Consider the following 72,089-nt stretch of genomic DNA (forward strand, 5'->3'; position numbering starts at 1 on the left):
ACAACACAGAACAAGGACCATTTTTCAGGGTTTTAATTAATTATCCCTCATTGTTATTGATATGAGGTCCTTTTATAATGTAAAATAAATCACTGAATGCTGTCTTTGTGTTCTTAATTCCCTTCTCTCTCAGGAAACTCTGGTTTCTCTAGCAGCCTAGGACTTGTGTTTTGGGAAGCAAGAGTGATCCTGAAAAGCTAGGGATCCCTGGGCCCTGAGAGAGAGAAACCAAGAGTGAGGCAGACACCAAAAGCAGATTTTACTTTTGGTTTATGTCTGGTCAGAATTTGATGGTGTGACAAAACATAGGCTTTTTTTTCCCCCTCCTCATCTTTGTTGTGACCGTTGGGAAACCCCATCTTGTTAGCAGTGTAAACAGATTAGGTGTTCTGAGACTTTAAAATCTTCGTGAGTATATGTGGGTAAAATCTACCTTTCTGGCATGCTGTGAGAGAAGGTGAAGGCATTCAGAGAACATTCATGGCCAATTAAAAGTTGGAGATGTGTAAGCGGAGGAGAGAGGAGAAGCACATTATGTTTATGACAGAACAAACAGGCAGTGCAAACTGCCATTCAGTGTGTTGGCAAGGGCCATTAGAGCTTTCTCAGGAAATCAAAACATACGCCTCATTGTAAAGAGTCTCAGAATATGCATATTGCCTCTGTTCTGTCAGTAAGTTTAGGGTCTTAGAACATGAATTTTTAAAAATGTTAAAAAATTCATAGTGTGGTCATTCAAATGTTTTATCTGTTCAGCAGCATCTTTTCCTTGCAGGAATCATCCCTCCTTTGTAGAGAGAGGCTAAGAAACACATGGTCTCATATCCCAAGCCCCAGACATGCTTCTTGGGCTGCTCCCCGGAGGATTCTGTTCCCTGGCCACAGTGATTGGCTCAGGCTGGTCCCAAGACCTCACAAGCCAATCAGAATGTTTCCTAAAAATGTTGCTGGAGTTTTGGAAAGACTTCATTTCTTTGGGGGCTGCTACTTAAAAGCTTTTGAGCTGCAACGAGCTATCCTTAAGCTCATGTGGAAAGGGCTTGTCTAAAAATGAATCCAGTGTGGAGAAAAGCCACAAGACAAATAAGAGTGAGCCAATATTTTTCCTTGTTGTTTAAGCTACTTTGTGACTGTTTGCTAGAACATGTCCTTGGAATAGTCCTGAATAACACACTTATGCACACCTTCATTTTATGAAGCAACCTTGAGGCACTGTTGGTAGGAACGCATAGTTACTAACCTGTAGCCGAATTCCTTTGTCTCTTGTGCCCAAATCGGCATATTTTAGATGAGTTTTGTGGTCTGAGTGAGTCCTTGTGAGTACTTTAGTGACCGTTTAGAACAGTAAATAGTGTTATTTTATATTACAGTCATAGTAATCAGTAAAAATATCTCTAGTAATACTAAACAAAGATGTAGTATTTGAAGAAATGTATTTTGGGGGGTCATTTTCAGAAAACCAGATCTTTCCTGTCCTTAGTTCAGACTCATCTTCCACATCTCCCAACTGGCTTCTGTCCTTTCCACACCATCTTTCTCTCCTTAACGTCGCAGCGTGACTCTCAGGGATCTTCCGCAGGAAGGCTGCCTCATCTCCACAGCCTTGGGGAGCCAGTCCACCTATTGTGTGATTTATTATTTCCCGTTGAGTTCTTCGCATACTTGCTTTACACTTTCCTCCCTGTGTTTGGCTCACATCGGTTCCTTCTACCACCAGCTTTTTGTGGGTGGTCGTTACATTTGTTTTTCTCTGCCACACTGTATCCTCACAGCTATCTACAGAGTATGTAGAACCATCAGGAGATAGATCTGTATGTCTATATCTGTATTCTCTATTGATCGATCAATCTATCTATCATGAATAGCTGTGGTGTCATAAGAGATGTATTTGGTCTTTGTCCTTGGTTCCTGGCACAGACATCTTAAAACTCAGGGAATTTCCTCGATGATAAGGGTCCTTTTATTATTTAGCCTTTTTTGATGATATCTGAGTTTATGTTAATGAGGTGACTTAGGATGGGGGAGACTACATCCTTATATAGTCTCAGGATGAAGCTGATCACCTGAAAGTCTAAGTGATTAGAGGGTTGACATTTTCAGCCCCACTCAACCACCTCAGGAAGGGATCGGGTCCTGAAAATTAAGCTCTGTAAGAACATTTGAGCAGTGACATTTTACGAACTTGCAGATTGATGAATATATCCACGTTCTGGGAGGGTGGTGCACCCCAACTCTGCAGAGACAGAAGCTCCTGTGCTCAGGACATTTCCAGACCTTATCTTGGGTACCCTTTCATCTGGCTGTTTATTCGTATGCTTTATACTACACTGTTACACATAAATAAAATGTCTTCCTGAGTTCTGTGAGCTGTTCTGATAAATTCCTGAACCTGAGGAGGGAGTCCTGGGGACCTCCAATTTAGAGCCAGTTAGTGAGAAGGTGACTTGGGACTTGGGACTAGTATCTGAAGTGAGAACGGTCTTATGCGACTTAATCCTTAACCTGTAGGATCTGTGCTGACTCTGAGTAGTATCAGAATTGAATTCAGTTCCTGACGTCCCAATTGCTGTCAGAGTATTGGAGTACTGGTTGATGTCGGAGAAGATATCCCCCATATGCCTGATACATAGGATTTCTATATTAAAATCAATAGGCTACAATCGATGTTTTCTTCAACAAGTTTTAACATTTCTCAGAGTGATTCAACTGTGGTTAATAACTGCACTCTGATAATTTTTATCTTATGAATGCCAAAGCTTGGTTAATAGGCACCTTGGGAGGTATTGATGAGCAGAGTCTGTGATATTTAGTAATAGTTGCTATGAGCAGAGTCTGTGATATTTAGTAATAGTTGCTGTATGATAGATCAAGTATTGTCTCAGGAGCAAGAAGGCTTGAAGAATGCTACTAACTCAGCCTGGGGCTGGATGAATATTCTAGGAAGCAGAATTGACATTGATCTGGGTGTTTTATTACTGGATTTTTAAAAAGGCCTCTTTAAAAAATTCGCCTTTGCTTCCTAAGAAAATACATAAGGTGACCTGAATTAAAGCTAAAGAATAACTTACTTGGACTGTTTGGTTGAAAGATAGGCAAGGGGTTTGGAAGGCTTGAAACGTGTTTAAGCTTAGGTTTAGTTCTGGTAGTGCTGTAATTCTCAGTTGCCCATTCATAAAATTTGGATTAATGTTGCCTTGCCATCACTTCCTATAACTTCATGGACGTGAGAAAAATACATTGGCCTGTAGCAATAATTTTAACTTCAAATCAAAGATAATCAGTGACTAAATATTTTATTCTTCATGTGTCTGTCTCTTCTACCACATGGTGACTATGCACTTGAAGAAGAGAAATGACAGTTCTATCTAGATTCTGAAAACGTGAGGAGCATAAAATTCTTCCCCTACCTTACTTGGAAATGTTGTTTCTGAAGACACTCTAGTGATTGTCAAACTGAATCAACACCTTGGTTAAGTCCCTTATCCTGCGCTATTTCGGGACTCTAATCCTAAAATGGGATAGGACTATATTAGGGGGAATTTGCATGCAGTATATGTCATGCTGGGAGTAGTGAATTAACATTAAAAAATAAAGAATTCAACTGAATGATGATTGACTACAAAGCACAGCACCACTTGTACTGAAGAGAATCAAATATTATTTTATCTTAAAGGCCAACTCTGCCAAGTTTCCTTAGCGCTAATTTAGGGCCCATCTGAGAGAATATGAGAAAGCACTAGAGCCGTGGTCATGATTAATATCTTGAACAGTTGTACATGACTGGAAGGATGGAAATACCTTTATCATTCTTGGTCTGGTTGTGCGTTTTCATTTTTAATCATCTCCAAATGTTTCTTTTTTTACAAAAAAACTACATTTATTGGTCTCATAAAAAGTATATAATATGGTGACAACCACCACTTTTGACAGATCTAAATTTTCCAAACAGCTAATGGCTGACATTTCATCTACAGGTTGTGAATTCATTCATCGTTGCCAAATAGAAATCAGCAAATTGAAGGAAGACAGAGCATCTTTAACGGGTCAATTAATTTAGCTGAACTGGGACCACCACTGAATTTTATTTCGTTGTGGGGGGAAAAAAGGTTTCCATTGAAGAATTTGTATGAGTCCTTTATAAATGTTCTCTAGTCCAGGAATTTTGGAAGAAGACAACTAGACTTGACATCATTAAATTATTAAATGGTCAAGTAATTTACAGTTCTAAAGTTACTTCCTACTTAGAAACCTAATTCTACTTTTATGAAATAAATCATTCAGGGAAGAGTCTGCACACATAGTGTGTGGGTTCATGTCTAGCAGTGGATTTTAAAACATGAACAAACTCGTGTACAAGATAAGCCATTATTGACAAGAGTTTCTTATCTGCAGTATGTTATTTTCTTGATGCTTCCACACAGCAAATATCTTTACCTGCAGTTTCCCTAATACCTAATACATATTTTGTAGGTGCAAAATTTGCGTAGTAACTTGGTGATTTTATTCTCTATTTTTCCATATATTACATTTGTTTAAGTGCTTTGAAAAGTTTGTAGTGATTACTTGGATGTGATCAGTTTTATATTAATCAGGTATACCTATACAAGCAGTCTGAATTCCTGATTCTCTTAATTACATTCATTGTAGATTATTAAATTGCCTCAATTGATCATTTTACTTTGACTGGTCAATTGATCATTTTTACGTTGAAAAATAAGTAGGACAGTCAATTAATTTGATCATTTTTATGTTGAAAAATAAGAAGGACAACCAATTCTATTTGATACCTACCCTTTGGTAAATTATTAGGATAAAATAACCAGTAATAAATTAGAAAATATTAAGATGATTCTGTTTATTGAAGTCACATATTTGTCTTTGCTTTAGAAAAAAAAATCTCACTTGTTCAGGGTTGATACTTCACTCTGTTTAAAAGACAGATAGATAGATGCTGGTGACTGAGTTTTTGAACTAGCCAGCAACATTGAACTTGTTGCTTTGATATCATATCACTGCTTCCTCTGTTTACTTTTAGGGTGACTTATATGTGAATATATTCCAGAGGAAAGCCAATGTCTCTATTTCTTTGGCCAAGTGTTGTAATGTCATTTCTTATTCCTAAAAAAAGCTGTGAATTACCTGATGTCCAAGAAGCAGATGGAACTTTTGGTCTTGGGATGTCATCTAAAAGACCCTATCCAATCAATTTTGTGCTGCCCAATTTATCTGCCTTCAAAGGGTGAAGGACTGAGTTGAAGCTTTTGAGATTGGAATCTCTGGTTCTAGGGAAACTTGAGTATTTCGACCCTGAGGTCTCTACTGCTAAGCCAATCCTCTAGCATCTGACAGTTCATATTTGTTGAATTCTATAACCTTGATCCTGGTCCTGTTCCCCTGTGAAATGTGTCATCATTTTTGTTAGCTCCTAAAAGGCACAGCATGTGCGGCAAAATATATCTGCTTCTTAGTAGCAGTCAAGCCACAGGAATTCTGAAACTTGTGTGACTGAAATAGCATCTGCAAGGAGCTGAATGTGTCCATGTTAATAGCTTTCGCATGGCAAGTCTGTCTAACCTCACAGTACAAGCCTTTTGGAATAGTTCTTGGCTATTTTTATATATGTAGATGACTTCTCCAATACACTGGTCTTTCAGTTCCTTAACTTCCTTTCTTGCAATTATCTTGATTACTACCCTAATTCACTTCAAAGGGGGATACTTGTGAACTTGTCCTTATCAATATCTACCACTTGTCCATGTTCATAATTTGGAGTCCCTCCCTTCCTGACCTCAACCTACTATCTTTCACCTTGACTCCCTCTGGTTCCGTGATAAAAAAAAATGTTTTCTGAAGCTCCCCAGGACCTATTTTCCAGCGTTCCTGCTGCCTTTTCATAATCCCTTACTTGGCCTCCTTTGTCTTATTTGCATCCACACTCGTTTAGGATCTAGGGTCCACCTTATAATCATCCTTTGCATACACTCTCAATGCCCTTCAGCTTCTCACTTTGCATAATCACCTATCCAACTAACCCAAGCCTGTACTTACTCAGGTAAATGTGCCTGGGGGGAAAAACAAACAACTATGCCTTCTGTTGTCACTTTATTTATGTGTTTTTTGTCTTTTTAGTGCCTACAGAGGCTCCCAGGCTAGGGGAGGAATTGGAGCTGTAGCTGCTGGCTTGTACCACAGCCGCAGCAATGCTGGATCCTTAATCCCCTCAGTGAGGCCAGGGATCAACCCATGTCCTCATGGATGCTAGTTGGGTTGGTTAACTGCTGAGCCAAGACAAGAACTCCCCCTGTTGTCCTTTGAAATTCATGCCTCTCTCTCAAGTTGTTTCTGAGTGCTCTTTGGCAGTCCTACATTTCATTCTTCTACTGCATGGACAACTGCTTTATACCTTTTGTTCTTGTCTTTTATTTGCAGGAGAGGTGGGGGGGCACACCCACGGCATATGGAGGCTCCCAGGCTGTAGGTCCAATTGGAACTGTAGCTTCTGGCCACAGCCATGCCAGATCTGAGCTGCATCTGCGACCTACACCACAGCTCACAGCAATGCCAGGTCCCTAACCCACTGAGCGAGGCTAGGGATCAAACCCACAACTTCATGGTTACTAGTTGGATTTGTTTCCTCTATGCCATGATGGGAACTCCTATACCTTTTATTCTTAAAGCTCCAACTCCCATTCCCTTATTATCACTATCATCTGTCAACTCTGTTTTCTATTTATCTGAGAAAACAGAAGCAGTGTATTTCTTTTCTTTTCTTTTCTTCGTCTTTTTAGGGTGGCACTGTGGCATATGGAGGTTAGGGGTCAAATCGGAGCTGTAGCCAATGGCCTACACCATAACCACAGCAATGGCAGATCTGAGCTGTGTCTGAGACCTACACCACAGCTCACAGCAACACCAGATCCTTAACCCACTGAGCAGGGCCAGGGATCAAACCTATATCCTCATGGATACTAGTTGGATTTGTTAAATGCTGAGCCATGATGGGAACTTCCTCTCCTTCTGTTTTAAATGATATTCTTGCTGCGTAGAGTATTCTAGGCTGCAATTTTTTCCTTTTTAGAACTTTGAATATATCTTACCACCTTCTTCCGGCCTGTAGTGTTTCTGTAGAGAAATGAGCTAATAGCTTTATGGGGATTCCCTTATAATTAACTTTTTTTCTGTTGTTCTATTGCTGCCTTTAGAATCCTCTCTTTATCTTTAATATTTGCCATTTTTATTATAATATGTCTTGGTGTGGGCCTGTTTGGGTTCAGCTTGGTTGGGGCCCTCTGTGCTTCCTGTATCTCGATACCAGTTTCATTTAGATTTGGGAAGTTTTCAGACATGGTTTCTTCAAATATATTTTCTATCCCCTTTTATTTTTCTTCACCTTCTGGAATCCCTATTATGCGTAGATTGGCCCGCTTTCTATTATCCCATAGAACTATATATTCTTTCGGGTTTTTTTCACTTGGTTTTCTGTCTGCTGTCCTGATTGGGTGATTTCCATTATTCCATCTTCCAAGTCACAGATTCATTCCTCTGCATTGTTCATTCTGCTCTTCAATGCCTTTCACTCAGCTTGTGTCCCTGCAAATGAATTTTCTAATGTTTCTTGGCTCCTCCTTATATTTTCTAGTTCCTTTCTAAAGTAATCTCTGTTACTGTTCATATCTGCTCTTAATTCCTGCAATATTTGCTCTTAATTCCTGCAGTATTTTCACTGTTTCCTTTTTGAACTCAATGTGTGTTAGACTGCAGAGGTCTGTTTCATTATTTGCTCCTTCAGGTGAATTCTCCTGTTCTTATGACTGGGAATGGTTCCTGAGTTTCTTCATTTTGCTTATACTTATCTTATTCTGTGAGCTTAGTGAAAACAACCACTTGTTTTGTAGTCTTGGAGGGCTATTTATATGTGCAAGCACCCTGGGTATTTTGTTAGGGCTTACTTTTTATTTTTAGGGTGCTGCACATGTTTCCAGGGAGATGGAGGCAGTGAGCAGGGCTAGTAGTCAGTGCCTGGTTACTGGGCCCTTGACAATGTCAAGGACCTATGGGAAGGTTGTGCAGGGTGTTTCTAGTTGCAAGGCCCTGGGAAGTGACAGTGATCAGGCATGTGTAGGCAGCGGCCAGAGCATTTGGCAGTTGCAGCAGCAGGGCAGGTGTGTTCCCAGGGGAGTGAGAGCAACAGTAGATGGGTGCTCCGTTGCAGTGCCCTCTTCTTTGCCAACCTCTGAGGTGAGTGGCACTGCAGGTGGTGCCTAGTCACAGACCCCTAGTGGTGATGGGCCACGCCCCCCTCTGTTCTCTGATGTAACTGCTGTAGTTTGTTCCAGCCTCCAGTAGATGATGAAAAGAGGTGCCACATCACTTTTATTTCAGTGGAAATAATGTGAATCCATTAAGCTGATTCCAGCTTACATTCAATGCTCTATTTATAGCTTTATAGTAAAACGAGTTGGGTAGCATCAGTCCACTGACTTGTGTTCTTTTTCTTTAACTGAGCCTTTTTCCCTTTCCATATAAACTTTAAAATCATTTCATTGATATCCAGCAAGATAACTTACTGGGATTTGTAATAGCATTACATGGAATCAGTAGATTAATTTAGCAAGGATTTACATCTTAACAATATTGAACCTTTCTACATGTCAACATGGAATATCTCTTCATTTAATTAGTTCTTCTTTGATGACCTTCATCAGAGTTTTATAATTTTCCTTATGTAGATCCTGTATATATTTTGTTAGATTTGTACCTGATCGTTTCATTTTCTGATGCTAATGTAAATGATATTATTTTAAGGTCAAATTCTGATTGTTCACTGTTGTATGTATATATATAGTACTTTGATAGATTAGCCTTATATCTTGCAATTTTTCTGTAACTATTTATTAGTTCCAGGAGGTGTTTTTGTGCTATTGTTGATTCTTTAGAATTTCCTATACAGTACGTCAAGTTACCTGTGAATAAAGACAGTTTTATTTCTTCCCTCTCAATCCATGTATCTTTTATTCCTTTTTCTTATCTTATTGCATTAGCTATGACTTTCAGTATGATAAATGGGAGTTGTGAGAAGGGGCATCCATGCTTTTTTCCCAAACTTAGGGGAAAAAGTATATAGTTTGTCCTCATTAAATGTGACATTAACTGTGGGATTCTTTTCTTTGTGTGTGTAGATATCCTTTAGATCAATCTGAAGAAGTTCCCCTCTATTCCTAGCTTTTGGAGAGTTTTTATCATGAGTGGTGGCTTTTGCCAAATGCCTTTTCTGCATCTATTTGCATGATCATAGGACTTTTCTTTTTTAGCTTATTGTTGTGATGAATTACATTAACTGACTTTTTAATGTTGTACAAGCCTTTTACATTGTTGCATATTTTGGTAACTTTAAAAATCTTCTACATGTTGGTGTCTCACAAACTGACATCTCCAATCTAGGCTTATTCCTTTTCTGTCAATCATCTAACATTTCCTAAACTCTAGAGCTTTGTTAACAAAAATGCACCCCCTGTAGTCTTTCTCATCTCAGTAATTATAAACTCAATTCTTCCGTTACTTCTTCTAGAAAGAACTACAATTCCTGGCTCTTCTACAGTGTAACCCAGACTAAAGTTACCAGTGTTGCTTTGCTTTTGCAGCATGTTTCCAGGATGGAATTGGCACTCCGGGGGAGGACAGATACATAAAAAAGGCAGAGGCAGATGGCATGCCTGGACTCCAAGGCTATTCTACCCAGTCATGAACAATCAACAAAAGAGGAACTGTGTGGAGACAGAAGGATTGTGGTATTAGAGTCCCTGAGGGAGCATAAAGTTCAAAATTAGAAGTTTCTACCAGAGAGCCAAGATTCTGTTTTATTATGTGAATCCATTAAGCTGATTCCAGCAGGAATTTTCTGCATGAGATCTCAAGTGAAGGTAGCCTATGGCAAGAAAATTATAATTAGGGAGACCATATGTCTCCTGGGATGGTCTCACTTTATACCTGTTGTAGGTCAGTTATTTATTTTCAGTGTCTCATTTCATTTAAAAATTCATTTTAAAACTTACTTCATTTTCATTCAGTGTCTTAATTCAGTGTCCCACTTTGGGTAATACATTATTTGGTTACTTGCTTATTACCCAGGGGACATTAGAAATTTGGATGGCTTCTGGAAATGTAAAATCTACATGGAAGATTTATAGGGAAGGTCCAAACCATCTTTCCTGCTCACATCAGGTCCTGTATTAGTAGCTTGGAGGAAGCATTGGAACCAGGTTGTATTTAAATTTCTGGGTAAGAAATCTCGGGGTTATTTCAGGGGCTTATAGAGATACTGTCACTAGGGAAACAAACAAAAAAATGACATAGAATCAATTAGGGACATGTACAGTATGGGAATGTTTCTGAATCTGAGAATTCAGCCTATTACAGAGAGCTGACTCTGAGGGAGGGCAGCCAGGAAGAGCCCCTGGAAGGAAGTCTAGTCTTCAGGTTAAGAACCTGTTGGATGAGAAATTAAAGGGAAGGGACAAGGAGCAAGAATTGCTGATGATACTAGTTAATGCATCTCTACTGACTTTTGTGGCCTCTGTGACACAGAAATAGCATCTTTTCTGACACAGAATTAATTAGCAGCTTGGAAGGCATGAGGACCTCTGGAATTTGAGAGAAAGAAACCTATGGTTTTTGTTCATTAAGTCGTATTTGCAATGGGATCATATACCCAATTTTCAAACTTGAGTTTTTAGTGCTGGAGTGGTTTTAGGAGTATGCATATTGTATACACATGTGTTATATACATATAATATATACATAGTACCATACAAATATATACATATATATATATACATACAGTACAAATTACAAACATACAGCATATACAATTACAATACAGAAAGAAAATACAAATTTCAGTGTATTATTACATATACTGATGGAGTGTCCTCTTAAAATTGTTTGCCAAAACCTCTTCTGAAATATCTTTTTATTAATAAATGCCACATGGAATAAGATAACACTGAGTGGCTGTTTGTGAAAGAAATTGTTCAAATTATTATTTAAATGATAATTTAAATAATAATTTTATTACTTAATATTAGAATTTATTATTATTGATTGAGGACAAGAAACTTGTTGAGAAACTTGTAGAGTTAAAAAAAATGGTAGTGATTCAGGAAGGACATGGTCCTTGCCCCTGCCCTCCACTCTGTCCATTAAAAAGGAGATCTGGGTCGGTAATGGCTGAGAGATGAGAACTCGACAACACCTGGAAAATGGGATTCGGTGGCTTCCTAACTTCTCACGGGGGTGATATGCTTCTGCCTATCATTCTGGGTGATAGGAATGTTCTTCCCCCAAATCCTTCCTCCCAGGGCTTCAGGGTTAGTGTTGGTAGGATCCAGGGCATGTGTCTGGGATAAGAACTACCTGTCAGTATCATAAAAGTAGGAGGGAGTCTTTGCGAATAGGGAATGATCTCAGAATTTAGTGTGGACCAGCAGAAGTACCCTTATAGAAAGTAAACATATAATTGATTATCTGAGGCAGAAAGAAGCAGGTAGTGATAGACAGCTTATAGTCTGGAAACAAGGGAAGCTAAAAAGAGGTGCTCTACTAAGCAAGATGAGTGAGCACAAGTTTGTTCTCACATATTTAACCAGGGGTCGTTAGAAATGTCCCCTAGAGGCTGGAGCTGGCACTGGCTGGTGAGAGTTGATTATATAAGCACATCTCTTCCCAGCTCCTTCTTCAGTGTGATCAATACATAGCTTGAAATCAGTCATGGAAGACATAAATCACAGCTTGCTTAAGAAAAAAATCTTCCAGAGAACTAGATGTTAGCTCTTCACCAGCACACCACCAGGTCCTAGACTCATTGGAAGTAGAAGTCAGAAGTTCACATGTTGAATTGTGTCTTATTTTATACTGAGCTCTTACAGATCTGTCAACTTGCTTTGTTGACAGAGAGACTGGTATGACCTTATTCCAGAGTGACTGAAGCAGGTCTGTCTCATTAGACTACCAAGGAACAGTATTTGATTCTGAGTCTGAATCAGGCATTTCTGCCCAGGGTATGTGCTCAAACTCCAGAATAACCCTGTCATGAACTTAGTGCCATGGGCATTTTTTCTTTTTCTTTTTCTTTCTTTTTTTTTTGCTTCAGAACTGCCAGATTGTTTATCTAGGGGTGATAACGTTGGACAAAAACAGTGGTGTTGCCCTTCCTGAATTTCACTGCATGACAGGGAGTCTGTGGTTGGTAGCCTTCCATCAGTCTCTTAGGAGATTATTTCTGAATTCCAGAAGTGTTCAGAGAAACTCAAATCCCTAAAAATTTTGGTAAAAAATGCAACACATTTTGCCAGAACCTCAAATCCAAGTATGTACCGCTTCTGCACACAGTTTTAAGCCGTGCTTTTGATGATGCTGTTTAAATATTGAAAAAAAATCATTGCTACTTGTAAAAGAAAGACTCACATGGACAAGAACAGAGGGTTTAACTTTCTTAAAGTAAGTCTTTAGAACCCAGAATAATTGTTTTATGTTCAAACAATGAGAAATCATATATGTTTAACTATAAAGAAGAAAATAGCATCGTTTATGTATGAGAGGTAAAATCGGTTGTTGAAAACATACGTATCTGAATTGACATGGAGACAATTGACCCGTGGTATTTGGCAGCATCTAGCTGACTGGAGGCTTATGCAGTGGAGGTCATATATTTTGGAAGAAGAAACACAAAGTGCCTAGTTTATGTATGGACCCCAAATAATTTGATAGGGAATCATTAAGGAGGTACCTGATATAAATTGCTTTTAAATTTAGTCATCAGAATACAATAATTGTTATTGGAAGCTCCTGGAGCTCTGGAATTTGTCTGATTTTACTAACATGTGTACTCAGAGTGGCCTGAAAGTAATCACGGGTCTCTGAGATTTCTTACTCCGAGAAGCCTGCAGTGCCAGAGAAGGGGGTGACATCAAAGTTAGCAGCTGTCAGTGGTCCCATTAAGCCATATGCAATTCTTCCATACTCAGAAGTGGCTGAGGGACTGCGTGTAGAAGCAAAGCACTCTTTTAAGAACCTGCATGCTTTCTTTATATCCAATCATTTATCGTCCTCGTTTCATTTTTTAAAATGTTTTAAGGACACAATAAATATACACTACCTTTAAAATAGGCAAGATTTAATGAGATAATGAGAACAATGAGGGTAATGAATATTAATGAGCCATAGTTCATGTATGTGCCTGCATGTTCATGAGAGATGGAACACACACGAGCGCTAAATTTTCAGGTAGCCAGTACTAAAGGCAGCACCTGGTGGACTCCACATCTTCCAATGTCCATAAAAGTAAAAGAAACCAATTGCTCAGAAAAAGCAATGCTCTTCCTGCTACTGAGAAAGATTTCTCCTCTGGGTCCCCTTAAAGAAGACACTTTGCAAAATACCAAGCAGGATCCTCAGTAGCATCTTGGAAAAAAAAAAGTTGCTATGAGGTTTTTGTAGGGCTCTCAGTATTTCCTGGTGTGAGCTGATGAGATTACACCAAAATGTAATTGAGGAAACAAATATACCTGGGCAAAGCCACTATGATGGAAGCAGGCCCAGAGATTTCTGATAATATAGCTTAACACAGGAGCAGATTTCAGATTATTAGCATGGATAGACTGAATATCCTTTAGATGATTCTCCGTAAACAATAGACCACATGAAATTTTGATCAATATGTAAGATAGTAAATTCAACATTTTCCTCTTTGTCAAGTATCTGGATTATAGAGATTTTAAATGTAGTATTGTGTCTAATTTTGTCTTACCAATAGCCCTTGGAGTTTTATTTTAGCATGTTCATTTTATAGAAGAGTAAACTAAGATGCAAACAGTTTGATAATTTGTTCAAGGTTGCTTAACTAATAAGAACAGCAAATGACATTGAGTTCAGGTCATTTTACTCCAATGTACCTTTTTTTTTTTAAATGTTTGCATCAGTTTTTCCCCCTCTTTGGCCACGCCCACAGTATGTAGAAGTTCCAGGGCCAGGGATCAAACTGGTGCTGCAGCAGGAACCAGAGCCACAGTAATGACAATATCCTATCCTTAACCCACTGAGCCACCAGGGAACTCCCATTTGATAATTTTGATCAAGGATAATTTTTTTGAAGTTTTATTGATGTATAGTGGACACAATTTGTGATAATTTTTGCTCTATTACAGAGTGATTCAGTTATACATATACACACATCCATTCTTTTTCAGATTCTTTTCCCATCTAGATTATCACAAAATATTGGGTAGAATTCCTTGTTCTGTACAGCAGGTTCCTATTGGCCAGTTATTCCTTATACTACAGTGTGCATATGCCAGTCCTAAACCCCCAATCCATCCTTCACTGCCACCTATCCCCTTCGGTAACTATAAATTACCAAACATCATCCACTCCTCTGTCCAATGTCCATTTCTTGACATATGAACCTTATGCTCCTGCTTCTCCAGTATTTGGTAATTGAGGAAAAAAGGGCCCTGGAAGCATTATAGTTGGGGCCATGAAAGCCTGCTCACTCTTGTCTTCTCTAGTCTTAGTACTGGACCAGCTCTGTCTCTAAAAAGGCACATCTGGCAAAGTCTAGGGTTTCTGACACTCCTCTCCTTGGAGATATACTATGTCTTCTATATTTCTGTTATATAACCATTATTATAAGATGATATACACCCAGATATGTGAAAACCAAACATCTTGAAACTTGCTCAGGATGCCCTCTGGGGAACTGAGAGGGAAGGGGAAACTGGTAAATAAATAGTAACATTTGGAAAACCTGGACTCTGGGGAGCTTTTCCAAGAAGATGTCACTATGACCACCATGAAGGTGATGTCTTTTCTTCAGGATATTCTACAGCATTTCAGGCTGATGTGCTTCAGTGAGAAACCATGAGGGGCTCCTAACTGTATTGGACACATGGCCTTTACAGAGGATCCTACAGGATCTCTGGTGTGCATGGTTCATTTGGGAAATATTAGCCTATAAGAGTGGTTCTCCTTTGGCGATACCTGGGGATTATTTAAACCTACTTATTCCTGAGCCCCAACTAGGGCAAGCAAATCTTCATCTTGATGGTGGGAAGAACATTGCTATTTTTTTTTTTTTAATGGCCCACACTTGTGGCACATGGAACTTCCCAGGCCAGGGATTGAATCCAGACCACAACTGGATCCTTTAACCCCCATTGAACTTACACATCTCCATAGTGACCTAAGCCACTGAAGTCAGATTCTTAACCTACTGGGCAAGAGTGGGAATTCCAGCATTGGTATTTAACTCTGCGCGGGATTCTAATGCATAGCCAACATTGAGAACCATCTAGGGAGATTAGTCTTCAGTAATTCAGACATGTTTATCCCTGGCCCCTAAAGACCTTTTGCCTTTCTAACAAGAGTGACCAGGTAGAAAGTTAAGGTCAGTATCTTTATCAACATAACTCCTCTCAAACCCTACTTAATTTTCTTTTTAGCTACCATAGCCTTTGCTTTCCCCTAGCTCAAGGCTCCAAAGCTTAGTCTATACAACCTGTCTTGCAAAACTCCCATTCACTGAAAGGTCAAGAGAACTCTGGCTTTTGTCCATTACTTTCCTAAACTCACTATTGATTAGATTAGCAAATAATAATGACCCTGTCTGGGTCAAGGCCAAATATTTATAATGCTAGGTGTTATAAATCTCAGAATTTTGTTGCAACATTTTAACTTTCATTGGTACTGTTTATATCAATTCCTTCCTTTCCTCATAACCTCCTTTAACTCTTGCCCCCGGCCTGGACACAAATGCAGTAACCTTTTATAAATTTTTAAAGTATTTGCAGATGATCAACATATGTATTTATCACTTAAAAATTTTATTGAAGTATAGTTGATTTACAATGTTGTGTTAATTTCTGCTCTATAGCAAAGTGATTGTTATATTTATACTTTTTCCTATTCTTTTGTGTATTTTAAAAAATTCTCGGGAGTTCCCGTCATGGCTCAGTGGTTAATGAATCTGACTAGGAACCATGAAGTTGTGGGTTCGATTCCTGGCCTTGCTCAGTGGGTTAAGGATCCGGCATTGCCGTGAGCTGTGGTGTAGGTTGCAGATGCGGCTCAGATCCCGTGTTGCTGTGGCATAGGCCAGTAGCTATAGCTCTGATTCGACCCCAGCCTGGGAACCTCTATATGCCATGGGAGCAGCCCCAGAATGGCAAAAAAACAAAACAAAACAAAAAATTCTATGGTGCTGTTAATCAATTTTATTTATTCATTTATTTACATGAAAATACATCCAAAATGTTTTGAAGTTGAAAAATATTAGGTATAGTAAATCTATAAAAACTCTGCATACTTGTAACATACAAATATATAACATACTGTGTATGTAAGGATGCACAGTACAGAGCTGTTACTCTTTTCTTTATTAAAGCAATAGGGAATTTATTTTTAAGGTTGCTCTTCATTCTATAATGAAATCATTTGCCTTGCCATTCTGGGTATGTACAGATCGTCAGTGCTTGATTTGTTATCAATTTAATTTAATTTTTATGTTGGAGTATACTTGATGTATAGTGTTGTGTTAGTTTCAGCAAAATGATTTATTTACACACATATATATATCCATTCTCTTTCAGATTCTTTTCTCATATAGGTTTTTATAGAATATTGAGTAGAGTTTCCTGGGCTATGCAGTAGGTCTTTGTTGATTGTTTTATACATAGTCGTGTGTATATGTTAAACCCAAACTTCTAATTTATCCTTTCCCTGTGCTTCGCCCCTTTGTTAGCCATAAGTCCATTTTCAAATTTTGTGACTCTGTTTTACGAATAAGTTCATTTGTATAATTTTTTAAAGATTCTATGTATAAGTGATCTCATATATTTGTCTTTAACTTCCCTTAGCATTATAATCTCAAGGCCTATCATGTTGCTGCAAATGGTATTATTTCAGTCTTTTTATGGCTGAGTAATATTCCACTGTATACATGTACCACGTCTTTCCATTCCTTTGTTAATGTACATTTAGGTTGCTTTCATGTCTTGGCTATTGTAAATAGTGCTGCAATGAACATTGGGGTGCATGTATCTTTTCTCCAGATACATACTCAGGAGTGCAATTGCTGGGTCATATGGTAGTTCTATTTTTAGATTTTTAGGGAGGCTCAATACTGTTCTCCATAGTGGTTGTACCAATTTACATTCCCACCTACAGCATAGGAGAGTGCCCTTTTCTCCACACCCTCTCCAGCATTTGTTTGTTGAGTTTTTGATGGTGGCCATTCTGACTGGTGTGAGGTAGTACTTCATTGTAGTTTTTTTCTATTCCTTTTTTAAAATTAAAATATAGTTGATTTACAATGTTGTGCCAGTCTCATAATTTGACTTGCATTTCTATGATAATTAGTGATATTCAGCATCTTTTCATGTGCTTTTTGGCCACTTGTATGTCATCTTCAGAGAAATGCCTATTTAGATCCTTGGCCCATTTTTTTTTATTGGTTTTTTGTTTTTTTTTTTTTTTTTTTGATATTGAGCTGCGTGAATTGTGTATTTTGGAAATTAACCCCTTGTCGGTCACTTCATTTGCAAAGATTTTCTCACATTCTGTGGGTTTTTTTCATTGTGTTTGTGGTTTCCTTTGCTGTGCAAAACCTTTTAAGTTTATAGGTGCCATTTGTTTATTTTTATTTTCATTACTCTAGGAGGTGGATCAAAACATATATTGCTGTGATTTAAGTCAAAGAGTATTCTGCCTATATTTTCCTCTAAGAGTTTTATAGTACCCAGTCTTATATTTAGCTCTTTAATATATTTTGAGTTTATTTTTGTGTATGATGTTAGAGTATGTTCTAATTTCATTCTTTTACATGTAGCACCACTTATTAAAGAGACTGTCTCTTCTCCATTGTGTATTTTTGCCTCCTTTGTCATAGATTAATTGACCATTGGTGCATGGGTTTATTTTTGGGCTTTCTATCCTGTTCTGTTAATCTATATGTCTGTCTTTGTGCCAGTACATACTGTTTTAATGACCTTAGCTTTGTAGTACAGTCTGAAGTCAGGGGGCCTGATTCCTCCAGGTATGTATCTCTTTCTTAGGATTGCTTTGGCTATTAGTGGTCTTTTGTGTTTCTCTACAGATTTTTAGGCTTTTTGTTCAAGTTCTATGAAAAATCCCATTGGTAATTTGATAGGGATTGCATTGAGTCTGTAGATTCCCTTGGGTAGTATAGTCATTTTGACAATGTTCATTGTTCCAATCCATGAGTGTGGTATATCTTTTCATCAGTGTCATCTTTGATTTCTTTCACCAGCATCTTACAGTTTTCAGAGCACAGGTCTTTTGCCTCCTTAGATAGGTTTATTCCTAGTTATTTCATTCTTTTTTTTATGGTAAATGAGATTATCACAGGATACAGAATATAGTTCCCTGTGCTAAACAATAGGTCCTTGATGTTTATCCATTCTCTCTCTCCTTTCCCCTCTTTCTCCATAGAAAGATAGATGGATGGATGGATAGAATAGACAGACAGACAGACAGACAGATAATTTGGTAATCTGCTAGTCCCAAACTCCAATTCTTCCCTCACTCATTCTCCTCCTCTTGACAACTGAAAGTCTGTTGTGTATTTCATAAATCTGTTCATTTCATAGATATGTTTATTTGTGTCATATTTTAGATTACACATATAAGTGATGACATATGCTCTTTGGCTTTCTCTTTTGACTTCACTTAGTGTGATGATCTCTAGGTCCATCTTGTTTCTGAAAATGGCATTGTTTCATTCTTTCTTATGGCTGAGTAGTTTTCCATTACACACACACACCCCTCCTCTTCTTTATCCATTCATCTGTCAATGGACATTTAGGTTGTTTCCATGTCTTGGTTGTTGTAAATAGTGCTGCTATTGGTTGTTGTAAATAGTGCGTGTATCTTTTTGAATTATAGTTATTTCTGGATGCATATATATTTATCATTAATTCAGGTTATAGTATTTTACTTCTGATTAAAAATGTTCAGTGGCCCCTTTTTACTACCATATGGTTACCTACTCATGAGATGTTACTTTTCACTGAGACCCTCACAAAGTTGATTGAGCATAAAATATATCCTTAGGAGAAGTTTTTGTTTTCAGATGCTGCTAATGGTTATCTTTAATCAAAGTTTCAAGCATAAAGGCAGGATACAGTGGAAAACATGAATTTTTAATAAACCAGAACTATGGACTTGTCTGGAAGAACAACTTCATCAGATGATCTATTTTGAAGAAAACAGAAGGTTATAAAGACATCTCTAAATCCTTTCTACATATATTGTGATGTACATTCTGAACTTCAGGCTTTGAAACATTCACTATTAACAGTTTATGAACCCAGCATAACGTCAACACAAAAATGTATGTCACTTATACAAGGGGGAGTACTTGGGCATAAAAAGACCCTAATAGGGAAATAGCATCAAGTGTGTTATTTGGAATCTTTTTAGGAAGGTGAAGACTTTTCTGAAATATGATTGAAGAGAAGGAGAGTAAAGTCAATCTTGGTGTTAGATTTCATCTGTTACAAGAACCTTGAAAGACTTAGAGTTCTTGGCATGTGTAATTATTTCAGCCACAGAGGTTCAGGTGATTTTGGTTTATCATGTCTCAAAGAATCCTAGCATCAGAATAATGGAGAGAAACCACAAGAAAGCAGAAGGAACATGACAGGAAAAGAGCCATGAGTAACCTGGCTGAAAATAGAAACCCAGCATTCAGTGTGAGGGCGCTGGGAAAGGTAAATGTAAATCACAATCAGGTTGAGAAACCTCTTACCATCTGAAGCTTTGAAAGGGAACTTAAACTGTAATGGCCAATTAAAGGACAGGACAGCAAGTTGTTGAAGAGTCAGTTGAAAGCAAATTGGACTTAACTGAAATAAGCCCACATTACACAAAGTTCTTCTTGAAAATAATTAATCAACAGGCTGACAGGCAGAAATGACACACTAAAGGGAGTTTCATATTAAGTTAAAGGGATACTGAACATTTTCTCCTGGCCACTCCAGTTGGCTGGCAAATAGGAAGATGAGTCAGGGAGCTGGACATGGTATGGGGGATGGACAGTGTAGGAAGTGGACCATAGGACCGAGGAGGAGTTTCTAGCATGTTATATGTAAAAGTTGGGGGGCTGGCCTTGCCATCTACATGAAATTGGTTGAATAGCATTGAGGGTTTTCTGTTCCAAGGTTCTTTTAGGGGATTAAGTGTTCTCCAAAATTCATACCTTGCAATCCTAACCACCAGTGCCTCAGAATATGATCTTATGGGGAAACAAGGCCGTTGAGGGTTTGATTAGTTAAGATGAAGTCACAGTGAAGTAGGGGAGGCCCAATTCCATATGACTGGTGTCCTTATAGAAAGGGAAAGTTTGGGAGTTCATTTGTGGCTCAGTGGTAATGAACCCAACTAGTATCCATGAGGACAAGGGTTTGATTGCTGGCCTTACTCAGTGGGTTAAAGATCTGGCATTGCTGTAAGCTGTGGTGTAGGTTGCAGATGGGGAGCAGATCTGGCTTTGCTGTGGCTGTGGTGTAGGCCAGTAGTTGTGGCTCCGATTCAGCCCCTCACCTGGGAACTTCCAAATGCTGCATGTGTGGCCCTAAAAAGACCAAAAAAAAAAAAAATTGAACAGAGAAACATGCATCTAGGGAGACTGTCATGTGGAGGCTGGAATTGTGTTGCTACAAACTGAGGAACTACCAGAAGCTGAGAGAAAGGCCTGGAACAGAACTTTGCCTCCGGACTTCCAGAGAAGCACAGCCCTGCTGACCTTGTGTGCATGGATTTCTGGCCTCCAGAACAAGAAGACAAGAAATGTGTATTGTTTAAGCCAGTTTGTGCTATTTGTTATGTCAAACCTTGGAAATGAAAGGATCTGATGGAATTTAACCCTTAAGCCTAACTCTGGTTTTTCTGTTTCTGAGTGGGTCCAGAAGAGAACAGGGTCCTGGAGCCAAGGCACATTGTTCAGGGAGCTTTGTGTGCAGCATGAACTGATTAGCAGGATCAGGGCAGAGCTTCAGTAAGGCTATGTATGATGGGCATCAGCTACCTGGTATATGTGAAAGGCTCTTTTGTAGCAAAGCCTGGGACTAGAAGCAAAGGGTGGATTTGGGGGGAAAGGAAACCCCACCATGTACTGGGCGCCTCAGAGATGCTGAATGAGCAGGGATGGTGAGAACTCTTTTCTGGAGATGAGGAAGTTTGAAATATCATGGATGGGGTTTTAGAGATTCTGAGGTATCTTATTATTAATTACTTTAATGAAAGTCTCAGAGGTTTAACAATTACTCATCAAAGCCAAGATAGGTGATGACAATGAATGGACAGAGAAGGGAGGAAACTCAAAGGTTTGTCACTCCCCCCGCTACCCCCTGCCCCTTGCTCCCCCTGTTTCTGCAAGTTTGATATTATTTGGGGTATGACTCCAGATTTACTTTTTGGCCCATTTCCCCCCTTAATATAAATTCTCCTCTCATTTCCTCCACTTTCTGCCTGTGATAAAACTGAATCATGGGCTTTGCTTAAGGTCAGGGAAACTCTGTTTCCTGCTGCTAGAGAATCTGGTTAATTACAAGTGTTTCATACTTTCTGCTATTCTGGAGAGAATCTTGGGATTTCCTTGTAAAATTAAATCTTTACATGGAAAACATGCTTTTTTATTATCATTTCATGGAAAACTTAGCACATAGCTAAGAGGCTAGAGAAGTAGTGTAAAGAAAAAGTACTAAATGATCACCAAATAAAGTCAGAATATGTTACTTCTTAGAGTAATTACACAGTGCCACATTTCAGCATGGCTGCAAAAATTTAAGCTTAACTGCGAAAGAGAAAAAGCAAATGAGTGACTGGACAGTTAACTCTAGTATGAAACATGTGAGTCGAGTTTAGGAGTCTTGACAGATTGGAAGGTTACATGTATTGAAGGTCAGGATAAAAGAAAAAAAATTAAATGGAACTCCTTCCCCAGAGACGGAAAAAAAATCAGTCAGCATGCTGAAGATGAAAGAAGTAAGAATAAAGAGCCATTGAAACTAAACAAGAAAAAAAGACCACATATGCATCAAACTTAATATTGAATTTTTTAATGTAGTTGTCAGTTATGTTATATCTATCATATGTATTTACCCTAAATTTGAAGAGATTATCAAGAAACTATGCATTTCCAGCATAAACTTCAGCAGCAATTTTTTAATACCCACATGACAAGGCAAAACCTTAAGCAATGTGACCTTGTTTCTGCTAGGGTGTAGGTTAAAGAGAGGAGGTTAAAAGACTTCTGATTGCTTATGAATCACTATGAGGCCCAGTGGTAAAAGAGTTGCAGCTTCTCTTCTCTTCTTGCCAGCTAATTTTTGTTCTCCCTCCCATTTTATAGCCACAGGGTGTGGCTTTTGTTGAGAAAATATGTCTAATGAGCACTAAACCACACAAACAGAAAGGCTGTGTTTCAGTGTTTTAGACCAAAGTAGGTTTTCTTCTTCTTAGCAGCAGCTTTTCCTTGAGAAGTGTATTAGTCTCTTTTGTCCCCTGCTAACAAAATGGGGCTAATAATATGTATTTCATACGACTCTTGTAAAGATTAAATGAGATCTTAATAAATCACTTGTTACAGAGATCCACAAATGATGGTTATTATTGTTAACCTTTTAAGAATAATGTTAGGAGGCTGAGGAAGCCCAGTTATAAAACTTCAAAGGAATAAAAATTATAAAAGTGAACATCTGTTATCAAATCATCCCACTTTTCCTTTAAGTCTTTGGTCTTGGTTCTGGTCATAGAGCTTTGTGTACAGTTGTATTTCGTTAAGGCAATGACAAAGTATTGAAGGAAAGAAAGCCAGAGAAGTTGTTCACATTTCTGGTTGCCTATTGGAACACCAAAGGCAGAGTGTCTCAACTGGGCACCACTGAGATTTTGGATTGGAAAATCTTTCTTATCGGTGGTGGTTGTATGCATTGTAAGACTGGTAGCATCATCTCTGGCTCTTCCTACTAGATGCAAGTAGCATGTCCATTCTCAATTGTGACAATCAAAAATAGCTGCAGATATTGTGAAATGTCCCCCTTGGGGGACAAAATTACCTTCAGTTGAAAAATACTAAGAAAGAAATATGATTTAAACACTTTGGGACAGGAAATAGGCATTGGTATTTTTAGTAACTCTCTAGATTGTTTCTATGTGGAGTCAGTCAAATTTAGAACAATTTGCCAGGGAATCTCTATTTCCTTTTATTATTTTATTTTTATTGTGATATAATTAACATTTAACATTATATTGCTTTCAGGTATAAAACAATGATTCTCTAATCTCCATAATAAGTTTAGTTAATATCTCTCACCACACAGTTACAATTTTTTTCCTATTGTGAAAACTTTTAAGATTTATTAGCAACTTTCAAATATACAATTCAGTATTATAATCTATAGTCACCATGGTATATTACGTGCACAGGACTTATTTTTTTAATAACTGGAAGTTTGTGCCTTTTGACCCGCTTTGCTGATTTCACTCACCTGCACACCCCACTTATAATAACCACTAATACATTCTCTGTGTATTGAATTCTATGAATGCATGGGTTTGGCTTTTTATTTTATTTTTTAGACTCCACATCTGAGTGAAGTTATCCAGCATTTGTCTTTCTCTATCTGAATTATTTCACTTAGTATATTGTCCTCTAGGTCCTTCTGTGTTGTTGCAAATTGCAGGATTTCCTGCATTTTTATGGTTGAATAATACTCTATCATGTATATGTGTGTGCGCGTGTATACACACCACATTTTCTTAATTCATTCATCCATTGATGGACAATTAGGTTGTTTCTGTAACTTGGCTATTGTAAACAATGCTGCAGTGACCATGGGGTACAGATATCTTTTTGAGTTACTATTTTTGTTTGCTTTGGATAAATACTCAGTTGTGAAATTGCTCGATCATATAGTAGTTCTATGTCTTCCCTAATTTATATTCCCACCAGTGGTGCATGAGGTTTTCCTTTTTTCCACATCCTCACCTGCGTTTGTTATTTGTTGTCTCTTTGATGACAGCCAAATACCTTTTTACTTATTGGCCATCTGTATATATTCTTTTTTTTTTTTGTATTTTATGGTTTGATACTGACACTGAATGATACTGAATACCTTTTTACCTATTGGCCATCTGTGTATATTCTTTTTTTTTTTGTATTTTATGGTTTTCTTTAACTCCAAACATCTGTATATATTTTTGATAAGAATATCTGTTCAGGTACTCTACCTATTTTTAATTAGATTGTGGGTTTTAAAATATATTTTGTTTTTGTATTTTATGTATTTTGGATATTAACCCCTTATCAGATACATGATTTGCAAGTATTATCTCCCATTCTATAGGTTACTTTTTCAATTTGTTGATGGTTTCTTTGCTGTGCAGAAGCTTTCTAGTTTGATATTGTGTTACTTGTTTGTTTTTGCCATCCTTGCCTTTGGTTTGGCAGTCAGATCCAAAAAAATCATTTTCAGGAGCAGTGTCAAGGAGCTCAAAGCCTTTGTCTTTTCTTATAGGGGTTTCATGGTTTCAGGTCTTTTATGTTCAAGTCTATAATCCATTTTGGGTTAATTTATGTATATATGGTGTAAGATAGTGGTCCAATTTCATTGTTTTCATATGGCTGCCCAGTTTTCTCAACACTATTTAGTTGAATGTCCTTTCCCGATTGTATATTCTTTGGGAATCTATATTTTAATTAATTACGTGACTAATTTTTCTGAAATTCAAAATTAGTTACAATTATTTAATATATGAATGATGTTCTCAGGGTTTAACAAAAGCATTGAAGGTAGTAGTGGCCTGGGTCCCTTTTTTTTCATGGACTCTTCCATTTGGGTAGAAAATTTTCTATGAATTAAAAAACGACCAGAATGGAGATGGTTAAATATGTGGCAATCATTCTCTATTTAGCATTAGTTTTAACTGCTGTTTCTTTCGGCTCCAGCTATCATAACAGAACATTGTACTACGTAGTTTAAACAGTGGAAATGCTTTTTCTCGTAGTTCTGAAAGCCTGAAGTCCCAGAACAAGGTACGGGCATGATTGGTTTCTGGTGAGGGCTTTCTTTCTGCCTTGTAGATGGCTGTCTTTTTGCTCTGTCTTTGCACGGCAGGAATGGAGAAAGAAGGGGGGAGGTCAGAAGATGGGGAGTCTCTCTAGTGCCTCTTCTCATGTGGGCCATAATCCTATTATGAGGACCCCATATTCATGACCTGATCTAAACTTAATGATCTCTCATCTCCAAATATTACCACACTGAGGTGAGGGCTTCAACATAAGAATTTTTTTTTGAGGGGGTGGCAATTCAGTTCATTACAATTACCAAAAATTTTGCACTTCTCTCTTAGCATAGAATCAAGTATGGTAGGCAGAATAATGATTCCTCCAAAGATATAGCATCCTAATCCTCAGATACTCTTCATGGCAAAAGGGACTTTACAGATATAATAGTTACTGATCTTGATATGAAAAAATGATCTGGAAGGTCCCAGGGTAATCACAAGGGTCCTTAAAAAAGGGAGAGGGAGACAGAAAAAAGAGTCAGTCATGAGTGTATATAAATAGTAATGACCTCAATCTTGACAATCACATTTTAATTTCATATATATGGCACTTAAAATCAGATTAGGTGTCACTGAACACATTTCTTATATTTTTATCCATTATCAAATCATAACATCTTAATCACAAATAACCTTTACTATTCTTTTTTAAAACATTATAAAGTCTCCCTTCACTGAATTTGAATCTCGTACTTGTCTTTTAGGTAGAACTGTATCTTATCCTTGGACCTGCAGAGAGTTGAGGCCAACTACAAAGTTAAAAGGACCACAAAAGTCAGTATAAATCATATAGAACAGTAGCAAAAAGAAATACCTTGGGGCTGAAAGGTGATAAAGGCTCTGCCTGGTACCTTGAGACACTCACTCTTGGAACCCAGACATCATTACATGAGGAAGCCAAACAACCATAGAGAGGCTACCTATTCCAGCCCTAGTCCTTCCAATGGCTAGTACCAACTACCAGACATGTGGGTGAGCAAGCCTTCATAGTATTCCAGTCCCCAGTCTTTGATGTGTTCCTATTGACACCAACTGGAGTTGGAATGACGTGTCCAAAAAGTCCTGCCAAAATTGAGGATTGGTGGGCAAAACAAATGTCATTGCTTTAAGCAACTCATTCCATTTTGACATGGTTTGTTGCATATACATAGCAGTAGAAAATTGCACTAACTTCCACCTTTCTACCAAGCCAGATATACATTCCTCTGTCCCTCAGGCCTCACTAATACCTGGGTTTAAGCTATCTTCCTCGTCTAATCCATGGTGCCTCATCACTCATGTATATACTGCTTCACCCAGTCTCAACAATGGACCCTTACATCCTTCTCCACATAAAGCCTAGTAATGTTCTTTTGTTCCATCTATGTTTGTCCTGATCCTGCCTGTTCTTTATGGTCCATAATTTAGGCCCAGCAGTGCACATTTATTTCCTTGTTTTTTGCCATATCCAAGATTACCAGTCTGGTGCCAGCAAGCCTAGTTTTCTTTTGAAGAAACCATCTCTTCTTTTATACTCTGTCTAGAGGCCTCAGATAAGGTAAACTTGAGCTTTCCATCTAGGTGGCCAAGAGACCCAGATTCAGCCAGTTGGCACATTCCATTATCCTAGCCAGTGCGATTCATTCAAGAATGAGCACATGCCCTGAGTTGGTCCCATGAGATTAAATCCTAGACTTTTCCCAGAACAGTCTTTCTGTAGTGCCCGCTGAACCATGAGGCTATCATAGCAGGGTTGCCAGTGGGCAAAACAGAGTGAGAGCCTGAGAATGAAGCCAACCTAAAAAGAAAGCGGAGCCAACTTTGAGATTTCTCAGAGCATCATCAGAAAATCTGGACTCTGCCATGCCTGAAGATTCATTCCTCTGTCCAACCTGACTTATTAGTTGTGTGAGCCAAGCTATTCCTGAGTTAGATTGATTTAGAATGAATTAGATTTCTCTCACATAGTGACTATATAACGTCCTGGATAGTAAGACCTTATCTTCCTACTTTATATTTTGCAATCCACTGTATGCATGTCATTATAAACTTTGTGAAGACAGGAAATGCTGTATCTAATGACATAAGAATCTAGGAATGAAAGTGTGGGCATGTAGTGTGTACTCAGTAGATACTATTTCCTTTCTTTCACATTGCACCTAGCCTGGGTCTAGTTGATCGTGGTTGAATGATAGGTATATTAGTCATTGTCTCTGAGTAATACTAGATACCATTTAGGAAACAGTTATTAAATGTCAAGCATAAGAACCATCTCAGTTCTCACAGCAAGCAACATGAGGTCATGTGTACTCTTCTTCCTTCTGTACAGATGGGAAAAAAAGAACCCAACAGATGAAAGCTTGGAAAGTAAAAAATCTTGACCCTCATCTCACAGATAGTTAAGTGGGAGTGAGGATTCCAACTCATGTCTCTCTCACACCACACTTAGCTCATAGCTGATACACCATATAAAATGGGGTTTCCTGCTTGAAAAACATTCTAACCACCTGTTCTGAATGAAGGTAAATTGGTTGGATGAAAAGGCCTTGCAAGCATGGGAAGTCAGTCGTCATCTTTGTGCAGTGATGATATTAGCTCTCACATCAGCTGCTCAGGCTAAAGAAGCAACTTAGCAACACTTTGGGAGGTGGGTAGGGTAAGTGGAAATTTGGAAGGCATTGCCATAAGCCAGAAAACAGAATCAAATTGCCTGAGCTTTGTTCTTCCCACATCAGCCACAGACAGATGTGAAGAAAATGACAAGAGAAAAAATTGCAAGAGCCTTTTCTACAAAGTGTTGCAAATTCCATGGCTGCTGGCCAGGAAAATGTAGCATCCCTAGTTGTCACAAAGTGCGTAACAGAACAAAGACTCTCAGGCTGCAGGGAAAGATGACAGGGTTGGAAATGAAGAGCTTATGAGGATGCAAAATATAAAAATATAATCAAGGGTAAATGGGGATAAAAGGTCCTTGAAAGTCTCAGGAAGACCCGTGCAGAGTTGGAATGAGTATGTACAAGGAAATATGCAGCTCTCTCATTTGTAGAGCTGCAAGTAAGTTTCCCATTCTACCCCCTCAAGGAATAGAACAAGCTCACTATTAAAATTCTGGTGGTTCCTTGGAGAAGGAAATGCATCTGTAGGTGAATTGGAAAGGATGACCAGTGTGTGTTTTTGTCTGAAAGTGCAATAAAAAATTATCTATTACAGATTTTAAAATACTCATGAAAAAAAGGCTTTTTTTTTTTAAATCTTGATTTCCCATGGGTGCCATGCAGAGCCCCGAGGATAATTTCTCTCTCCTAGGTCATGGTGGAGCAGGGGTGGGAATGAGAGGCTGAACTAGTGTTACACTGCATTTTAAACCCTCAGCTTTGACATCTGCAAAACAGGTCATGGAAACATCTTTCTCTCTTGATCAGTTTCAGGAGTAAATGGATTTCACATGTAAAATCTCTGAAGATACATCTCATTCCTGCACTTTCCCACTGGTCTGAGAAACCCATGTGGGCATAGGCCAGGTCCCAGTGGCTCACTGCTCTGCCCCTCGTGCCTGGCAGAGTCTGTGCTGAACAAATATGTGTTGGGTCGCATCGATGCCTGCGGTTGTATATTTAGGAAGGTGCAAAACCAGTTTTCTATTATGTTTGTTTTAGAGCAATTTGTGTCACGCAAATGCCTTTCCAAGAATATTAAATTTGCCCCTAAGTGACCTGAGAGATGCTAAAGATGGATTAAAATGGCCAGTTGCGTTTAATGACAGAACCGGGGCGGGGGAGGGCAGGGAAGAGCAGAATGGGCCCAAGAACTTCCTCCTTCAAATGATAGCCTTCTCTAATTAAAATAGTCTGTCTAACCATTATTTCAGTCAAAAAGCACCTTTAGTAACAATTTACTAGAGAAGGCCAAGTAGCAAGAACACATCCTTTAAACATTGTTCTTTTTTGCATCTCTTCCTATTCTTTACCCCCCAAAAGGAAAGAAAATGACAGAGAACGAAATTTGCTAGGCTCTGCTTAAAATTGTTGGAATTTTGCTAACTCTCATTCTATTTTTAGCTTAGAGATTCCTCTTTCAAAAAACCTTCCCTGGCATGATTGAGTTATATATAAGTATGAGAAGGATGAATAAAGATATTAATAGCATTAATGGATAGGAGTAGATAAGATTTATTGAGGGCTATGGCAGCACATATGAGGCCTGGGGTAGGGGGAGGGGACTGTCAGAGAACTAGTGGTGTCCAAATAGAGTCTGGAGAATGGGAGAGTTAGCCGATTCATGTAATTCCTTAAAAAAGGAGTTCCTCTAGTGGCTCAGTGGGTTAAGAACCAAACTAGTATCCGTGAGCATGCAGTTCAATCCCTGGCCTCACTCAGTGGGTGAAGGATCTGGTCTTGCTGTGAGCTGTGGTGTAAAACGGCCGCTGTAGCTCTGATTTTCGACCCCTCGCCTTGGCACTTTGATATGTCACGGGTGCAGCCCTAAAAAGCCAAAACAAAACCAAACAAAAAATTCTTTAAAAAGTATGTCATGAAATTAGCATTCTTATTTCATAGACAGTATAACATCAGTCTTGGGAAAGTAAGTTATTCTCTAAAATTCGTACTCTGTTATACCAGCATTTTATATTTTTTTTCCATTTTTGAAAGTTTGAAATATAGTTGATTTATAATGTTGTGATAAGTTCTGCTGTACAACACAGTGATTCAGTTATACGCATATACACACATCCATTCTTTTTCAGATTCTTTTCACAGAATATAGGGTAGAGTTCCCTGTGCTATATAGCAGGTCCTTTTTAGCCAATCATTCCATATACTACAGTGTGTATATGCCACAGCCACAACAAAAGTAGATCTGAGCCACATCTGTGACCTGTACCACAGCTCACGGCAATGCCAGATCCTTAACCCACTGAGTGAGGCCAGGGATAGAACCCGCATCTTCATGGATAGTAATCAGATTTGTTTCCACTGAGCCATAACAGGAACTCCTGTATCCCTTTTTTAGACTCCACTCATAAGTGACATCATAGGATATTTATCTTTCTCTGTCTGGTTTACTTCACTGAGTATGGAAATCTCTAGGTCCATCCATGTTGCTGCAAATGGCATTATATCATTCTTTTTTTATGGCTGAGTAGTATCCTGTTGTATATATGTACCACAATTTTCTTAATCTATTTCTCTGCCCAGTTTGGTTCCTGCTTTTCAAGTATGTGGTAATTGAGCAAAAATGGCCCTCAAAGTGTCATGGTTGGGGCCATGAGAGTCTGCTCACTCTTGTCTTCTCTAGTCCTAGTATTGGACCAACTATGTCTCTAAAGAGACACACCTGGCAGTCTGAGCTTTCTGACTCTCTTACCCCTGCCCCCCGCCTCCCACCCCGGGATATAGTATGTCTTACACAGTTCTCATAGATGACAATTATTATAAGATCATATACACTCAGATACATGAAAATTGAATACCTTGAAACTTTACTAAACAAATTTTGATAATTTTCATGTTTTAGTTATAAATTACAGGATAAGATGGAAGGCATCAGGCTGCTAGCTGCAATCATTTACCCATAAGTTAGTCCAGATACTGGTAGTTTCAATTTCCAGTAAATAAAAATCTAAATTAGTTATGACTGTCACAGTGCTTTCTCTTTTTAACATTTTCTTTATTAGCAGCAACCTCTTGCTGGTCTATATTATTAGCATATGCATCTGAATTACAGATCTGCAGGGGAGCATCTTAAGGTACATGTCTTAGCTCAAGCTGCCATGAGAAAACACCACAGCCTGGGTGGCTTAAACACAGGAATTTATACCTCACAGTTTTGGAGTCCAAGCAGTTCAAGATCGAGGTGCCAGCAGATCTGGTTCCCAGGTAAGGGCCTTCTTCCTGGCTTCCAGATGGCAGCCTTCTTGCTGTGTCCTCACATGATGGAGAGAAAAAGAGCTCTGGTCTCTTATTTTTATACAGACCAAGGGCCCCATCACCAAGTATCATCACATTGGAGGTCAGGGCTTCAAAATATGAAATCTGGGTGGGAGTCACAAGCCTTCCGTTCCTAACAGCACATTTGTAGAAACATTCTGGCTCAGGCAACAGGGGCCCCTCCTTACTCTTTGGGATCTGTTCTGGGTTCCTAATAGGGCGAGGCATCTGCAGGGCCAAGAGGTTGTGGATATTCAGAATCCACACACTCCCTTCCAGGTGACACTGAGTACCTGGGACCTCAAAATTTCCTGCGTAAATGACCTCCATCTGCTTCCTGGGCTTGCAAGGCCCCCTTCCTAGGCTGTTCCTTCTGACCATGAACTCGAAGTCTACCCTGAAAGACCAGGAGATGGCTGAGGGGTGGCAGTCTGGATTCAGGAGAATGGTTGAAACTTGTTAGGTGCTGGCTGGGAGTCCACAGGTACGTTTACAAGACAGAATTGAGGACAGAAAGAGAAGGGAGAGAGGAAAGCTGGCTCTCCTCACACCACTATGGTAGCATCAAACTTTGAAAAGTACAAGAACTCTACATGCAAACCTCACCTTCCAGATTATTAAGAAGGTACAGTTTTGAAGGTAGGAAGAGAGAACATATGTTAGATGGTGAGGTTAATTTTTAACAAATATGAAGGGCATTACTCTTGATTTTTACTTTTGATCTATTTTTCATGAGTGTTAGTGGATCTGATGATGAATGCCACTCATTATGTAATAATTAGTATACTAATAACACTAACTTTAATATTAGTAATTTTATGCATCTTCTCTATAATATTATAGATATAAATTAAGTAATATATAGCTGAGAATAGCAGCAACTATAAACTGATTCCTGTTTGAAACCACTTTGGTGGCTGGCAGTGTTGAACTGATAAACCAGCTGCTTGCGTCATGAGCCCACTTATCAGAGTTTCAATAAATGTCCATGAGGATGAATCTGATATATACTATGAATATCCCAAATTGTTCCATTTTGAAAGGAAAAAATAACATAAGAGTATTTTTTTTTTGTCTTTTTGTCTTTTTAGTTCTTGCATCCCATGGCATGTGGAGGTTCCCAAGTTAGGGGTCAAATCGGAGCTGTAGCCGCCAGCCTATGCCACAGCCACAGCAATGCAGGATCTGATCTGTGTCTATGACCTACACCATAGCTCACAGCAATGCCGGATCCTTAACCCACTGAGCGAGGCCAGGGATCAAACCTGAGTCCTCATGGATGCTAGTCAGGTTCGTTAACCGCTGAGGCAAGATGGGAACTCCCATAATTGTAATTTGATTCTTTAACTAAAAAGTGTTTTGTTTGTTTGTTTTTCGTTCTGAATTGCCATTCCTATTCCCCGCTTCTAATCCCCTCATAGGCTGTACCTCTAAAGCACTTGTTTTAACCTGAACTTGCACTTTTGTAAGGAATGTACCATTGTTTAGTATGTGTGTTTTAAAAGCTTTACATAGTGGGCAGTGAGCTTTACATCACATTCTTTTTCTTGCTTTTTTCCCTCTTAATGTTCTATCCACATTGCCATGTGTATTGAATTTATTGTTTATAATTGCTACATAATGTTCATGGAACATGTAGCTTTTACTTATCAATTCCTCTAGTTAAAGGCAACTCCCCTGGTTATAGGCTTCTAGGTGGCTTCCAACTCTATAATCACAAACAAAATGTGATTATAATGAACATATCATATGTGATCCTTACTCACTTATGTGAGGATTTCTTAAAGGTATTTACGCCAGGAGTGGAATTGCTGACAGGGCGTAAGCATATTTATTACAATAAATACTGCTGTTTTCCAGAATTGGTGCACCTGTTTTGACTTCTATGAGCAGTTTACATGTGTTTCCATATCTTCACCAACACTTGATATTAACTACTCTTCAAAATTTTGCCATTCTGATACATTCACATGGTAGCTCATTGTTTCAATGTAGTGATATCTCTATTAATTTGTATTGCTTTGCATTGGCATTCAAAAATAAGGGTTACAAAATTATACTTTGCATCCTCATGTTTTTTGCTTTATTTGACTCCTGTTTGTTTCTGTATGTTTTTGCTCTCAATGGATAAGGTAAAGTCATTCATTTATTTAAATTTTTGTACATGTGTTTGCTGTGGGGTCAGGAATATAAAAAATAATTTAGCCATCTTGTAGAATAGGAGCTGCTGGTGGTGGTGGTGTATGTGTGCGGGTGTGAGCACACTCAAGTGTAATTAACAAAAAGGGCATTGAGCTCTAAATATCGTTTGGTTTCTGGTTCTTCCTTTACGTTTTCCCTCCTCCCCTTCCCCCCTCCTTCCTCTTCCTTTTCCTCCTCTTCTTCCTTTTCCTTCTCTCCCTATTTGTAATGTTTTATTTAATAGTATTTTTTTTTTAAAAATTATGCTGCTATATGTACAAATTACCTAATTAATTTGTCCAGATTTTACTGGAGTTTTTAAATATATCTTAAGCTTTGCCAGTAGAATATTCTGAACCTTAACTCCTTAGGGAAAAGTAGAGTTATTGAGTAAGAGGAATCAGAGTAAAGATGACTGGTGACACAATTCTAGGACAGTTTTCTTTTAAAGGGAGAGTATTTCTGTGTCATTGGGAAAGAAAAGTGTCTAGAACCTGGTCATTCACTTCATATAGATGGGTAAGCTCTGTGATAGGAAAGCAGGATCAGCATGATAGCTACCACAAGTAGGAGCTTTACAGCTGTATTACCATTTCTCTACCTCATTTGCATTAAGAATGCCCTAGATGTACCAGGAAAAGGTTCGATTTTCAGTTAAAACTTGATGATATGATCAAATTGCCCATTTACATTCATTTACAGTCAACTCTGATTTTGCTTGTTTCTGTGTCCATGCCATGGGCCGTTAATTTAGGTAATAAGTATACAGGGCTTTCTCCTGTGTCTTTTATACTCCTGCTTAGTCAATTGACTTTCAAGATGTATTTTTTCCCAGTAGCCAGGAAGAGCTTTGAGGGTGGACAGAGGTAGAAGACTTCTGAATCTCCTAGGTAGTTATAAATTTGTGGGTGGGCACAATTTTGAAACCTAAAACTATTCTTCAAGGCAACAACCTCATGTGGAGGGATAATCAGCAATTTGGGGAGGAATTTTTTTTGAAAACTTTAAATTATACCATTAGAATGAAGTTCCTCTTCTGAATGTTGACAGAGCAACTTGACCTTGAGGACAAGTTTCAATAACTTGTTGTCTCCATTGCTTCCTACTTAAAACTCAGCTTTTTTTTTTTTTTGGTGTAAACATCTGTTTCACTTGTGGCCTCTTTTCTGTGCATTCCAGGGCCTCCACTGAGTACAGCTTGACTTTAGGATAGAGATGGAAGGATAGTTCCATAAACGCAAACCAAAAAGACACTGGTTAAGATGTGCGTGCCATAGCTTGGAGTCTTATCCCTTAGTGTTCCCCTAACAAAGATTTTCCTTTTTGACAAGTGTGACAACACTGAGGGAGCCAGCAAAAGCTAGAAATAGAAAAGCAGTTCTCGAGCAGATAAGAGCTTTAATCAATTATAGATGATATCTTACTGAGTTCATGATGTCGTAACATAATTGTTTTGATAGTCTCAGGAAAATCACTTCAATTAATGTTTATTTACTTACAAATAATTTGAAGAACTTAGTACTTAAGTGAAAATCTTTCATGGTCTGCTAATTTTCTACAGTAACACCCACTTGCTTTTTTCATCTCCTAGCTGTCCTCACTGACACTTTGTCATCTTATCTATCACTAATTGAGAAAAAAAAGATCATCAACCTTCAGAAAATACTTGTTTTCTCTAAGCTCTGCTCATGAATAAATATTTCAAAATTAGCCAAAGAAGCAAAATGATAGTGTAAGCTCATCTTAAATCCATGTTTAAGATCATCTGTATGCTTATTTTCATAACTGCAGTAAAAAAAAAAAAAACATTATCTTTCTGTTGGTAAGTCAGGGTAGAAGTTTTTGGATGTCTGAATGAATTAGGCAGGGCTTGCCTTAGGTTTCCTCAGGGGATATGATTTCAGGGTGATTCCTCTGCTGATTGCCCTGCTCCCATCCTGTTAGCTGCTACATAACGTGTCGCAGTTACATTCCTTGTTTAGTATGAATGTGTTTATCAGCTATTTTCTTGAGTGGTTTGAAGGTGAAAGAGGAAGATGAAGTTGAACAACATTAGTAAGGCTTAGAGGATGCCACACAGTCTGCTGCCTTGAGCTGGCACTAGACTTAACCAAAGTGGCCTCATGCTCCAACTTGTTTCTTCAGCATTTTGCCAAATGTTCCTGTGGTGATGACAGAAATGGGATGGGACTTAGTGTTCTTAAGTCCTGGATTCAAGTTTTTACTCCCGTCTAAGCTGTTGTTTCCTCTTCTATAAATCGAGAATAATCTTGTGAGTGAATCCAGCAAAGTGTGATGAAAGGTAAAAACTAGTATTATTAATAAGTTCCCCCAAATATTCCCTTTTATTAAATTTTCCTCTTGGAAATGGTCGTATCGTTGGCACCACAAGATTGAGAATACCTTGTTCCTTACAGTGCATCATAAGTTCCCTTGCACCCCCTTCTTAGGACCTCGACAAGCCTGGTTTTGTGTTTGACAGCTTAGGGAACTTTCTTGTTACTGCTCTGGCTGAGGTTGCTGCTTGTCATGTTTTATACTGTACTTCCTGTTCCATATTAACTTGTGTGTTACTATCCAGAAATGGGTAAGACAAGAGATTCTTTACATATAGAAATATGTAGAGATATAGAAATATTTTAATGAAATTCTAGGCATGTAGGAGGAAGATAAGTCTTTTTTTCTGTCAAGCTCTAATTTCTAAAGTACATCCGTAATAACAGAATCTGGGGACATCTTTAGTCCAGCTGATTTCCTATAATGTTCCCTGAGGCACAGCTGGGGGTTTCAAAATAGTGTGTTTTTAAAGAAGTACTACCATAATGCTATATCATCTTAGATTATCTTAATAGAAAGTTTTGTTTGCTTTTGCAAGCATTTTATTTATAGGATGGTAACTCATATTGTACATTCGTGGAAATCATATTCTTATGACTGAGGTAAGCAGAGGTGGCTAGCAGCAATTAGACTTTCTAAAATACTGACTTTGCTGAGGTTAATGAAACATTTATCGGCCAACACCTGCATCAAATTAAAGCCTGGCTTGCTCTAGTGACACTCTGCTCAGTGTGGTCCTGGACCAGCAGCAGCACTACCTGGGAGCTTGTTAGAAATGCAGACTCACAGGCCTGCCCCAGACCTACCAATCAGACTCTGTCTGCTGGTGATTGATGTGTACCTTCAAGTTCAAGAACAGTGTCCCGGTAGACTTTCCTCTTAGTTTTAAAGAGGGATAAAGAAGGCCAGAATTACTTGCTGCTCTTGTCACAGAAGAATGAGAATCAGCAAGGTCCAGCACTACCAAAAGAAACATGAGCTACATCTATAATTTTAAGTTTATGGTCACCACATTAAAAAGTAAAAAGACATGCAAGATTAATTTTAATACTAGATTTTATTTAAAGCAGTCCATCCAAAATATTATTTTAGGAAATAATAATGATATATTCCACATTTTTTCATAAATTATGTGCATGTATATTTACAGCACATCGCCATTAGGACTGGCTACATGTGGCAAGGGGATATCATATTGACAGAGCAATCGTAGATGTTGATGTTTCTACGGTCCAGTCCAGGGTGCACTGAATTGCCTTTCCTGGAGTGTTTTTTTTTTTTATTATTAGATGCCTACCATGCATCAGACTTTGTGTTAGATTGGAGGGAAGCAAAAGTAAGATACACACATATTTTTGAAAATAGTGACAGTATCATGAAATAAATGCAATAGAAGAAGTCTGTGTAGAGTGCTGTGGAAGCATGGAACAAAGAGCATCAAACATTGTCCAGGACAAGAGGACTGCATTGGGCTTATAAACTTTCACTATGGAGACAAACAGATCCTTGCTCCAGGACTTAACCTCAGACCTCTGGGCTTTCAGTAGGCACTAAGATAAAAGCTTCTCATAGAGTTCTTGTAAAGATAAAATGATAATTGAATATAAAGTATCTGAAACACAGTATGCTCTATTAAATATCATTATTAAAGGAAAGGTAAGGCTAAATTTTTGAGTATTTACTGATGAATGGAGTTCCATGAGTATATCCATCAAGATCCACCAATTATGAACATTTGCTTTCGCTACTTTATATATATGGATTTATATATATATATACATGTGTATACTTTAATGTATATAGTATATATATATATATGTATGTGTGTACATGTGTACTATATATATAGTATATATATATATATATGTATGTGTGTGTATATATGTACATACATGTATTCCTAAAATCATTGGAGACTATTTTGTAGGTATCAAGACTGTTTATTCCTAAATATGTCAGTATGTATTTCCTGAAAATGAACATTTTCTCACATGATTAGGGGTGTAATTGTCAGATTCAAGAACTTTAAAACACAACACTATTTTCTAATTCATAGTTCTTAGTCCTTCATGGTCCATGGTTCAATCAGGTATCATTTCTCTCTGGTCTCCTGGAATCTGGAACAGTTGCTCAGACTTTTCTTGGGAGGGAGAGAAGGTGTGTGCATGCATAAAAGAACTGCATGTTTTTAGAGAGAATGCAGAGTATCCCCTAACTGCACTTTCTATGATGTTTCCTCATGATTAGATTCAGCTGGTATATTTTGGCATACCAGCTTGGAATTTTTTTTTTTTTTATTGAGGTGTAGTTGCTTTTTAATTGAGGTATAGTTGATTTATAGTTGATTTACAGTATAAGTTTTGAGTGTATATACAATACTAGGGATTCACACTTTTTAACTGCTATACTCCATTTACAGTTATCATAAAATACTAGTCATAGTCCTTGTGCTATAAAGTATATACCTGTAGCTTACTTTATATACAGTAGTTTGTATCTTTTAATCCCATACCCTAATCTTGCTCCTGGTAGCCACTAATTTATTTTCTCTATCTGTAAGTCTGTTTCTTTTTGGTTAAATTCACTAGTTTTTTTTTCATCTTCACTAGTTTTTTTTTTCTTCTTTTAGAATCCACACATAAGTGATATCACACAATTTTCATCTTTCTCTGACTTATTTCACTAAACATAAGGCCCTCTGAGTTCGTCCATGTTGTGGCAAATGGCAAAATTTCTTTATGGCTGAGTAGTATTCTGTTGTGTGTGTGTATGTATTTATATACTCCACTTCTTCTTTATCCATTCATATATTGCTGTAAACTTAGATTGCTTCTATATCTTGGCAATTGTAAATAATGCTGCTATGAACATAGGGGTGCATATATATTTTTGAATTAATGTTTTCATTTTCTTCAGATATATACCCAGGAGTGGAATTTCTGGGACACATGGTAGTTTTGATTTTAGTTTTTTTAAGGAACTACCACACTGTTACAGTTACTCACCAATTTACACTTCCACCAGTAGTGTACAAGGGTTCCCTTTTTTCCACACTCTTGCCAACATTTGTGATCATTTTGATGATGGCTATTCTGGCAGGTGGGAGGTGATGCCTCATTGTGGTTTTGATTTGAGTTTCTCTGATGATTCATGATGTTGGTCATCTTAAGTGCCTGTTAGCTATCTGTATGTCTCCTTTGGAAAAATGTCTATTCAATTCTTCTGCCCATTTGTTAATCAGGTTGTTTTTTTCATAAGTTGTATAAGCTCCTTATGTATGTTAGATTTCAATCCCTTATTGGTCATATCATTTGCTAATAATATCTTCTCCCATTCAGTAGGTTATCTTTTCATTTTGATGATGGTTTCCTTTGTTGTGCATAAGCTTTTAAGTTTCATTATGTCTTTGTTTATTTTTGCTTTTATTTCCTTTACTTTAGGATATGGATCCAAAAAATACTGCTTCAATTTATGTCAAAGAATGTTCTACCTATGTTTTCCTTTGGGAGTTTTATAGTATCTGGTTTATATTTAATTGATTTTGTGTTTGTTTATTTTTTAAATATAATTTTTATTTTTTTCCATTATAGCTGTTTTACAGTGTTCTGTCAATTTTTTACTGTACAGCATGGTGAGCCAGTTACACATACATGTGTACATTTCTTTTTTCTTACATTATTATGCTCCATCATAAGTGACCAGACATAGTTCCCAGTGCTACACAGCAGGATCTTATTTCTTTACATGTAACTGCAGAGTTTTCTCAGAACCACTTATTAAAGAGACTGTCTTTTATCTATTGTATATTTTTGCCTCTTTTATCATAGTTTACTAAAGGTGCATGGATTTATTTCTGGGCTTTCTATCCTGTTCCATTGATATATGTGTCTGTTTCTGTGCCAGTCTAGGTTGTTTTGATTATTGTAGCTTTGTAGTATAGTCTGATGCCAGAGCGTGTGATACCTCTAGCTCTTTTCTTTCTAGGAATTGTTTTGGCTATTTGGGGTCTTTTGAGTTTTCATACAAATTTTAAATATGAAAATTTTTTTCATTTCTATGAAAAATGCTATTGGTATTTTGATAGCGATTGTTCTGAATTTGTAGAAGGCTTGAGGTACTATGGTTATTTTAACAATATTAATTCCTCCAATTCGTGAACATGTTATATCTTTCCATATGACACAGTTTCTTTCATTAGTGACTTACAGTTTTCCAAGTCTAGGTCTTTTATGTCCTTAGGTTTATTCTGAGCTATTTATTTTTTCTTGGATAAAACTATAAATGGATTGTTGCTTTAATTTTTCTTTCTGAAAGCTCATTGTTAGTGTATATAAATGCAACTGATTTATGTATATTAATTTTGTACACTACAACTTTACCATAGAGTGACACTTTGACTTCTTCCTTTCCAATTTTAATTCCTTTTATTTCTTTTTCTTACGTCATTGTTGGGACTAGAACTTGCAATACTATGTTGAATAAAACTGACTAGGGTGGGCATTCTTGTCTTGTTCTGATCTTAGAGAAAATGTGTTCAGCTTTTCACCTTTGAGTATGATGTTAGCCGTGGGTTTGTCATAAACGGCCTTTATGTTGCAATAGGTTCCCTCTCATTTTCTGGAGTTTATTTTTTAATTGAAAATAGATGTTGCATTTTGTCAAAAACTTTTCCTGCATCTATGTAAATTATTATATGGTGTCCTCAGTTTGTTTAATGTGCTTTATCACAATGATTGATTTGTGAATATTGAAAAATCCTTCCATCCTTGGGATAAAACCAACTTGATCATGGTGTATGATCCTTTTAATGTATTTTGCTAATATTTTGTTGATGATTTTTTGCATCTGTTTTCATCAGGGATACTGGCTTGTAATTTCTTTTTTTGTGATATCTTGGCATGGTTTTGGTATCAGGGTGATGCTGGCTTCATCATAGGGTGAGTTTGGAAGTATTCCTTCCTCCATAATTTTCTGGAATTATTTGAGAAGAAGAGGTGTTAACTCTCCTCTAAATATGTGGTAGAATTCACTTATGAAGCCATTGGGTCCTGGTGGGTGAGGCTTAAGCAGGGTAGATGGTAGATGGGCGCAGGGATTCGGGGGCTACTGTCTGCCCACTGTGGAGTGGAGCTGGTCCAGTGATCATGCACTGGTATATGTGACCAGGTCCTGGGCCCTCTGGTGGGCAGGACCATGGCTATGGGCTTAGGGAATCTTAATATAGCCTCTCTACTGGTGGGTGGGGCTGTATGTACAGCATGTGAAATTTTGTGTGCACCACTTAAGAATGGAATCTCAATCTTCCCCAGCCCTCTGGGACTCCTGAAAGTAAGTTCATTGGCTTTCAAAGCCAAATACTCTGGAGGGGGGAGCTCATCTACCTGGCACAGGACCCCCAGGCTGGGAAAGCCTAATGGGAGGGCTTAAACCCCTCATGCCTTTGGCAGAATCTCTGCAATTGTTATTACTCTCCCATTTATTTATTTATTTATTTGCTATTTCTTGGGCCACTCCCCCGGCATATGGAGGTTCCCAGGCTAGGGGTCCAATCGGAGCCGTAGACGCCAGCCTAAGCCAGAGCCACAGCAACGCCGGATCGTTAACCCACTGAGCAAGGGCAGGGACCGAACCCAAAACCTCATGGTTCCTAGTCGGATTCGTTAACCACTGCGCCATGACGGGAACTCCTACTCTCCCATTTTTGGGTCACCCACCAAGGAGTATGGGACCTGACTGTATGGTGATTGCCTCTCCTACCTGTCTTGCAGTTTCTTCTTTATTTGTAGAAGGTCTTTGTGGCAGATTCAAGTCTTTTTCACTGATAGTTGTTCTGTAAACAGTTGTAACTTCTGAGCAGAGTGTCTTTCTACTCCTCCATCTTGCCCAGTCTCCATCAGCTAGGGTTGTTGAAGATAGTTTTAAATAAAGGTTCCAGTAATAGCAGGAAGGCAACATCATTACAAGGCCTGAGAAAAGTGATCTTGTTAGGTCCTACTTAGGAGCTTCAAAGGAGGGGCCAACTGAAAGGATCTGTAATTACTGAACTGAAGGATGCCACCAAGCCCAGAATCATGGTAGGGAGACAGGAGGAGCAGGGGGAGTAAATACCTTGACCTTGTTCTCTTCTTGTCCTTTTATCTGCTGCAGGTGCTCCCACTGGTTGAATGCAACAACAAAAAAATGGACTGCTAAGGACCAAATAAGCTGGACTGCCCTAAATGTCTGACTTCTGGAGTTCGGAGAATGGTACAGTATCACCAAGAATGCATCTTGTTGGGATTGGGGGAAAGTGAAAATCACCAGTGCTTCAAGCAGAGGGAGCAGTATTCACAAAGGCAATGATGTATGAAGGGTCAAAGGGTGTTGAGGGACATTCTGGAATGTAGCCAATGAGGTTCAGAAACTAGTTGATCCTGCTGACAAAAGTTTTTGAGCATGGGCATTAATAGGATCAAATCAGTGTTTCAGAAAAAGTAGCTATGAACTGCAAAAGAAATGGAAGTCAGGGAATTACTGCACTAATTCAGGGCAGAGATGAAGAAAGAGTCTCTACTTGCACACGAGAGAGAGGGAAAAAAGAGACAATAAGAAGTATTGGGGACATTTAAAAAGTAGATGAAAGGGTCAAAGATGTTTGAGGTTTAATTAATTGTAAATGATATTATTGGTAATGGCAGCTAACAGATAGAGTGCTTCCTCTTTGACCCTAGATTAGAGACCTTAGTCTTCAGAGTAACTCTTGTGAGGCAGATGTGATTATCACAGTTGTAATTACAAGGAACAGACATGTTTGAGTGAATAATAATAATACCATGAATTGAGATAGAATGAAGTTGCCAGTGGGGCCTATAGTGAGTCCTAACCAGTAAGCTAATAATCAGAGAATATCTGAGACTGACCAGGATAAATACTGAACAACAACAAAACACTACGATATGTTAAGGAGTGTTCAGAAAGGCTAGAGAATGTCAGATGTTTGAATGGAAGGACGAATATCACATGTAGCCCTTTTATTGTTGATTTAACTGGCCTATCCAGCTGTGGCCTCATTATCACTGTGATCTTTTGACCTAGACTTGGAAAGGCCATACTGTTTACTACTTGCTTTTGTTCAGCTTTTCAGGAATGCACCCATGGCATATGGAGGTTCCCAGGCTAGGGGTCTAATTGGAGCTGTAGCCACTACCCTAGACCATAGCCACAGCAATGTGGGATCCCAGCCGTGTCTGCTACCTACACCACAGCTCACGGCAATGGCAATGCCAGATCCTTAACCCACTGCGTCAGGACAGGGATGGAACCCTCCACCTCATGGTTCCTAGTTGGATTCATTTCAGCTGCAGCACAACGGGAACTCCCCTGTTGACTACTTTTGAAGTGAGAGGTTCCAGATCAAGGTGGTGATGTAGGAAGATCCTCAGCTTACCTCCTCTCATGCACACACCAAATACATACCTGCATGTGGAACAATTTCTCCTGAAAAAAATACATACAAACTTGCTGACTCCTGCACATGGGGAAAAAGGTAAAAACAACAACAAAACATTGGAAGTAGGTAGTAGAGGCTGATATTCAATGTCACCATGTGACCTACAATGGAGAAAAATTAAAACCTGGAGTTTCTCCCTGAGGAGTGAAGGGTTTGAACGCTAGGTGAGGTACCCCACCTTTTTAGACCTGAGAGACAAGCCCCCAAGACACCTAGTTCTTAAAACCAACAGGGCTTTTATCTGTGAGTTAAACACAAGTATAGCAAATGGGAAAATGGTCTTAAAAGATTTGTGCACAGGGCCATACCTACCCAGTCCAAGGCCCTGCATAAAAGCACTGTGCTTATCTTAAAGCACTGGCATGAAGAGCAGGCATCTAATTTAACACACATCTAGAGAGACGTGGTAGGGTACCATCTTTACATTCTAACTTGCTGCAGCCAGTGGGCACCATCTTTGTGGTCTCCCTGTGCCACACTCAAAAACCAGTATCTTCTGTAGGAGAGGTTTCCCCTGCTTGTTGTGCCCCAGTTTTTGCAGCTGCCACCCAGGGGACTCCTGGCTCTGCTTGGTAGGGAGGCTTGCATTCCTGAATTCCATGGGACAATAATAATCAGGCTACTCCCTCAGGGCACTGCACAGGGAGCCCATGGAAACACCTCCCACCCCAGTCTTTGTGAGAAAGAGGCTTAGTTGCTTGCCTAGGAGCTTTGAGCTAAAGGGCAGATTTAAGATATGGTGCATCTGTAGACTTACCAAGATAATCTCAGGGAAGAGAGGCTGATGGCTGCAGTCTTTGAGGTCCTCTTGTGTATTACTCTGGCTCACTAGCACCTCCTGTATGGGAGCTTAGACTTTGTGTGGCACTGCAATATCTGCATCTGATGCCAGGGGACACTTCTGTATTACCTAGTTCTGATGGCCAGTAGAGCTTACCCTTGGGGGTCCTACAAGACTTGAACTGACACAGCAGGCATTCTTAAACTGCTACAACCTCCCATGCACAGTAAGCGGCCTGGCTTCAAATTGGGCACATGTCTAAGGGCTCACTTGAGTTCTTTCCAGAGACCTTGGAAAGTGGTTGCTATCTTTGCTACATACCTGAGTACCAGTATCTCCCAGAGGGGAGCATTTGCATGAACCTACTCCCCTAATTATGCAGCTGCCACTCAGAGGAATGGCCCTTGGTGGCCAGGTGGTCTTGTGTTCAACAAATGGAGTTGAAGTGCAACAAATGGAGCAAGAGTTCTGAACAGGCTACCATCCCCAGGGCACTGCACAGATAGTGGACTTAACCCTGAACCCCCTGCAGTCTTTTCTGTGCAAGAAGCTTATTTGTTCTGCAACTTTGGCAGAGGTGAAGGATTCAGGTTTTCATATAACTAGGGTCCTCTGGAGCCGCTTTTAGGGAACATAAGCCAAAATATGCTATTATTGTGCTCTCCCACACTCCAGATCAGAGTGTATGAAGTACAAACCTCAGAAGTTTGTACATCAGTCTGGCACCCAGATTTTTGCAAGTGTCACCCAAAGGAACCTTCAGATAGCCTGGCTACAGTAGCCAGGGGAAGCTGATGCTTGCTGTCTCAGACTATGTATATTTGAGTACTTTAAAAGTTGCTGCTCGAGGATCTGGCTTCCACTCAGCCTATATATAGGTACTGACTAAGAACCTCCCTGTTGAGACACTGACAGGTCTTGGCATACCTTCAGCCAACAGGAGCCACTAAAAATAAAATTGGCTGCTTGGATAATCAGAAAGGTTTGAAAGACAATCAAGAGCCATGTCAAGGTTAGATGTTTAAGTTTACATACTCCATGATGCCACTCTTTCAAGAGTGGAGAGGTGACTGTTTTATATAATGCATAGGAACCAAGAAATAGGGTCAAGCAAAATGAAAAACCAAAAAAACTATGTTCCAAATGAAAGAATAAGATAAATCTTCAGAAAAGAAACAGAAATAATTTACCTGATAAAGAGTTCAAAATAATGATCACAAAGATGCTTAATGAACCCAAGAGAAAAATGGATGAAGACTGAGCAACTCATCAAAAAGATAGACAGAAAATATAACTACCAAATAGAAGCTGCCAACCAGAGAAATATAGTAATTGAATTGAAAAAAAATATAGTTAACTTGAAGACAGGGCCAGTGGGGCTCACCAGTCAGAGCCACAGTAAGAAAAAAGAATGAAAAAAAAAAATATATATGTCTTAAAGGATTTAAGGGACATCATCAAGCAGACCATCATTTGCATTATAGGGGTGTCCTGGAAAGAGAAGAGAGAGAAAGGTATAGAAGATGCTATACAGATTTCTCAAGTTCACCTGGAACATAGTCAAAGAGCAGTCATATGTTAGGCTACAAAACAAGTCTTAATAAAGTTAGAAACAAATCAAATCAAGCATCTTTTCTAACCAGAAGTTTTTAAAAATGCCTGGACATAAATGGAAATGAAAATATACCAAAATTTATAATGACACAGCACAACAGTTCTAAGAGAAATTATGTTCAAAAGCAGTTAAGAGCAATAAATGCCCACAGAAAGAAACAACAAAAATCTCAAATAAGCAACCTAAATTTACACTTCAAAGAACCAGGAAAAGAACAACAAAGCTAAAAGGCAGGAGAAAGAAGAAAATAATACAGGTAACACAGCAGACAATAGGAAAAAAAATCAATGAAAACAAGAGCTGATTTTTTTCTGACAGATAAACAAAATTGACTAACCTTTATCTAGACTCACTAAGAAAATAGAACCAGAAGACTAAAAATCAAAAATGAAAAACACATTATGATTGATTGAAAGAAATGCAAAGATTCCTAGAAACATGCAACCTACCAAGACTGAATCATGAATACGTAGAAAATCTCAACAGATTACTAGTAAGGATGTTGAATTAGTAATCAAAAACCTTCAAACAAATAAAACTCCAGGACCATACAGATTTGGTGATGAAATCTATCAAACATTCAAAGAATTATTAACAGTAATCCTCAAACTCTTCCAAAGACTGAAAGAGGAGTAACACAAACTGATTTTATGAAGCCAGAAATAATCTGACCAAAGCCAGACAAAGATGCCATAAGTAAAGAAAATATAGGCCAGTAACCCTGATAAATATAATCACTTTATATTTATCAGGGTTACTGGCCTATATTTATTCCAGGGATATAAGAATGATTTCATAAATTAGTCACTGGGATATACCACCTTAACAAGTGATGGGCAAAAATTAAATGATCATCTAAATAGATGCATAAAAAGCATTTGACAAAATTTGTGATAAGAACTCTCCACACAGTAGATATAGACACATTGTCCTACACGACAAGCCCAAATTATATTCAATGGTAAAAACCTGAAAGCTTTTCCTCTAAGATCAAGAAGAAGATAAGGATGCCCACTCTCACCACTTTTTTAAACATAGCTTGTTTTGGAAGTCCTGGCCACAGCAAAGAAGGAAAAGAAATAAAAGGAATCCAAATCAGAAAAGGAGACGTGAAACTATCACCATGTGCAAATGACATGATATTATATCTAGAAAATCCTAAAGATACTACCAGAAAACTATTAGAATTCAGTAAAGTTGCAGGATATACAGAATTAATACAGAGAAATCTCTCACATTCCTATACATTTACAATGAATGATCAAGAAGAGAATCTAAGCAAACAATCCCGGTTACCACTGCATCAAACAGAATAAAATACCTAGGAATAAACATATTTAAAGAGGCAAAAGACCATACTCTGGAAACTCTAAGATGCTGATGAAAGAAGTCAAAGATGACACAAACAAATGGAAAGATATATTATGTACTTGGATTGGAAAAATCAATATAGTCAACATGAATATACTACCTAAGGCAATCTACAGATTCAGTGCAATCCCCATCAAATTACTAAATGGCAGTCTCCACAGAACTAGAACAAAAATAATTAAATTTGTTTGGAAATACAGAAGACCCCTAACAGCCAAAAAATCCTGAGAAAGAAAAATGGAGCTAAAGGAATCAGGCTCCCTGACCTAAGACTGTACCACAAAGCTACAGTCATTAAAACAGCATGGTACCAGCACAAAAACAAAACAGAGAGAGCAGAAGTAAACCCATGAACCTGTCGTCAAATAATCTATGACAAGGAAAGCAAGACTATACAATGGAAAAAAAGGCAGTTTCTTCAATAAGTGATGCTGGGAAAACTGGACAGCTACATGTAAAAGAATGAGAACACTCTAACACCATTACTTTAAATTACTTTAAAACTCCCAGAGGAAAACATTGGCAGGACACTCTTTAATTGCTAAATCATAGTAACATCCTCTGGATCCACCTCCTAGAGTAATGAAAAGGAAAAAAAAATAAATGTATGGTACCCAAATAAAGATTTGGCATGGCAAAGGAAACCATAAAAAAATCTGAAAAGACAACCCACAGAATAAGAGATAATACTTGCAAAAGAAGCAATTGATAAAGGGTTAATCTGCAAGAGATACAAACATCTCATATAACCTTTTATCAAAAAACAACCCAGTCAAAAAATGGTAAGATCTAAATAGATACTTCTCTAAAGATAGATGATCAAAAGTACAAGAAAATATGCTGAACATCACCAATTTATTAGAGAAATACAAGTCAAAACTACAATGAAGTATTAACTCACATCAGTCAGAACTGCCATAACCAAAAAGTCTACAAACAATAAATGTTGGAGAGAGTGGAGAAAAGGGAACCTTCCTACACTGTTGGTGGGAATGTAAATTGGTACAACCAATACGGAGAATAGTATGGAGATCCTAAAAATAGAACTAAAAACAGTTCTAAAAACTAAAACCAGTTCTAAAAAATGGAACTAAAAAATAGTTAAAACTAAAACCAGTTCTAAAAAATAGAAAAAATAGTTCTAAAAACTAAAAATAGAGTTACCATATTATGGAGCAATCCCACTCCTGGGCATCGATCTATAGAAAACCATAATTCAAAAAGACACATGAACCCCACTGTTCACTGCAGCACTATTTACAATAGCCAAGACATGGAAGCAACCCAAATGTCCATTGATAGAGGGATAAAGAATAGGGCATACATATATACAAAGGAATATTATTACTCAGCCATAAAAAAGAATAATGCCATTTGCAGCAACATAGATGGACCTAGAGATGATTATACTAAGTGAAGTGTGATATCACTTATATTATAATCTAATAAAAATAGAAAAGAACTTATTTATAAAACAGAAACAAACTCACAGATTTAGCAATCAAAGTATGGTTAACAAACGAGAAACTCTAGGGGGAAGGGATAAATTAGGAGTATGGGATTAACATATACACACTACCGTATATAACTTAACAAGTACCTGCTGTGTAGCACAGGGAAGTCTACTTAACATTCTGTAATAACTTATATGGGAAAAAATGGATATATGTATAACTGATTTACTTTGCTATACACCTGAAACTAACAACACTGTAAATCAACTAAATGCCAATAAAATTTTTTAGGAAAAGAAAACAATGAAATACCTAGAATAAATTCAACCGAGGAGGTGAAAAACCTATGTAAGACATTGATTAAAAAAATTAAACTCAAATGTAAGATATTTGCTGCTTTCAAATTGGAAGAATTAATATTTTAAAGTGTCTATACTACCCAAAGTAACTAATAGTTTCAAATCAATTCCTATCAAAATTTCAATTCCATTTTTCACAGAAATGGAATAAAAACTCCTGAAATTTGTATGGAACCACAAAAGATCCCAGTTATTCAGTAAATCTTGAGAAAGAAGAATGAAGGTTGAAACATCAGGCTTCCTGATTTTAAACTATATTATACAGGTATAATAATAAAAATAGTGTTGTTATTGGCCTAAAAACAGACACATAGATCAGTGGAACAGTATAGAGAGCTCAAATAAAGCCATGCCTGTATGATGAGCTTCTTTACAACAAAGCCAAAAATATACAGTGAAAGGACTGTATTTTCAATACTTGCTGTTGGGGAAATGGGCAGCTATATACAAAGGAATGAAACTGGGTCACTCTCTTATATCATAGAGAAAAATTAACTCAAAATAGATTAAAGACCTGGATGTAATACTGGGAATTTGGGGTTAATAGATGCAAACTGTTGCCTTTGGAATGGATAAGCAATGGGACCCTGCTGTATAGCACTGAGAACTATGTCTAGTCACTTATGATGGAACATAATAATGTGAGAAAAAGGAATATATACATGTATGTGTGACTGGGTCACCTTGCTGTATAGTAGAAAATTGACAGAACACTGTAAACCAGCTATAATGGAAAAAAAATCATTATAAAAAATAGGTAGTAGTTTCTTGACATTGGTTTTGACAATGATTTTTTGGATTTGACACCAAAAGCAAAGGTGACATGAACAAACAATGAACAAGCGGAACTATATCAAACTAAAAAGCTTATGCACTGCAAAGGAACCCATCCACAACATATAAAGGGAATGCACAGAATGGGAGAAAACATTTGCAAATCACTGATGATAAGGAGTTAATATCCAAAGTATGTAACTTAACTGATACAACTCTATAGCAAAAAGAAAAAAATCCAGTTAAAGTGAGCAGAGGATACAGACATTTCTCCAAAGAAGATACATGAAAGATCAACAGGCACATGAAAATATGCTCACCATTATCAATTAGGGAAATACAAACCAAAATCACAATGTGTTATCATCTCATACCAGTTAGAATGGCTATTACTATTAAAAACCAGGAGATAGCAAGTCTTAGAAAAAGGAACATACCTTTGTGCACTGTTTGTGAGAATATAAATTAGGGCAGGCACTATGAAAAACATTATGGAGGTTCCCCCCGAAATGAAAAAGAGAACTATTATATGACGCAGTAATTCCACTCTTGAGTATTTATCAAAAAAAAGTGAAAACACTAACTTGAAAAGGTATATGCTCTCTGATGTTCACTGCAGCATTACTTGCAATCGCTAAGATGTGGCAAAAGAACAGGCCATAGAATACTATCAATCTATAAAGAGAAGGAAGTATGCCCTTTGTGACAAAATGGATAGACCTTGAAGGCATTATGCTAAAATAAGTCAGACAGAGAAAGACAAATACTGAATGATCACACTCATATGTGGGATCTAAAACCAATGACAGAACAACAAAAGCTGACCTCATAGATATAGAGATTGGTGGTTGCCAGAGATGGGAAAGTGGACGGAATGGGTAAAGGGAGTCAAATATTCAGTAGTAAGGTAATTTATGGGGATGTAATGCACAGAATGGTGACTATAGCTAATAACACTGTTTTGGGAGTTCCCATTGTGGCTCAGTGGTCAATGAACCTGACCAATATCCATGAGGACGTGGATTTATCTCTGACCTCACTCAGTGAGTTAAGGATCCGGTGTTACCGTGAGCTGTGCTGTAGGTCCCAGATGAGGCTCAGAACCTGCATTGCTGTGGCTGTGGTATAGGCCATCAGCTGTAGCTGTGATTCAACCCCTAGCTTGGGAACCTCCATATGGGTACAGCCCTAAAAAGACAAATAATAACAATAATTATAATAATAATACTGTTTTGCATATTTGAAAGTTGCTATGAGAATGACTCTTAAAAGTCCTCATCACAAGAAAAAATTTGTAACTGTATGGTGGCAGATGTTAACTAGACTTATTTTATGCAGATTGTTTCACAATATGTACAAATATGGAATCATTATGTATATACCTGAAACTAATATAATGTGTCAATTATACTTTAAAAAAAAAAAAAAAAGAGGGAGTTCCCGTCGTGGCACAGTGGTTAATGAATCCGACTAGGAACCATGAGGTTGCGGGTTCGGTCCCTGCCCTTGCTCAGTGGGTTAACGATCCGGCGTTGCCGTGAGCTGTGGTGGAGGTTGCAGACGCGGCTTGGATCCCGCGTTGCTGTGGCTCTGGCGTAGGCTGGTGGCTACAGCTCCGATTCAACCCCTAGCCTGGGAACCTCCATATGCTGCGGGAGCGGCCCAAGAAATAGCAACAACAACAACAACAACAACAACAAAAAAGACAAAAGACAAAAAAAAAAAAGAAAACAGCCACTGTGACAAATTCTTTAGGAAACTGATGACCACTCTAGCTTATTACTGAGGTATAGCTGGCCTCGAATGAAGTATATTTGGTTTGTTCTAGACTGCATCACTATTTCATTATGTGTCCTTTTTCACATGCCATTTGCTTCTACCTGGGAATGAGGGCTTTTGAGCTCCTTAACAGAAAATAATATTTTTCCATTTGAAAATTATTTTAACAAAGCATTTCCAAGTCCTTGAATTATAAGGGATAAATTTTTAAATGTTAGTTTTATACACGATTATGGCTGGATTTTGTTCAAAATGCAAAAGTCCTTTACATTAGATAGATTCTAAATCAGTGTTTCCTAATAGCCTGAAATCAATATATTACATGTTTTTATTTGAGGAACCAAGTTGAAAATGTTTTGCCTGTGAAATAGGAGTCACTTAAGGAACTATGGAAAATCTAGCTCAGTGCTTTTCATTATTTTGGCAACATTTATTTCATCCCTTTGTTATCAGTTCTGTGATGGTTAAGAGACAGCAATATAAGATCTTATTGTTTCTGCCTCATTGGAAAAAATAATAGTTCAGATATTTGACCCAGGTAATTGTGAATCCTACTGGGAAAGTGTTGAATATTTTTGAAGATTGTGTTTTTCAAACCACAAGAAAGAATAGAACACAATTTATTCTGAGATCATTTCTTTCAGAGCTATAATATTTTTGTGTAGTATTAATATATACTATATATAGTTGTATATTATATCTCTTATTAACTCTAATGCCATCACTAATACTTTAATATATAACCATATGTGCCTCAAGGGAGCAGTTTGTGTGTTTTACAGGCAAGGAGGACACAAAAATTTCTCCCTGCTGTTCCCTTCTATTATAAATTAATATCCACTACCAGGGGACCTCTTTATGATATAAAATTGTCATCCTGTGAGTGGTATGGATGAAATTACCATGGAGGAAAGCTGAGCAGTAACCAGAGTATGAATAAGACAGCACCTGTTCTGCTGTACGTAGGACCCCTGGTGTCTTATATTAATTTATGATAAATAATTTACATTGCTAACTTCAAAGTTTAATACTCTGAATCATTCTTTTAGTCACAGTCTTCTGTCAGTGTAAGTGCATTTTCTGTGCTGAAAAGGAAAAAGCCTGGAATCATTTTAGCCAGCTCCAGAGCATTCTGTAGTTTCTACAGTAGTAGATTTTATCCAGCAAGAGTGCCTGGAGGATGGACCCTTTTAAGTCACACTGTTGTCTGCATTGCTTTTCATTCTGGCAGTAAAGGAATTACAGGAGAAAATGTATCCCTAATGACAATCCTGTGTATTGTAATGTGATGGCTGCCTGGCAACTCTAGCTGTAGAAATAAATATGGGACTTGTATGTATATTAATTCCCTCTTGATGTCAAGGTTTTTATTAAATGTATTTAATACATTAAGCTCAGAAAATACTTAAAAGCAAAAAGGCTTGCTCATTTGATGATCCTTTGGAATTGTACCAGATTGTTGGATGTTAACAAACAAGGGTTTGGGGGAGTAAGTGGTACCCAGCATTGTGAATAGGTCTTAAATGTATTTGAACATTTCTTAAAAGAGTCTGAGCCTAACCTTAGATTTCACATAACTACCTTGTATGTCTTCCAAGGACATGTTTCTTTACTTAAGAACACTTACTGACTACCTTTAATATGTTACTTCTGCACTAGAAGTGGGCTGGGGTATAAATGTGAGAAAGACAGAGCCTCTGGTCTTTTAGTCTACCAGGAAGACTATCATCTAGTGGAGAGCACACCTTGAGAGGAATGTTCTTGTTACACGCAGGGCAGACACTCATCACTACCTGCTCTTCTTTTTATATTATTACAGAGATAAAACTAAGCTCCAGATTATACCCAATGCCTAGACCACTGCTGTGGCTCCAAGACAAGATTCCTTCTTCCACCTTTTCTCAAGAATGTGCAAAAACATAGGTTATCACACTAGTCTAATGGTCCCTAAATCTTTGTTCTTCTTTTCTGTACCTCAGCTTTCATTTTCACAGTCTTTACTATTTTTGACCTCAGTATAACATACTTTCACCCCATCAATGATCTCCCCTCTATTTAAATCAGAATCTCACAGAAAAACTCTAAGGGAAAATTGGCTAAAAGATGGCATATTTTACTGATTAGAAAACTTTTAGAAAAAAAAAAAAACTTTTAGGAATAGGGGAATACCTCAGAGTTCTAGAAATAAACAAGGTCTCAAGGTGCAATATATTAAATTGTGTTTTCAATGCATAGACTGAGAACCTGTATCGCTAATGATATGAAAAATCACCTTTCACAAGTCCCAAGCTGTTGCAAAAAGAGACATTTTGTCATTAACCTTCAGTATAATCATTAGTTTTGTTAGCTGAGGAAGCTGAAAATAGTCACTGCTTTGATCTTGTTATAATCGTATAAATGGTAAGCCTTTTTAGCAGTCACCAAAATACTCATGACTTCCATCGCTTGATTTTTATCCTAAATATGTACATCTGGTCATAATGAACAAAGGAATGAGAAAACAGCTGAATAAAAATGATCTGTCTCCCCTATCTCTGTCATTCACTGAGACAGCATAGCAGTCTCTACCACAGCTGATTAAGAAAGGGCACATTTATTAGGTGTGTCACCAAATCCACTGGCACTGAACTGGGGAAACCAAGGCATGTATTATGGGATAAAGATTCATTACAAGAGATATTGTGTAATTGACTTTTTTTGAAGTGAAAATATAAACATTATTTAGTAACTGATCTTCTGTAATCAACCATTTGAAAATATTCTACAAGGGATCACACACACAATATTTTACAAAGTTTCTTGGCTTTTTTGTTACTGTTGTTTTCTGACTTGTCTGTATAAAATAGAACAACCAAAAAAAAAAAATCAGAGAAGCTAAAAAAGTAAGGCTCTAGAAGGGAAAAATGAAATATCAGATAAAATCCACCAACCAGTGCTCCTGAACCACTAGGGCTGGTGGGATAATTCAGAGCTTACAGGGGACTGTGGGAAGCAGGTGTTACCAGTTGCCACTGTAGGGAAGCAAAGGGGAGCTGGGGAAGGGCCTATGGAAAGCTACCACTTGTGGTAGCACCTGCTTCTGGAGATGCTCAGGCAAATGTCTGGTGGTGAGGATGGAACTACTGCTTGGTCAGCAGTGCTGCCATGCACAAGGAAGACCTGCACAGGGACTCTTTGCATCTCAGTCCTCTTTTTGTCACTATTTTCAGCTCAGAATCTACAGTGGGCAGACAGAAAGACAGGGGGCGAGAAAGTCGTCAGGGCTGGCTGTGACCACAGCTTTATAATACTACTTTTGGTCATCCTATAAAATAACTGATTAGTGATTATTCTTGAAAGTGGGTCTTCCAGGACATGCTTGTCTGCTTTTTTCCATCTTCCAGCAATAGCACAGACCCCTGTGTAGCACAGCTGGGTGGCCAGTTAGCCTTTTCATGCCCACTCAAAAGTTTGTTATACTCAGGAGTTCCACTGCACTAGTCTTGAGAAACACAGAGACAGACATAAATCACTCATTGTTTAGGCTTTTAAGAGAGTAGTAATCCAGTGGGAGAAGAATGATATAAAGTCAGGGAAAGTTAAATATTATTAGTGATAGAAAATACAAAGGAGATTTTTAACACATGCCATATTTACAGGAGGAAAATCCACAGTGAGTCAGCACTGTAACTGAAGAGTTCCTAGAGGAGCTGGCAAATATGAAATCCTGGAAGACTGGGAGGGACAGAAAAAGATCAAGACCTACCATCACCGCCTATCACCTGTGGGAACAAAGGAAGCATATATGACCGCAGGTGTTAGCAGCAACACAGGTTAAATTAGTTAAATTATTTAATTCTGCATGAAGAGGAAAAATAAGGACTGAGGTCAGAGTAACTCAGGAAAGAAAAGCAGGACAAAAGTTATAGAGTGAAAAAGTCGAAGAGAAACAATAGATATCTGTTTGAATATTTATAAAAATTCAATAAAAGTAACAACATATATACCTGAAAATGACTGGGTGTTATGGTAGGAACCATGTTATTCCCGTGTTTGAGACATTGTTTTCTTTGAATGTTTAATGTGTAAAGGTGTGGGCTCCCTCTCAGAATGAAACTATAATATAGGATCAGCATACAATTTTTTGGATCAGAATATAATTTAGATCAGAATTACAATTTTAAACAATCCTATACCTTCATTGTCGATTCAGGAAAATAAACTCCAGAAATGACCCAGCAGCCTAAAATAGGCCAAGGTGTATTAATGAGATCAAAGGTCATAAGTGGGTCATCCTGGAAGCTAAGATGGTTCCTTAAGAACCACACTAAAGCTTAATTTGTCTTTAATTTCTCTTTAGTTTTTTTTTTACCTTTTCTCTCTTTGTAATAAGGCCTGGGTCATCTCCACAGGAGATCAGCAAATTTACTATTGTTCTGTCTATATCAAAAACCAGACATAACAAAAGCTATGTTTTTTTCTCTGGCATAATTCAGCTTGGGTTTTGGTTTAAATCATCATTGAGACCACTACAATTACTATAAATTATGTCCCTTCAAAACTCACATGTTAAAATGCTAACCCTTAGCACCTAATTTGGTGATAAGGTCTTTAAAGAGACAATTAAATTAAAATGAGGGCTTTAGGAATGGTTCTAATCCAGTATGACTGGGGTCCTTATAAGAAGAGATTAGGGTAAACAACAAGGGAAAGTGTTGTGGTAATTTTACGAAAAAAGTGATGAAGTCAAAGCAAAATGATAAAAAAGCATAAAAACACAAAATACAGCAGAATAAGAAACAACAGATCTATGAAATAATCAGAAAACAACATGGCAATAGTAAGTCCTTACCTATCAATAATTTCTTTAAATATAAATGGATAAAATTTTCCAATTAAACGAAAATGGCTGGATGGGGTTAACCAAAAAAAAATTTTTTTTTAATAATATGCTGCCTATAGGAGACTCACCTTGGCCTTAAAGACACACACAGACTGAAAGTGAAAGGATAGAAAAACATATGTTAAGTACATGGTAAACTACCCTCTCCCCCAGAAAGGCAGGGATAGCTATACTTACACAAAATAGACTATAAGCTAAAGTGGTAAAAGGAGACAAGGTAATTATATAATGGTAAAGGAGTTAATACATTAGTAAGATATAACATTTGTAAGTATCTGTGCACCCAATATTGGTGCACCTCAACATACAAAGTAAATCTAACACAGCTAAAAGGAGAAATAAACAGTAATACTGCAGTGGTTGGGGACTTTAAACCCCACTCTCAATAATGGATAGATCATCCAGGCAGAGAAGCATGGATTTGAACACACTATAGATCAAATGGCCCTAACAGACATATAGAGAAGAGTCCATTTATTAACAGCAGAAGACATATTGTTCTCAAAGGCACATGGAATATTTTGTAGGAAATACTGTATGTCAGGCCACAAAACAAGTCTTAGAAAATTCATAAAGACCAAAATCATACCATGAATCTTCTCTGATCACAATGTGTGAAACTAGCAATCAATAACAAGAGGAAAACTAGAAAAATCGTGAATTAAAATTAAACAGCACTCTCCTGAACAACCAATGGAGCAAAGAAGACTTTAAAGGGGAAACAAAAGTGTCTTAAGATAAATGCAAAAGGCTATACAGCATACCTAACTTGTGGACTGCAGCAAAAGCAGTTCTAAGATAAAAGTTCATAGTAAAAAACAAAGAAGCAAAAAAGATGTCAAATAAACATCCTAATTCTATGCCCTGAAGAACTAGAAAAAGAACAAATTGAGCCAACGTTAGAAAAAAGGAAATACTTAAAAGATCAGAACAGAAATAAATGAAATTAGAGAACAAAAAACAATAGAAAAGATAAACCAAACTAAAAGTTAGTTTTGAAAAAATACATAAAATTGACAAATCCTTAGCTAGGCCAACCAAGGAAAAACAGAGCAAGGAGCCACATCAATGAAAATTATAAATGAAAAAGTATACATTACTCCTGATACCACAAAAGTACAAATGGTAAGAAGCAACTGTGAACATCTATATGCCAATAAGCTAGCCAACCTTGAAAACTTGGAAAAATTCTTAGTAACATATGACTTAGCCAGAATGAATCATGAAGAAAACAACATCTGAATAGGACAGTTACTACTAAGGAAACTGAATAACTAATCCAAAATCTCCCTGTAATGCAAAGCCCGGAATGGGAAGGCTTCGCTGATCATTTTTACCAAAGAATAATTCACACCAATCCTCAAAATCTTCCAAAAAATGAAAGAGGCGCAACACTACCAAATTCATTTCAAAAGGCCAATACCAAAACCAGAAAAGGACTACTGCTATTACTACTACTAGAAAAGAAAACTACAAGGCAAGACCCCTGATAAATATAGATACAAAAATTAGCAATAAAATACTAGCAGGAGTTCCTACTGTGGCTCAGCAGAAATGAACCCAACTAGTTAGTATCCATGAGGATGCAAGTTCAATCCCTGGGCCCCACTCAGTGGGTTGAGGATCCGGTGTTGCATGAGCTGTGGTGTAGGTTACAGATGCAGCTCGGATCTGGCATTGCTGTGGCGTGTGGCATAGGCTGAGAACTTCCATGTGCCACACTTGCATGCCCCCACCCCTAAAAAAAATACTAGCAAACCAAATTCAGCAACACATGGAAAGGAACATAGATCATGATCAGGTGGGATTTATCCTTGGAATGCAAGGATTGTTCAACATATACAAATTATTCAGTGTGATACATCACATTAAGAGAGTGAAAGCAAAGAATCATGATCATCTCAAGAAGTGTAGAAAAATCTTTTGACAAAATTTAGCATTCATTCCTGATTAAAAATCTTAACTAATTAGTCATCAGAGGAACATATTTCAACATAATAAAAGGCCATATAAGACAAATACACTGCTAACATCATACTTGATGGTGAAAGGTTAAAATCTTTTCCTTTAAGATCTAGAATAAGTCAAAGATGCCCATTCTTATCACTCCTATTCAACATAGTATTAGAAGTCATAGAGCAATTGGTGGAGAAAAAAGGGGGGGTGGTATCAGAAGAAGAAGAAAAAAATGAAATTATCTCCATTTGTAGATGGTGTGATTTTACATATAGACCTAAAGAGAGATTTTTCTGAAGAAGATATGCAGACAGTGAATAGGTACTTCAAAAGATATTCAGCATCACTCATCATTAGGAAAATGCAAATCAAAAGCCACAATGTGAAATTGCCTCATACCTTTTAGAACAGCTTTCCTCAAAAAGACAATCATAACAGGTATTGGTGAGGATGTGGAAAAAAGAGAATTCCTTTGTGCTGCTGATGGGAATATAAATTAATGCAGCTACTATGAACAACAACATTGGAAAATTAAAAATTAAAAATATGATCCAACAGTTCCACTTCTGAATATTCTAAAGAACAACCACTAGGTCAAAAAGATATATGAAAACCCAAGTTCAATGCAGCATTATTTATAATAGACCAAAGAAGCAATCTAAGTGCCCATAAATGAATGTATAAAGAAAATGTGACACACACACACACACACACGTACACACTCAAATTCTACTCAGCCATAGAAAAGAATGAAATCTTGTCATTTGTGACAATGTGCATGGGCCTTGAAGACACATTGCTAAGTGAAATAATTCAGAGAAAGCCAAATACCATATGACTTCACTTATATAAATCTCAAAAAAAAAAAAAAAACCCCTCCCCAAAAAATCCTCCCCCAAACTGAGCTCATAGAGAACAGATTGGGGGTTAGGGAAATGGGTGACAGGGTCAAAAGGTAAAAACTTCCAGTTATAAAATAAACAAGTCATGCCAATGTACTGCATGGTAGCTGTAGTTAATAATAATACTCAATTGCATACTTGAAAGTTGCTAAGAGTAAATCTTAAAAGCTCTCATCGCTCACACAAAATTCTAACTGTGGGATTACGGATGTTAACTAACTGAGGTCACATTTCACAATATACATAAATACTGAATCATCATGTATATCTGAAGCTGATGTAATGTTATATTTTCAATTATATTTCAATTAAAAATTATTAAAAAAGATGTATCTGATCGAATAACAAACAAGTGAGGTAATGTTGATGGAAACACTTTGTAAACTGTAAAGCACCAGATATTAGTTACTGAGTGACAACCAAAATACTGAATGGTGGTCAGGTAAGGACTAAATTGATAACTGCATACAGGAAGCCTCCATACATATTTATGGATTCATAATAATTAGTCACAGCCTAATCACCAAACCAAACTGAAAATGTTGTAAAATGTTGTAATTTCAAAAATGTAAAAAATTGTGCAAAAAATTGGTGCTTGAATTTCTACCCAGTGTCAGAACTTCCATGATTATTAGCTAATCAAGTGTCTATTTTCTTCTTTCCTTCCACATGTATCCTTTCTTTCCCCCTGTATTTCATTTACTCAGCTCAAAAGCATGACCTCTGGCTTTCTGAGCAGCTAGTAAAAATTTATAAGATCAATAAGGGAAAAACATCACAAGAAATGGCAGGTGGATGGGACAGTGTTATAGTGGGTAGTCAAAAGGTTGACAAAAATCCAGCTCCCAGTCAGTCCATTGCTCTGTAACAAACGACTCGGTTACTAACAGAACTGATCTACTCTAAAGGATATTCTGGCAGAAATACTCCTCTTTTTATAAAAAAATTGTGATGTGTGATGTGATATAAAAGTGAGCGGGAGGTGGGGAACGGGAGAGTAGAGATGCTAAATGCTTGCTACTATCTGTCAGAAGTGGTCATCTGAGAGAATTGTATTATTAGGGAAAGTCAATCTCTAACCATTGCTTTGACCGCAGAGGCCAGAGGTGTTTGTGTTTGTTTCAAGACATTGAGTCCAGAGTTGAGGTCTGGTATTTTGCTGGTGACTACTGAAGAGGAGGGATTTGGCTTCTGGCAGAACATAAAGCCAAGCTGACAACAAAGCTTTCCTTTCAAGCTATCCAAATGAACACATTTCTAATCTGAAATTCAAATACTTGACAACAGAGAGCCTGTGAGCTGGGCTTTGAACAGGAAATTGCTTCATGGTTTTAGCATAATGAATTAGGCAGTTAAACTAAATCCATTTAGGAGGAAAAGAATGCTTTCACATGCTTTCTGAAAGAAATGAGGGGAGAAAGCCTTCTTAATTTCCCAAATTTCTCAGGACTTATAGACACGAATACTCCATGTAAATTGTATCTGTTCTGTGCTATGGTTGGTATGTAAAAAGCCATCCTAGTCCAGTATTCAGAAATCATCTTTGTTAGAAAATGCTGTGCCTTTTAATGTCGGGGAAACCAAAGGCGATGAATGAAGGTTAGGAGGGTCTAGTCCTTATGGTGTCCTGTACTTCTCATGACAATGGAGAATGCATTTTAATTGTGAAACCCTGTCTTAGTCACTGGCGGAGTTAATTCCAACAGACACAGTACTGCACTCTTTTGGGGAACAGGAGAGAGACGCGGGTGCCAAGAACATGCTTGGACAGAGGAGGCGAAAGATGACCCACACGATTCATGAGGCACCTCTTTCGCATGCCCCACCATTGTGCCCAGAATCGCACCTCTAGCTCTCAATCCTGAACACAGAAGCAGGCCAGTCCATCAGCCCAGTTTGTGATGACAGAGGCAACAGTGGGATTTAGGCAGGGGAAGGATTGCTATTAGGGGAAGAGGGTAATGTTTGCTTGTGTCAGGTTTGTGTTACAAGGCTGACCTTAAGAGAGCCTGGTGATTGATAGACCTGCTTTGGGAAGGAGAGACCTACAGAAAATGAAAAAAACAAGATGACCCCTCTCACCAAAAAAAAGAAAAAATCAAGATTAGTAACAGCGTAAACAGGAAGGAGATAGACCGTGGGAGAGGAAGGGGTTAAATCCTGTACCAGGCAGGTTTGCCAGAGGATGGCCCACTTATAACCAAGCCCCAGCAGCGCTAAATGTAGACATGGTTGTGTGTGGCACTAAGTCTCTGAGTCTGGGCTCAAGACAGCCAAGGGACAATCGTTGTGTGTGACCACGCCTCCATCAGAGCAGACAAATATGTAACAAGGTCTGATGTCTTTGCGTTCACAATGTGCTAGGTAACATACCCAAACTATCTCCTCTTCCCTACCGCTATGGAAACATGATGTAAATAAATATATATATATATTTTTTTCAGTCACTGTTTTCAACTTTCCTAACAGAGGCAACAGTAAAGTCCTTCCAGTTGGCATGGTGATGAAGACACCATGACAGATTACATTACAAAGAGATGTTTTAAAAACCCTTAATGTGTGCCAAGTATCTAATTCATGTTTACAGTTAAAGATTAAAAAGAACCGTGTCCCAGTTTCCTCACTGCTAAGCAATCGCCCTTCTTGGCAGAGGGTGGGAGACCTTGGCATGTATATAGATTGGCTACATGATCACCTATGCGAAAGAACGTATGAGCAATTAAGCTGAGAAATATTGACTTTAAATGTATGAGAATGATTCTGATCTAGAATAGTAATGATCACTCCAGGAACAGAAAAGGAATACTTAATGGGCCTTGCATGTTGTATTGAGGCCCCAGCTAGAACGAGTCCAATTCATTTCATGATAATAATTCACCTCAAGGGGTGAAAGATGGACAAAGAGGAGAGCTGGAGAGTCAAGGGGCTTGCATTTACCTGTGTAAGGCAGGACACCATTCTAAATTTAAGCCTGCTGTCAGACAACGAGCTTCCTTCAGAATCATGCTCTGGAGGTGCCCGCCAAGGGGCCATGAAGGCAAGCAGGCATGCAGAGCACTGGGCCTACTCCCTTGCCTATGGAAGCCAAATTCCCTTTAACTGAGGGAGAGCTTTAGTCCTCTGGTATGAGATAAAGTGTAAAGTCTTAAGTGAGTCTGGGAGAACTAAAGAGAATGAAATCTCTGTTGAAGTAGAAAGAGCTAGTATCTAGGTTTTACTGGGGGTTGGAGAAAAGGCTCCATAATGGCTTATTACATATAGGTCCTTGTATGGGGGCATCCATTGTGGCTCAGCAGAAACAAGCCCAACTAGTATCCATGAAGACGTGGGTTCCATCCCTGGCCTTGCTCAGTGGGTTAAGGATCCGGTGTTGCTGTAACCTGGGATGTACATCACTGACGCGGCTGGGATCTGCATTGCTGTGGCTGTGGTGTGGGCCAGCAACTATAGCTCTGACTTGACCCCTAGCTTGGGAAATTCCATATGCCACAGATGGGGTCCTTAAAAAAAAAATGGCTGTGGAGGCCGAAGATATCTTTGTGACCATCCCTCCCACCCCCTAATTTAAGGCCAAATGTACAAGGCTTCAAGGAGCGGGAAGCACTGAGACAAGAAGGGACATGGATGAGGATGGTTGGAAGCACCAGAAACAGCAAAGAGCTCCGTACATTTTCCCACCCAAGTCCTTGATTGGTAGAGGAGACGGAAGGGGTGTGTGCCTCTGGGAAAGTGGGAAGGGCTTAGCCTTTAGAGGACGAATGAAAGTTAAGTATTTCTTTCAGATGTGGTGGTTGAATCTTTAAACTTTTTGAGTATTTTCAATTCCAGGGTGTATTTTCTTTGATAGAAAAATGATCCAAAAGGACTTACAAATAAGCTGATTTGAGCTTCAGAAAGAGGTGTCGTGATTACTATGTGGTGACACCCGGCTTCTTATGTGTGGGCTGCATCCAAGGTGAAGAACGTAGACCTGGGGCCAGTGCTTGTCGTAATCGTTACAGAGCGAGTTGCTAAAAGCCCAGCTCTCACTGTTGTGTTTGTACTTCAACCCTAACCCAAAATAACTTCAAACAGGCAAAGTCATCTAAAGAGAGCATCTCCTTCCTTCTAGCTCTTCCAATACCGCTTTTAAAGAATACCTGAAAAGAAAACTTGATAGAATTACTTCAATCTTGGTCCCTAAGCCAACTCCTGGAGATTGAGCGTCTTCTTTGGGGTGATTTTCCCCATTCAGGTATGTAAAATATAGCTCAACTCAAATTGCTAACCAGAAATACAAACTGATTACAAATGCAAATTTACCCCATCTACCACGGTTATCTTTCTCTCCTCACCCCTCTGGAAAAAAAATAAATTTTAAACAAGTATCAGCACAGCCACAGGGCAAGCCTTACAAATAAAATATTAAAAACAAACAAACAAACAAACAAAACCTTCCAGTGTTTGCATGTTTGTTCAGTCGCCCGTTTTCCTCCTGGGTTCTGCCATGCGGCCCCTTAGCGTAGAGAGTCCCAGGCCTGTATGACAGAACCCCACCTTGGTGGGCTGATGGAGCTTTTCGAACATTTCAACAAATCATTCCCTTTTAAAAGACAAAGCAAAAGATAAAGCAAAACAGGAGAAACATCAGGCACATATTTGTATCTTTTCATTATAATGCTCTTTAAAATTTTTAGTGAAATAGCTAGGGTTTAATGATGGCACTTGGGCATTATTAGAAGTCACTTTATTCTCCTTGGTTATTTCCCTCAGAGAAAAGGCAGAATAACACTCTTATTTTTAGTCATAACCTTGAGTCCATCATATAGTCACGAGAGAACAACAGCTTCAAGCATCGCTCATTTGTATACTGTCTTCAGATATCACTTGTACATATTTATCTCACATTTTCTTGTATAACTAACTTATTTTTTTGTTTTCGTGGGTTTATTTGAAGCAAAAATACCTACCAAGCTGTCGTTTTGATATGCTGATGTAGTTCTCAATATATTAAAATAAATAAGTACACGCATCTATTAGACTATAAAAATAGATAAACATTTTTCATCTGCCACCTAAATCACCCTGTGAAACACTAATAAAACACATAAAACAGGTTACACCAGATTATATCATGCCCTACAGTGCCAGTAAGGGATTAGACACAGAGGAAGGAGGTAGGTGAGACGGCCTATATTCTGCTGGTGGTAACAACTCCTAGAAATGAAGCTGGGCATTGAATTCCTAGGAGGAGGGTTTGGAGCCATAGGCGGGTCAGGGAGAGAGAGAATTGGGGCCTTCTCTTGGAATGCCTAAGGGAGGCTGGGTGCTAAAGGAATTTCATAGCTCAACTCATAGGTATGCAGAGCTGGTAGTGAAGCACTGGGGTCCAACCTTCCTCCTGTCAGCCTGGCTTGTAGCTGTTGCAGGGATGGACAGAGACAATGAATTGCGTTTGGAGGATGAAGCAGAAAGTGACTACTGAAGGGCAGCAGATTATGCCACTCTGACATAGGATTATTTCAAACTGGAGGCAATTGAGAAAAGCAGAAAAGCTCTCTGCCCTCCCACTATTTGCTTAAAAGCATGACAAAATTGTGTAAAGGTGTCTCTCCTCCTCTATCCAGAAGCTCAGAAGTTACTGGATAGGAAACTCAAGATCCTTACGCGCCTAGAGACAGCAACAGAGGAATCAGAGGAAACTACTATTACAAATCTTACTAGAACAGCTCTCATCTGCCATTAAATTTCCCTTCATACTTTGCCTGCTACCATTTGCTGGCCCTAGAAGCTCAAAGTTCTTTTCTTCACATAGGCACTTCTTTAAACATTTATCATGATGACGATGATGCTGCTGCTACATAGGCCCAAGTTTTAACCACCCTTTTGAGTTACTCATTGCTGGGTACTCCCATGTATATGTGTGATGCACATGCTCCTAAACGTCTGCTTGCTTTTCTCTTGTTAATCTGCGTTTTGTCAATCCAATTTACAGGGTCGCAGCCAGAGAACCTAAAATGACCAGAGGGAAAAAACCTCTACCTTCCCCTACACTACCTGTCTGTGGGTTTCCTAAGCTTTTGAGAGTAATTGGAGATTATTTTCTTTTTGCCCCTACTGTTGCAATAGAAGAGATATGTTCATTTAAAAGATGGATGTTTCGGGAGTTCCCGTCGTGGCGCAGTGGTTAACGAATCCGACTAGGAACCATGAGGTTGCGGGTTTGGTCCCTGCCCTCGCTCAGTGGGTTAACGATCCGGCGTTGCCATGAGCTGTGTGTGGGTGTGTGTGGTGTGGGTTGCAGACGTGGCTCGGATCCCGCGTTGCTGTGGCTCTGGCGTAGGCCGGTGGCTACAGCTCCGATTAGACCCCTGGCCTGGGAACCTCCATATGCCGCGGCAGCGGCCCAAGAAATAGCAAAAAAGACCAAAAAAAAAAAAAAATAATAATAATAAAAAAAATGGATGTTTCTATCGGACAAGAATCTGACAATGAATAGATATATGTGTAACTGAATCACTTGGCTAGTCACCTGAAACTAATGCAACCTTGTAAATCAACTATATTCTAATGTTAAAAATTAAAAGAAAAATTTTAAAAAGTGGATGTCTTTGTTCTTCTTGGGCCACTCGGGGATCATTTACCCTGTTTCTGTGTCTACAGTCCATGAGCACAGCACAAGAGATAGGTGTTTTCATGGGAGAATGTGCAGATCCTGCAGAAGTTTCCAGCCGAAGCCTAATGTCACACTGTAGGGTCCTGAGCGACTGACCCAGGTGTGCCGTGATGCTGACTCAGCTGGGGAGCATATGACTATCACATCCAGAGTAACTTGGAGGGCCCTGCGAAATGGGATGTTCATTTTGTGCAGGATCATTCCTGTTTTCAGACATTTTCCCCTTGGGGGTATGTGTTATTGGGAAAATTAAAGACAGATTGTGACAGTAAGAGAGCGAGGACCATATCTTGCTATTATTGCTGCATGTGAGTCTTTCAGCAAATCACAAAGCAGATCAAAGTTATACAACCATTTGGATTGAAGAGCCTAGCACAGTGCCCAGCATGTTCTACTGATAGTTTGCTTACTACATATAGACGGCTCTTCTGAGTCCTTTATCTAGAGTAATTCACTTAATCCTCACTGTAGGTGATCTTCAACATACCCTATCCACAGTTTACAGATGGAGAAACTAAGCCCAGAGTGGCTAACTGGCCCAAGGTCAAATAGCTAGTTGAGCAGAGCCTTTGAGGAAGAGGGAAGCCTGGCTTCACAATCTGTGTTCTGGTCTCTGACGCTATCCCGCTTTGCTTACTAAGTACAAGATGAATGGATGGATAGAGGGTAGGAGAGAAGTTTCTATGACTTACTGAGCTGGATGCATCTGGTCCTATGTAGGACCAGACCCTTATCGACTCTGTCTCCTCTGCTACTTGTGCTAGAAAGGTTATGGATGTCCTTTCCCCCATGTTCTGAACTAGAGTTCTGAACTAGAATTCTTTAAACCTTTGGAGTATTTAGGGAAAATGGAACCAAGTGCCTTTTAACTACAAAAAACGCTATATAGACAAACACTCTATGTTTCCTAATATTAATGTTCACCTTTAAGGCATTAGTGGCAAATCAAATTCAGAATCATATTTTTTTTTTTGAAGAGCAGACAGGATATAAGCAATCTGATTCTTCTTCTCTTTTCCTTGTTAGAGATCCTGTAGAAATTCATTCATAATGGTCAAACTTTTTGAAATAGCATAGGTAACATATGAACTTTAATATTGTAATTGGGATAGAGTTATTTGGAATTTTAGAAAAGTTATGACAATAGAGTTTTCAAATTCAAGGTCTGGGCCAGTTTTTGGATATTACAATGTCGAAGAATAATTTGGCCTCACCATTCTTCTTTTAGTGATGTTCGGGATTATTGAAATATATATCCCATCAGATATTACCCAGTGGTTAAGCTACGGAGTTCTAGAATCAGATCCCCTAAATTGGAAATCCACCTGCAGGCTGTGTGATCTCAGGCACGTGACTGAATCTCTCTGTGCCTCTGTTTCTTCTTGTGTAAAGAGAGCTAATATGATTCTGTAATCTTGAGATGGTTTGTGTAATTAGTTCGTAGTACAGTGCCTGATACACTGTAAAACACTCAAAACACATTAGGTAAAATGAATAAGCACACCTTGCTATTTTCATGTATGTTATGCTAAGATCTCATTCAATAAAAATATTTATATTAGAAAAAGGTCTGGCCTCAAGTCTTTCACAGAATGCAAGCTCACCAGGTGTTAAATCTTTATCTTAATTATCCATTGATAGCCACCTGGTGTATGATTTTTTTCTGACATACTATCTGCAAAATAATCCCCCCCTTAGGCCTTCTACTGAATAAAGCAGGAAAATAATCTGAGGCTGTCTGCTCTACAGTAAGCACAACTGTGGTTTGAAAACAGCCTTTCCATAATGGTGCATTATTTTTTCTTAGCAGTTTCACTCCTGCAGTCATCTAATAACTCTGCAGCAGATTAATCCATTAAAAGGTGTACTCCTAGTGTCTCCTAATTGCCAGCAAAGTCTAATCAGATAGTGGCTGCTACATAAGAGCCTTCCAGAAATACTATAAGATAATTAAAACATAAAGGTTATGCAAAAGTAGCAAATCAATGGAGACAGTAAACATGGTTTATCAACAGTCCTGAGAACATTTTTTCAATTCTAAAATGTAAATGGACCTGGGATAGAGCACAGGGCTAGGATGACAGATAGGATCCTGGTAACGGTTTAATTAACTCCAGTTTCCTGCATGTTAAAGGTTGCCTCAGCCCACTGGCTCATGTAACAAACCCTCTGAGGATTTCGTTAGCCGGCGTCTGATACGAGGACCAGGCAGGCTTCCTTTCCTTATAGGGTTACGCTTTGCCCTCTTCCTCTGGAGGCCTCATCAAAACACAGCCCTCTGTTTTCTCTATAAATACACAGATATTTTTAATTTCAGCGAAAATGGTTTGACTTTGTAATCAAGGTAAAAGAAACACACATACACGCTGCCTAAGTAATGAGAAGAGTGTGCTGCGAAGAATTGCGTAATTAAAATTATATATTAAAATTCACAAGGAGTGTGTGGAGAATGTTAGAAAAACCATGGCAGCTCTCCAGATGATTCATTTGCTGTTTTAATTCTTCTATAATGTAGGCTATTTTATAATTAGCCGCAGAACTCTGCCACTTGGTTAGTTCAACCCGATGAAAGGGATAATAAGGAATATTTACTATTAATGGATATTGAAACTACTACTCTGAGCAGCCCCAATAAAGAACAGTTATTTACTGTTCTTAGCTGGCCATTTAAAATGGAATATAGCCAGTGTTTGGCGTGCAATAATGAATTTAACTAACTCTTATAAAAGAGATAAGGATAAGCATTATTTGAAGAATTACGTTTTTTAAAAATCACTGTGAGGGCCAAGTGTTAGTTAAAAGAAAAATTCCTTTTCCAACCTGGTAGAGTGTTTCACACAATTAATTTTATCATTAGTAAATAAAGGAGTTACTTAACCTCTGCCCTTGCAGAAGTTCTTGATATTTTGCTTAGGAAAGGGCAAGAAACCCATTATGGTTTATTTATTCACTTTGTTAAAAGGTTATTCTTGAAGATCGTGATATAGAAACACATAATACACAATCTTTGTTAATAAAGATCTATTTACCCCACCATTTAAAGAAGCTGGTTATTATATGATGTTCATTAGTGCCATGAATAGATTTTTTTTTTTTCTGTTGCTCCCACAGGAAAGATTACCAAACTATCAGTAAAGGACTCATTTTCTTTAAATGAGAAATCACCCAGGTATCCTGTGTAGAGGATATTAAAAGCAAGTGTTGTCATGTCGTCTTATTGCAAGATGAGCTAGAAGTAAGTACATCACTTATCTTTTGAAATGAAATGTCGAAAATGCCAAGTACCTACGATTTAAAAAATTTCTCTCTCTTCCAACATTTAGGGTTTTCATCCTGAAGCAAGAATCTAAGTCTGTCCTTTTAAACAATGATTTAGAGGAAGAAATTTAACACTCCCTGCTTGCAATATCCATTTTTCAATAAATCTATACTTTCTCTGCCCTCCGCCATGTTATCTGTCATCCACATCCCAGAGGAAATGCTTCAGGCTTGGGGTTAAATTAAGGTCCTATCTCCAGTGATTGTCTAGAAAGCTGTCTACATTCTCAAATAAACTTATCTGCATTATATACGGCCATAAATGCTTCCTGACAAGTGAAGACACATTTTTCCCCCATTGATGTCAATGGTAAGATTACTACTTGCCAGATAAAAATTAAAAGAAAAGCCACAATTACATTTCATTACAAATTGGAAATAGGCTGAATTTCAATCAGTCTAGTTCTGTGATGCTGAAATCAACATGGGATATGGATGTCCTATATTCTTACTGGAAAAAAAAATCTCATGAGATGCATTGTCTTCATATTGCTCAAAATAATATTTCAAGTTATACCACTTCATAATATCTTTCTCTGATGGTTTGGTGGTACCTTTTCTGCTCCTTTGGGAGAAGTATAATATCTGAAAAGACCACTGTTTTATAGCTTCTTTCTTAACAAATGGAAAGGAGAAAAGCACATCTGATGTAAATGAGTTATACTAAATAGAAGAATTGTCTCAGACATCAATGAAGGTCAGCTGAGGTCAAAGATGACTACATTTTTTGATAAACACATAACACATACATACACATGTTCTTTTTTTCCCACTTTAATTAAACCCATTTAAATAGTCTTTGTACATAAGTTCTGGGCTTCATTCCCTTTAGGGGGATGGCAATAACAACTAGCATGATTAGGAGCTAAACAAAGACCAGTTTGTAAAACAAGAAGGGTTCCACAATAATGTGCTGTAAACTCTCTGAACTGAGGAGAATAAGGTATCACAGAGAAATTCCAGAACAGGATGAAGGTAGCTTATCCTAATTAACCAGCAAACCATGGTATGGTTGGAGGAAGAGGAAGGATAGTTTGTATTGTTATGTTTACATCAACTCAGAGTTCCCACTGTGGCACAGTGGGTTTGGAATCTGACTGCAGAGACATCAGTTTGATCCCCATCCTGGCCCAGTGGGTTAAGGATCCTACATTGCTGCAGCTGAGACCTAGGTCGCAGCTGGGACTCGGACGCAATCCCTAGTTTGGGAACTTCCATATGGCATGGGTGAGGCCATTTAAAAAAAATTCATCAACTCATTCATTCAGTCAATACACATCAAGTACCTACCAAGTGCCAGATATAGTCCTAGACCCTGGGGAAGAGTTAGTTAATACAACAAAGTCCATGTCCTTATGGAGCTTATACTCTATTGGGAGAAGTCAAATAAAGAAACACCTAACTATATATATGCTGGACGAAGGTTAGTGCTATGGAGAAAATTGAGATGGGGTGGGGAAGGGCACTGCTTTGTGCAAGGGGGTCTGGAAAAGTCTTATAAGGAAAGTGACATTTGAGCAAAGTTCTGAAGAGAGTTGAATGGGTAGGCTCTGTGGACATGTGGGAGAAGAAAACTGCAAGAAGAGAAAATAGCAAGTGCAAAGGCCCTGGGGTGAGTGCTAAGACACAGTGAGGGGAAAAGTGGAAGGAGACAAGGGCAGAAGGCTGGTGGTGTGCTTTGATATAACCTGTGGGTGTGCTGTGGGTAGGTCATGTAGCTCCTTGAAGGACGATGTGAGTACTCTGAGCACTGTGGAGAGAGGAGTATAATGATCTGACAAAGGCTTCTAGAGCATGACCGTGTCTTCTGTGTGCAGAATAGACTCAGGGGACAGAAGTGAAGCAGAAAAAACAGTTCGGGGACTATGACAGTCACCTAGAGAAGAGATGTTTGTGGCTTGGACTACAGTGTTGACTACAAAGGAGATAAAAAGCAATCAAATTTTAGATACATTGTGAAGGAGCCTCAAGAATGTACTGTCAGATTGGATGCAGTGTCGAGAAGAGGATGGCTCTCAAGTTTTTGGTTGGAAGACCTGGAAAAATACAATTGCCATTTACAGTGTGTGGGATGACTTCAACTGAAGCAGGATTGGATGGGTGAAAGCAGCTGGTGCAAGAGCTTGATAGTGGACTTAAGTTTGATGTACTTATTAGACTTCCAGATGGAGATGTCAAGGAGAGAACTGGATATATAAGCCTGGAATTTAGAAGTTCAGGCAGAAGATACAAATTTAAAGTCATCCAAATAAATACAGATGACACTGAAATCCAAGACCCTGAATGAGCTAACACAAGAAGTGGATGTCGACAGAGGAGAATTCTGACTGCTGACCTTGGGAGACTTCATGGCTTAGAGTGCTGACCGGTAAGGAAGAACCAGAAAAAACAAACAACAAAAAAACCCCAAACGAACAATAATAAAAAACTAGAAAAACATGAGTGGTGAAGATGGAGGATAACTGAAAGAGAATTATTCCAAAAAGCCAAATGAAAATGCATCAAGGAAGGAGTAATATGTCAATGCTGCTGATGCAGAGAGTAGGAATAGAACAAAGAAATGACCATTGGGTTTGGCTCTCTGAAGGTCACTAGTGATCTTGACAAGAATTTTTTCAGTGCAGTGACAAGGACTAAAGCCTCTGGGAGTAGCTTAAAGACAGAATGGGAAAAAAGGAGCTAGTGGAGTTCTCCTTGTGGCACAGCAAGTCGAGGATCTGCGTTGTCTGTGCGGTGGTGTGGGTTCTATCCCTGGCCCAGAAACTTCCACATGCGATGGGTATAACCACAGCCCCCCCCAACAAAAAAAAAAAAAGAAAGAAAAGAGCTAGCAAAGTCCTATGCTCTAGTTGGAGTTTTACTGTTAAGATGAAAAGAAAAACAGGATATACCTGGAGACAGGTCTAGTTAGGGTTATTTTTAAGATGGGAGAGATTACATTACATTTGTATACTGATGAGGATTATCCAGAAGAAAAGGAAACGCTGATGATGCAGAAGAAAGAGGAGATAATGGCCCCCATGGGTATTAGGTAGGCACCCCAATCTATGAGTAAATTCCACTGTATAGATTGCAAATCCCTGTGGTCTTACATGCTCATATAATTTTATATAAGGACAAATGGGTTGGGATAGGTCTAGATGATTTCAAAGATCCCTAACCAGTTGACACTATGTCTGTTTATGTTTAC

General features: G+C 38.2%; 1 long non-coding RNA gene across 2 annotated transcripts; it reads right to left on the reverse strand.

The window, feature by feature from the left end:
- Window positions 1-29,518: 29,518 nt before the first annotated feature.
- LOC125124361 (uncharacterized) lies at window positions 29,519-42,731 on the reverse strand. 2 transcript variants are annotated; one of them, XR_007134290.1, is made up of 4 exons: window positions 41,673-42,731; window positions 41,322-41,461; window positions 30,937-31,043; window positions 29,519-29,600 (listed from the first exon to the last, which is right to left on the reverse strand). It is a non-coding gene; the product is annotated as an uncharacterized LOC125124361 (long non-coding RNA). The 2 variants fall into 2 exon arrangements; XR_007134289.1 differs by having other exon boundaries at window positions 41,322-42,731.
- Window positions 42,732-72,089: the final 29,358 nt, after the last annotated feature.

Source organism: Phacochoerus africanus, chromosome 4, assembly GCF_016906955.1.
Source record: "Phacochoerus africanus isolate WHEZ1 chromosome 4, ROS_Pafr_v1, whole genome shotgun sequence".
Classification (NCBI taxonomy): Eukaryota; Metazoa; Chordata; class Mammalia; order Artiodactyla; family Suidae; genus Phacochoerus; species Phacochoerus africanus.